Here is a 69,346-nt window from a genome sequence, read left to right as displayed (position 1 = left end):
GTATCTTGTCCAGCCTTGCAGAGTGCATGGCACTTGACAGGTACTGACGATGAATGAATGAACAGGTGAGTGCATGAATGAACTTGCTGGAAACAAGTACTCCTGCCCTTTGTCATGGATCTGTACATCCCAGTGACCCAGTGCACTCCCATTTAGCACAGGTAACTTACTGGCCATATACTTGTGCTTAGTGGGCTGCGCTCTAATGTTAGCTGGCTGTCTATTTGGTGTAAATCAAGGGACAAAAGTTTTTAATCTCCTTCAAAGTATTGGGTCATCTCCCACTGATCCATTCCTTTGACCTGGTCTGAAATTCCTATCATGGTTATCAAAGGGGTTAGGAAAACAAAGCTGAAGAGCTGAATTTCTTTAGGAAGTCACTGGAAAACTGTAACATTTATTTATTTAGGAAGACACAGATAATGTAAATATTTTGTTTAGGATTGGACTTTTAACTCTCTCCCAGGTTAGCTGGTTGATCCCTTTGCTAACAAGTACATGAGATATAAGGCAAAAGCTTTAAAAGCAGAGAAACCAGCAGTGATCAGGAAGGATGTAAGGACAGAGACAGCTCAAGGGTTTCAGCTCAAAGGTTGACTGGACTCTGAAGGGGAGACCTCTGCCTCTGCCTCTTTAGATAGAGTGTCCTGCTTTCTGATTTTACCCAGACTTTGCCCCCTCCTCAGCTGGAAGTCAAGATCCTTTGTAAGTAACATTCAATTTTCCAGGCTGCTAGACAGGAGGAATGTTTCTAAGAGTATTCTTGAGGTCAACCCTGTAATCTTAGCTCCTCTGAGGAGCACTCCCTCCCTCCAATGTAAGCGTTGCAGGAACCTCTTTTATGGTACACCCAGACGGGCAAAAAGCTGCATTTGTCGCAAGGGAAGATTGGAAGATGGCCCGAGAGAAGTGATAGCTCAAATCTGCCTTTTCTTCTGACACCTGGGTGAAGTTTTCTAAACGCAGCTGTTATAATACAGCTCAAAGACATAACATAATTCTGCTCAAAGACACCCAATGTTTGTTTTTGTCAGTCAGCTCGAACTCCCACTCTTCTACTCTATGCCTCTAATGTCAAACTTATTTGTCATCTTACTTGGGTTAGAGCAACAGATAGGGGGAAGAAGAGGCCTGAAAGTCATGTGGGATATATTTAATAGATTTTTCAAGAAAATTGAGTACATGTACATGACAAATTTCTGACATTCATAGTATTTATTAATTTATTTATTAGAATGGGAAAGATTGGAAAGAATATTTGACTGGGATTGGGGAAACTTGAATATGAATCCTAGCTCTACTGTATTACTCAACAAATTCTTAGATAATTTCATTTTCTTCTGATGTCTCAATTTCTTCAGTTATTTACTTAACCTACTGGATTGCTATAGTGATCACAGAAGACGAGAGAAGAAGAGTCCTTTCAAGTGATAAAATTTCAATTCAAAGTACTTTCAAACACAAAATTACATCAGTTAACAAAAATTAGAGATTTCATTAATTTTTAAGTGAAGTGCTATTTCAGTTTTTTTTGTACTTGATAAAATGAGAAATCGAATAAAAAGTATTCAGTCTTCCTGAGACACCTCTGCATCCAGAAATGCTGCTATTTTATGGAAGCTGGTGGCTCAGACAGTAAAGAATCTGCCTCCAATGAAGAAGACGTGAGTTTGATCCCTGGGTCGGGAAGATCCCCTGGAAAAAGGAATGGCTACCCTCTCCAGTATGCTTGCTTGGGGAATCCCATGGACAGAGGAGCCTGGTGGGCTATAGTTCCTGTGGTTCCAAGGAGTTGGACATGAGTGAGTGACCAAACATACACACACACGTGGAACTTAGAGGGTGAGAGAGGCATCTTGGAGCTTCTGTAGGCAGAGTCCACCTGAAGAGGGCCCTGGGGTCTTGGCTAGAATATCGCCCAGGACTGGCACCTCTTTCTCTCAAAAGGGAAGCTGAAAAGAGTGATGCTCTTGGTTACAGTTTAGCGCAGAAATGCTAAGGGGTCAGAGATTAGTGTGCTTATTAAAATACACAGGGACAAAGTGACGCGATGATTTGTAGGGTGAGTGTGGGGAGGGGGTTTCGGAGGGTCGGGTTGGGGTCAGTGGTTACACCTGCTTCCTTCCATTTTCCAGGGCAAATGACTTCAGCTGCTGCCCAGCAACAGCCGGTTCATCAAAGCCTTTGAGAACAGCTTTGAAAAATGTGTCAGCCAATAGGCAGGCAGGACCGGCCTGGCAGCTGAGGGACCCCCTCGCTGGAGCGGAGACTTGGGTAGGAGCAGATGGAGGCCTTCCTCCCCTTGGCTGGCTCTCAGGGCATGCAGGCACTCAGAGCTCAGAAGCTCAGACCAGGGCAGATTCTTGCCCTTGGCCCACCGCTCCAGGAGGAGCTTCTCCTAAGCCCCTCTGCAGTTTCCTCGGTGGGTGTGAGGCACCGGATCTTATCCAGGGCGGGCACCCTGCAAAGGTTTGCTCTCCCATTACATTTGCCTCGAGTCCTCTCACGTGTCATTAATCAAGCTGCTGAACCGAGCCGGCACTGCTGGAGCACGGCATTCATTATAGTCCTCAAGGGATTCATTTCTCTAGATTCCAGACCTCATGGCTCTTGGAATAGAGATATCTGCGCTGCCAGGAAGGCCCCAAGTCTGCAGCACACTACAGGCCACTCCGGGGACTTTCCCCGCATCCCCATCCCCAGGTTCTGTGAATCCCCTTCCGATTCTCAGGGTCCTCACGGCAAGGAAGCTGGCTTTGGGAAGTGGCAGCGCAGGGAGAAGGGTCTCCCACAGGGATCTGTATGGGAGTTTCTGTGGACACAGCCGCATGGCGGAGATCTAGCCTTTTTTTGTAAAAGGTTTTTCGCTTTCCCCTTGTCAAGTGCTGGGACAACACTGTCCTTTTCTTTTTAAGGACCGGTGTGACTTTGAACACTGGAAAAAGAGTCTGCTCAGTTAGCAGACTCACCCTCACCTAAACAATACTGCTGATTCTTTACATCTACAAAAAGGAGATATCTTGGGGAAAGGTATATATGGCTTTAATTTTAGGGGGAAAATAGTTACACATCAGGGAAGGACTTAGGTTTCTTCTTGGACTTTATGGAAATATTTTTTGGCTTTCCAGAGAGAAGGGATCATCTGCTTTTCCAGGAAAATTCAAGGAGATTGTAATAATAATAATAACTTTATCAAGCATCTATGTTCAGCAGACATTACTGCAAGTGTAACCACTTGTGAGAGCTGTTTTATGGATATAAAAACTGAGGCACAGGGACTTCTCTGGCTGTCCAGTGGCTAGGACTCCATTCTCTCAATACAGGGGGCCCAGGTTCGATTCCTGGTCAGGGAACTAGATCCTGCATGCCACGACTAAGTGTTCTCATGCTGCAACAATACTGCATGCCGCAAGACCCAGCACAGCCAAATAAATAAATATTTAAAAACAAAATCAACTTAGGCACAGCAGGGTTAAGTCACCTGCCTAAAGTCACACAGCTTTTAATTGGTGGAGCTGGGATGCAAACCAAAGCAGCCTGGCTCCAGAGTCTGCCCGCTTAACTCCTATAACAAACACAGTTAAACAAACAAACCAAAAGCAAAGAAACAAACCATGTAACAATCAGATGATGCAGCTCTTTATTCAAAGGCTATCCACCCATTTGTAGGTTTTCATGGGTTTGGCTTCTCCTTGATTTTATATTTTTCTCCTCTCTCTTGTCCAGCAGCCCCTGTACCAGAGGGTAGCCCGGCAAAGGAGAGACAGGGGAACTCGAATCCATCACTTTCAGTGATCTTTAGTCATTCTAGCAAATGTCAATTGAGAAAAACAATTAGTTAATTTGTATCATCCTTTTCAGTAGTACCTCTAATTCCCTTAATTAGAGACAATAGCACGCTGAACTTTTTGGAAACCCTACCAGTTCTCAGGCCTTACTTTTCTCTGATTTCATTTGGATCATTTTCATAAACAAGGTGGTGACCCACAGCAACGCTTTCCCAGTTACAAAGCTCCATCCATCAATTGAGAAAGGAATCATGTTTCAATATATCTATTTTTTGAGGGGCGTTGGTGGGAGTGGGGGATTACCAGTCTTACCCCATCAGACATACTTGCTGATTGTAAGACATCTTAGCTACAGACATGTTAAAATGTGAGCAAGAATTTGTTTTAGAATTGAAAAAATAGAGTATTTTATTCTTATTGTTCAACAAGGAATAAACCTTGTTAAGGTAGCATTTTGTAAATGTTCTTCTTATGTGGTCTGCCCTCTCTGGGTATCAGAATTTTGATTACAGTTTTCAGCTGGAGTTCAGCCTGGTTCAGATATCTATTTTTAGCAATAGCTGAAGGGTTTTTTCTTTCTTTCTTTTTTTTTTTTTTTTTTCATGACAAGAGGAGGATTACTTCAGAATAAGAGAACTGACTCGTAGAAGGGGTCTGAGTTTCTCTCTTGTTAAGAAGGGACTGGCTTCAGGGGTTGCCTTCCTAATGGGCTAGAAGTTACGTGGAGAGTCTTATCTGAGGCAGAAGAGTTGAAAACCTCAGAGAGGTGAGCCAAGTTTGAGATCAGGCAAAGCAAAGATTCAAATTCCAGAAATAAATTCAAGTACCAAGAATGTGGTAGATTTGTCATAAAACAGCCCCATTCCTCAGCCTTTCCCTATATTCATGCCTTTATGATGTGACTTGTAGCCCTTCTTATCAAGCGTGGTGTCTGTTTATAGAATCTTGAATCTCTCTGGCCTTATGACACTTGGTTTGGCAAATAAAGTAGGGCAGAGTAAGGTTGTACCAGTGCCAAGCCTGGGCTTTAGAAGGTCTTTGCACTTCTGGTCTTTTCCTTGGGACCTTACTTCTGCCAAGAAAAGCTTGGCTAGCCACCTGGTTGATGAGCGACATGTGTCCCTCACCATAGCCAACAGACCTTCAAGTGCCAGGCATGCTGGTGAGACCATCCTAGACCAACCAGGCCCTGCTGACCCACCAGTTGACTTTGGATTCATGTGCCAGCCTAACCAAGATCAGCCAAGCCTGGCCCAAATCATCAGAACCAGCCAGATGACCCAGAGATCCGTAATCAATAACCAATGGTGATTATTTTAAGTTGCTAAGATAATGAGTGGCTTGTTACACAGCAGTAACTGACAACAAAGACCAAATACAGGATTGAAATTAGGGCATCAGATCTAAGGGTACTTAGAATAACAGAGACTAGGTTTGGAGCAACAGCTGTTCAAAAACAAAAGATGGGCTTACAGGGTCATTGTTGAGAACAGCCTTGCAATATATATGACTTCACTTCATAAATAGCAGGTAGATGATTAAATTAGATAAGTTTTGATACAGGGACAGAGGCAGGGTAGGGAGAATGAAACCCAAGACAAGCAACCAAGATTGCTTTGTTTATAGAAGTATGCCTGACGTTGGTATCCTTAGCATAATGCCTGACCCTAGCAAATGCTAAATAAGTATAAATTGATTAAATTAATAAGTAAATCCTCTTTCTAGTAGAAATTTCACTTGTTCTTTCATTCATCCTTTCAATGGCTTTTATATTAAGCACCATATATGGGTGTATATGCTCATAAGTGAGCAGACATATGGGCATGATCCTACATAAGTTTTGAAATTCTATGTCTACCACAGAATGTATGTAAACAATTTACTAAACGTTCATCTTAAGCATGTGCATATGTACATCAAGCTGTAGTGGGTTCTGATATTTACCTCCAGAAGGGCTGGGTGTGGACTAGGAAATGTCTCTTCTATTCAGGCTGTTGTTTTGTGGCTCAGTCATGTCTGACGATTTGTAACCCCATGCACAGTAGCCCACCAGGCTCCTCTGCCCATGGGATTTCCCAGGCAAGAATACTCAAGTGGGTTGCCATTTCCTTCTCCAGGGGATCTTCCCAACCCAGGAATCGAACCCGCATCTCCTGTACTGGCAGGTGGATTCCTAACCACCGAGCCACAGGGGAAGCTCCTTTGTTCAGGCTAGAACTCTCTTATTCTTTCTTTGACTTCTGCAAAGCCTGTGGACCATATCTGGGTCCCAGGATACTCATGTCAGATATTAGTCTGGGACATAGCAAATGCTTTCTTAAATGGCTGTTCAAGAATGATTGTAGGTAGTTTTGCAGTTGCTCAAAATTCGGATAGGATTCCTGAGCTCCAAGAGCTGCACAGTGCTGAGTGAACTGAAATGTAGGAAAGTTTGTTTGCCTTCAAAGTGCTCTATAAAATGTGAATTGTGGCTAGTTATTGCATGTTTATTTTTGTGATGTTGCAAATGTATCTCACTGGGATCTACTGCAGTGATGGGAGGGGTTGGGACCTGCTCCTGGGCAGGTTTCCAGAGTCAATATGGAAAAGGACTAATCCCTTTAGCAAAGTTAATGGATGCTGAAAGACTTGATGCTTTTGAACTGCGGTGTTGGAGAAGACTCTTGAGAGTCCCTTGGACAGCAAGGAGATCAAGTCAATCCTAAAGGAAATCAGTCCCTGAATATTCATTGGAGGGACAGATGCTGATGCTGAAGCTCCAGTAGTTTGGCCACCTGGTTTGAAGAGCAGACTCTTTGGAAAAGACCCTGATGCTGGAAAAGATTGAAAGATTGAAGGCAGGAAGAGAAGGAGATGACAGAGGACGAGATGGTTGGATGGCATCAGCGACTCAATGGACATGAGTTTGAGCAAACTCTGGGAGATGGTGAAGAACAGGGAAGCCTGGTGTGCTGCAGTCCATGGGGTCTCAAAGAGTCAGACACGACTGAGTGACTGAACAACAGCAACAAACGCTCAGGTAGCTCCTAGGTGTTCTTATCAAGCACCTTCTCTGATTATGGCCTTTTATTATTCTACTGTTTCATGCAATGATGCAGCCCATCTGTAGGTTTCAGATTCAACCCATTGAAGCGTGCATGTGTGTTCAGTTGCTCAGTCGTGTCCAACTCTTGTGACCTCACGGACTGTAGCCTGCCAGGCTCCTCTGTCCATGGAATTTTTCAGGCAAGAATACTGGAACAGTTTGCCATTTCCTCATCCAGGGGACCTTCCCAACCCAGGGATTGAAACTGTGTCTCATGGATCTCCTGCATTGGCAGGCAGATTCTTTACCACTTGGAAAGCCCAATCCATCTTTGATTGTATCCAGTCAAAGGTACAGTTATCACTCATCACGAAAGATGAGAGAATAATCTAATGATCCAGTGTATGTATGCATGCATGCGTACTTGTGTATGTACATGTGTATGTGTGTATGTATTTCTTTATATCAGCTCCTAAGTACCTAAAAGTGGATTAAAAGTTTCCAATTGGGCTTTCATGGGAAGAATTATCCTTCATTCTAAGATGATGTCCTTCATAATTTTTTGGCAGTAAGATTATTTTTTAAAATAATGGTAATAGCAGGTAACTGCTTTTAATGTTTTCTTCTTTGGAAAAATAAAGATTGATGATCCTGTGGTTGCTGCCTGGGAATTTTACAAATTTACCAGGACCATGATTTACTGGTCTGGAAATCACTTAAAGGCTACACTAGGCAGTGTAAAAGACACAGAAGGATGACTCCTTGCTCTCTGTGTGAGTGTGCTAAGTCACTTCAGTCATGTCTGACTCGTTGCGACCCTATGGACTGTACCCCACCAGGTTCCTTTAAGGGATTCTCCAGGCAAGAATACTGGAGTAGGTTGCCATGCCCTCCTCCAGGGGATCTTCCTGACTCAGGGATTGAACCCACCGCTCTTTGTGTCTCCTGCATTGGCAGGAGGGTTCTTTACCACCAGGGCCACATGGGAAGCCCCTCTTTGCTCTCTAAAAGCAAGCAATCCCTGTGAGACAATTAGACATTTGAACAAAATATTGAATAGCTGGCAAGAAGTTAACTTCCAAAGCTACACTCAGGAAATGGACTATGTCATGATAGGTGAGTAAATTAACATACTTTTTATATTCAAGAAAAAATATTAACTGATCTGAGGTAAAAAAAAATGGTTGATGAAGATTTCAGAAGAGACTAACACAAATCACCTTTGTCATAAAACCTGGGTTTCATTAGTTGCCAATGTCAATTTTATTCATTAATATTAGAAATGAAGTTGGGGTAGTAGATACATTAAAATTGGCTGATGTGCAAGGAAAGGAGCTGGAAATACCTAGAATGGGTTTGAAATCTGGGCTACTCCATGATGTATGAGTGAGCTTTTGCTGTGTAATATAATATCCTAAAACTAAATCAAAATGGCTTAAAACAAAAATTCCTTATTGGGTCATAATTACATGGGTCAGCTGGGCAATCCTTCAGGTTTGTGCCGTTTAGTCAACCTTGGTTGGGCTTGTTCATGTATCAAGTCAGCTGTGGGTTGGATGATGGCTGGATTATCTACTATGGATTATCTGCTATCTACTAAGACCTCACCTGACTGATAGCTGACTGGCTGTTGACTGGGCCAGCAGTAGTGACTGGATCACATGTTTCTATTCATCCAGTAAGCTCTTCACATGAAGACCATAGGAATCCAAAGTAGCAAGAGAGAGCAAGCCCCAGTTTGCAAGTGTGTTCGAAACCTCTATTGCATCCTATTTGTTTCATCCTCTAAGCAAAATCTTCCCAACTTGTTTGCCTAGTGTATATTTCGATGTGCTCAAATATTTCTTCCCTCAACATTTGGTCAGTGTGGCAGGGCCGTGGACCCCACTTTCTCCAGTGTTCCATATAAATTTTTTTTGACAACCAAAGTAAATATATTTATATCAAATAACCTAGAGAAATTAATCAGAATAATACAATCAAAGAAGAAATCTCTCACAGGTTGGAGATGCTATTGGAACTTTGCAGAAAGGACACCCAAGAGAAAAGGGTTATATTTTGAATGCAAATGTGATTCATTGTTCTCATAAATTGCTATTCAATCATGCAAAATCTGAGATTCAGAAGGAAAAAAATCTTGAGAAGGTTATGAACTCTTTTATTGATCTTTTTGCTAAATAGATCCATATTTTTTAAAATTTTGTTGCAATATAATTGACAAGTAACACTAGTTTCAGATGCACAGCATACTGATTCGAAATTTGTGCGAATTGTGAGTTGATTAGCACAGTTGCTGCTCCTGCTGCTAAATCGCTTCAGTCGTGTCTGACCCTGTGCGACCCCACAGACAGCAGCCCACCAGACTCCCCCATCCCTGGGATTCTCCAGGCAAGAACACTGGAGTGGGTTGCCATTTCCTTCTCCAGTGCATGAAAGTGAAAAGTGAAAGTGAAGTCGCTTAGTTGTGTTCGACTCTTCACAACCCCATGGACTGCAGCCTACCAGGCTTCTCCGTCCATGGGATTTTCCAGGCAAGAGTACTGGAGTGGGTTGCCATTGCCTTCTCCGGATTAGCACAGTAAGTCTAGTTTAAATCTATCACCACATATAGTCATAAAATTATTTTCTTGTGAGTAGAATTTTTAAGGCTTACTCTCTTAGCAACTTTTAAATATACAACACAGTGTCATTAACTATTGTCACCATTAGTCAGTTCAGTTCAGTTCAGTTGCTCAGTCGTGTCTGACTCTGTGACCCCATGGACTGCATGCAGAACACAGGCTTCACTGTCCATCACCAGCTCCCAGAGCTTACTCAAACTCATGTCCATCAAGTTGGTGGACTCGGTGCATTCGATATACAAACAAATATCAAATCAGTAGGTTGTCCACTTGAAACTAGTGTTACATGTCAATTAAATTGCAATGAAATTTTAAAAAATATGAATCTACGGTCACCATGGTGTATAGTATACATTATATCCCATGACTTGTTTATATTATATCTAGAAGTTTGTACATTTTGACTCCCTTCGCCCATTTCACTTAACCCCCAATCTGGTAACCACCAATCTATTCTCTGTATCTATGAGTTTTTTTTTTTTTCAGTTTCCATATAAGGTTACATGGTATTTATTCTTCTCCATCTGACTTATTTCACTTAGCCTAATGCCTGTTGTTGCACTGTTGCTGATCTCTGTGATTTATCCATCCTCTTTCACCTAGTTGTTGTTTTTTAGTCACTCAGTCGTGTCCAACTCTTTGCCACCCCATGGACTGTAGCCCGCCATGGGATTCTCCAGGCAGAAATAGTTCAGTCAGTTGCCATTTCCTTCTCCAGGGGATGCTTCTGACCGAGGGATGGAAACTGCATCTCCTGCGTTGAAGAAGATTCTTTTTTTCCTCCAGTCCTTCTCTACAGCATCTCCTCAAACCTGGATCTGATAATGCAAATGATTTGACCAACATTGCTTTGTTTAAACGTTTCTCTCTCTCTCTCTTTTTTTTTTTTTACTATCTGTTTGCAATGTACCCATTAATTTATGTCCTCCTCTGCGGCCTCCTATCACACGCTACTTTCTACTCTGGCCTCCCTTGAAAGTGCTCACTGTTCCCCAGCCCCCTGGGGGCACCTCTAGACTCTTTGCCTTTGCCCAGGCTGTTCCTCAGCCTTGAACTCTCCTCTCACTAAACTCCATGGGTCAAAATCCACTGGTCACCTTCATCATGCAGATCAATGAAGCTTCCTGGGAGAGGACCTGGTGGGCTTGGTCTCTCCCCGCTCCAGTGTTTCCGTGTCACCCTTTGAAGTCCTTAGCCCCCTTATCTATGAGTTAGCATCACTTACTTAAATCTTTCTCTCCTCTGGATCACCTGAGACATGACAAAGACATCTCAGTCATGTTTGCAACCCCCACGGCGAGCAGTCGGCGCCAAGGATTGTTGGCCAAATTGACCTGATTTTGTTGAACTGGGGCAGTGTCTGACGCTGCAGTGAACCGGTTGGTGATCATGATGGATCACAGTGACACTGTCCTAACGAGAGCAGCTGTCCCCTGGGGGTCATCTGGGGCGGCGCTGGTCAGGGCGTGTGGACGCCGGCCTGAAGGAAAGGAAATAGCTTGTAGCGGGAGGACGGGTCCCTGGAAACCCGTCGCAGTTCTTGGCCCCTGCATCCCCCTCCCCGCCCTCCGGAGAAGGTCCTCATCTGAGATCTCTCTCCGTTCATTAGCTGTGCTCATCGAGTCTCCCCAGCTGCACTTCCTCTGGTCTTTTCTGGCTTTGCTGTTTATTTGTTTGTTCCCCGTCAGCCTCTTTCTCTGGCTCTGCTTGTAAACAGAGCCGATGACTGTCAGCTCCAGGGCCTGTGTGGTGAACCTGCTGCCCACGTGGGGGGGGCAGGTCTCATAGACTCTAGAATCCGATGCCAATGGTTATTTATCCCTGACCCTCAGAAGCTGCTCCAGGCCCAAGCTGTCCACAAAGTTTTTCTCCTGATCATCCAAATGGAACTTTACAGACAGAAGCATCGCATGACATGTTCTCTCTGTCCCCTCCTAGCCCTCTCTCTTGGTCCTTGTTCTTGCCACCACACCCCCATCACAGGTTGGGCGGCTGACCAAGGGGCACCCAGGCTGGCCTGTGGTGTGGAGTGGCAAATAACACGAAACGTTTCATGCATTACACTCTTCCCTGGCTGATTTTTAATCCTCATTGAGAAAGTTAGAACTGGGCTTCCTCTACCTTGCCCAGCCATCCTAAAGCCAGAGTATCCTTGCTTGTTGGCTATGGCAGGAGAGAGCTCTTTGAGGCTGAGCCTTTGTCTTTTGCATCCATCCTGGTCTGTTTTTGAGGCGAGGCAGGTTCTCCTCTCTCTCCTGAGGCCAGTTACCCTGTTTCACCCCTTCCCTGCTGTGCAACCCTGGGGGACCCCCTCTGCCTCCACTTCCACCCTCAGACCCCTGGGGGCTCTGCTTCTCCCTGCCTTCTGCAGCGCACTGGCCCCTCGGAGGCAGCTGCCAGTGAGCTCGCGATGTCAGCGGGAGAGCCTCATAGGCAGTGCCATTCTGCTAGAGTCTGCGGTCCTCCCCCGACTCTGCGTGGCAGCGCGCATCATCTGTCAGAGTGCCCCCTCCCCTCCCTCCGCTTCCCCACCCCCTTCCCCGGGCGCTAGCCGCCTTCCCGGTTCATGAGATGCAAAGCCCGGCAGGCGGGTGAGGAGCCAGCAGGAGCCGCATGTTACAGCCGCCCTGCTAGGGGCACCCCCCCCCCCCCCCCCCGACTCGCCGAGGTGAGGTGAGCCGCCCCTCGGCAGCCCTCTCCCATGTACCAGGAAGTGGCTGACTCGGTCACTCTGGGCTTCACCGAGCCATGCCCAGCTGGTACCGGCGCCAGCCAAACCTTCCCAGCTGCACTGCCCTTCACCAGACAGGTAAGAGAGAGCTGCTGTTCCAGCCGGGAGAGAGGGTCCCCAAACTGGCCCTCCCCAGCCGGCCATCCTGAGCCATGAGTCTTGCTGGGAAGTGCAGGACACCCCAGTGTAGAAAAGGCGCTGTCTGCCTGTCATAACCCTACCCTCCCATTTTCTAACAGAGCTCCTTAGACAGACTGGGTTAAGCCGGTCACTCTTGCCAGGAGCAAGGGTGCAGGAACATACCCATTCTTCCCGGTCAGTGGGTGCTAAGCTGCCAATATCCTGTTTTGGTTCTTTCTCCTCCCCTGAAACCTCCTTTCTGGTCCAAGGGGACGCAGTATCTCCCCGCAGATCCCTTCGGGGGCTCTGTGGTTATGGTAGATTGCTGCCTGGACCGTGACACTGTTTCTGTTCGTTTCATTCATGTCTTTGCTGTTGCGTTCGGTGGATCGCCGGCACAGCAGTCTGGCTGCCCACAGCATCTGTTCTGTTTGCAGACAGCGTGCAGGTCCCCTGTGCCGCTGGTGACTAACGCTGGTGACACATTCCGATGCAGGAGAACTCACGATCACAGTGGGTTCAAGGGAGATCAAAGTACATCGGAGGTCACTGATTTTTTTGCTTTTTCAGCTTTATTGAGATGTAGTGACAGATAACATTGTAATATGTTTAAAGTGCCCAATGGGATGATTTGATACATGTATGCATTCTGAAAGGACTCCTACCATCGAGTTAATTAACACATCCGCTGGCAGGTCACCAACTTCTAGTTTCAAATATTTTCCCACATTTTTATTATTGCATATAATGTTGGAAGAATATCATAAAGTTTTGTTCACATTCTGGATTGTTTTCTTAGACATAGTCTTAAAATGAGACTTTCTGGGATGGTCTTTTTTTTTTAAACTGATACAAGTGACATCTAACATCGTTTTGGTTTCAGGTTACAGCGTAATAATCTGATATATGCAAGTATTATGCAAAGATCACCACAGTAAGCCCAGTTAACTTCCATCGCCACACGTAGCTGCGATTGTTTTTTTTAGGAGAGGGCAGGTCACCAATTTCTAAGCAGTGAGTTGAGGACACAGTAAACGTCTATAGGAGGTGTTTTCTTGGCATCAGCTTCTCAGAGCTGTCTAGGGGGGCATGGAGGAGAGCGGCTTTTCTCTGTGCTAGAGTCATTCCATCTCAGTCTATTGTTTCACTCCATACTTAAAACCTGGCTGAAGGTCCTCATAGGTGTTTATCTTGGGATGCTTTCAAACTAATGAAATAAGAAGGAAAGCCTACCCCTTCCTGCAACTTGGGTTATTTTTGGATTATTTGTTCCTACAGTTTTGGAAAACTCCAGGTGTTTTGGGGAAGATGCGGGAGGTGCTGGAAAGTGGGGGAGTGAGATAACGGTTATCGAGAGAGTATCTACGTGCTTGGGGGAAAGTTCAAAGCTCTAACTGGCAATGTGTTATTATGCTGATGATGGCTTTTACTTTTAGTTTGGGAATGGTATCCCTGTGAGCACTCAGTCAGTCTGGCAAACTGTTTTTATTAACCATTTGCTCTTTGCTCAGTACTTAAAATAGGTGTCCTAGTAGAAGATTGATGGGAGAGGGGTGAATGGGGATTGGAGAGTGTTGGGTGACCCCTAGTCCACCGTGGCCTGGCCAAGGTAAGCTGCTCCTGGAGACCCTGTTATTTTGGCATTAAAATTTTTTCTCACACAGTGCTTTATGCACAAAGGAATCTTAAAACTTTCTCATATTCTTTGTCCATTTGAATTAGACTTTCGCTTGAAGCCAAGGTCTTTCTCCTATGGATCAGTGAGCTTCAACCACAAGAGTCATTTCACAAATGCCAGGGACTCCCAAGGGATTGAGTAAGAGGTAGATGGTTGGCTGCACAAGATCCATCATATTACCATTTAAAAAATCCTCCAAATGTGGGTCTCAGGGATGAGTCAGCAGCAGCAGCAGTACTGAATGTGATGCAATGTTGTATAGAGTGGAAAAAGCCCTGGTGGTCCTGGGTTCGAGTCTCCCTAGGGTCATTAATTGAATTACCCTGTGCCCTTCACTCAGGGATCCTGTACAGCTTTGCTTTTATCATCTGTAAAATGGGTACAATAACAAGGGCCCAACTTACCTCCAAAAGTTTTTATGAGAATCAACTAAAAAATGATGATAGCTGCCAGTTATCAAGATGTGCTGGGCAACTTTACTAGGTATTTTCCTTACATGATGCTGTTTAATCCTTCCAACTTCCCTAAAACTTAGTCTCCAGGAGCTTAAGAAACCTGATCAGCTAAAGAAGTGAAAGCAATTTTTAGGTTTTGGCAGTGCCATACAAATATAAGTTTTGTTGTGTATCACGACTTCATGGCTTAGGATATTTATCCTGCTAATCCTTTCCTAGGCTCTCCCGTCCCATATGCTTGCTCATTTCATTTCTGTCCAAATACTTACAGCTCCAGAGCCACTAGAAACTCTCCTTGCTTTTCCTCTGTCTTGAAAATTAGAATACCTTTCACTGCTCAAGAAGCATCAACATTCTCACCAGAACCTTTATCAGGACCTTTATTCTCTGTTTGGAATTTCCAAAAAGCTTTTGAATCCTTCAATAAAAGGTCCTAAAAAGAAGAGGGTTTCAGAAAAGCTGAATGGCTTAAGGTAGATTCCTACCAGGGCCTTGTCTCTCAAGGAAAAGTGTCAGAATTTGCTCAGCATCTTTGTGCATCAGAGCGCACCCACACAGCCCTGGTCCCTCCTCCCGCCCCCAGTGCAGACATTCATGTGCGCCCGGCACAGGCCTGAAAGCAAAGCATTTCATTTTCCAGGGGGCTCTGTGAAGGTAGGAATAGATCCCAGCAGGAGAGCTGCCCCCAGTCTCCACACCACCATTTTGTGCCACAGTTGGTGTGGCCAGCCTGGGTCTGATGGCTGTGGAGCTTCCTTTTTGCATAAATCTGGCTAGCTGGCTGGACTGGACCTGGCAGGGAGGACATAAAAGCCATTGGCTGAAGTCATTAAAAATGGAGGATTAGAAACAGCTGATTTTATATTCAGAGGAGGGGGAGAGTCCTGAAGCTGCTTTTTACCCACAGCTGCAGACCCTGATGGCAAATGGTAAAGCTTTTGTTACTGTCTATGAAGGGGAAGGGAGAAGGCAATGGCACCCCACTCTAGTACTCTCGCCTGGAAAATCCCATGGGCGGAGGAGCCTGGTGGGCAGCAGTCCATGGGGTCACGAAGAGTCGAACACAACTGAGCGACTTCACTTTCACTTTTCACTTTTATGCATTGGAGAAGGAAATGGCAACCCACTCCAGTGTTCTTGCCTGGAGAATCCCAGGGACGGGGGAGCCTGGTGGGCTGCCGTCGATGGGGTCGCACAGAGTCAGACACGACTGAAGCGATTTAGCAGCAGCAGCAGCAGCATGAATGGGAAGAGATTGATACCAGCACCCTGGCACTGTGAGATAGGAGGAGAGCCACACTCCTGTTGTTGCAGGGCCTCGTGCACTCACGTCTCAGCCCCAGGGCCTTGAAAACTAGGGCCCGCTGCTTCTCCATCTCCTGCCCTGCTGCCCCATCCTCTGCAGCCTCCCCTCTACTGCTGTGTGCCGTTGGGCCTTTGTCTTCTGTGACTCTGATGCTCTCAGTGTGACTTCATGTTTTGATAAGGCTGAAGAATTTACAATCCATGTTTGCTTAGATATTATTGAATTCTTATAGTAGCTCAGGAAGTTGGCATTGCTTTAGTATTCTGATTTCAGAGAGGAGACAGCAAGGTCTTAAGCCAAGATAACTCAGCCACAAAGGGGATAAGTTGGAGTTTGAACCCTTTTTACCAGACCTGATAGCTCACGCCATTTCTGTAATTCCTTGCTGCCTCTTCCAGTCATCATCCTTGCTCCAAACAGCCTCCCTCACTCACCTGTTGTCTGGTTCAGTTAAGTTCAACAAACATTTACTGAGCATCTTCTTGGTGCCAGGCACTGGGCTGTGTGTCAGAGATGTAGAGAGGAGAAATCTTTTACCTGTGTCATCTGTATAGGTATGAAATGGACCTATGCTGCCTGGTACATTGCTTGGAGCCTCAGTTCAGTTCAGTTGCTCAGTCGTGTCTGACTCTTTGCGACCCCATCAATCACAGCACGCCAGGCCTCCCTGTCCATCACCAACTCCCAGAGTTCACTCAAACTCGTATCCATCGAGTCAGTGATGCCATCCAGCCATCTCATCCTCTGTCGTCCCCTTCTCCTCCTGCCCCCAATCCCTCAGCATCAGGGTCTTTTCCAATGAGTCAACTCTTCCCATGAGGTGGCCAAAGTACTGGAGTTTCAGCTTTAGCATCATTCCTTCCAAAGAACACCCAGGGCTGATCTCCTTTAGAATGGACTGGTTGGATCTCCTTGCAGTCCAAGAGACTCTCAAGAGTCTTCTCCAACACCGCAGCTTGGCACATAGGAGATACTTAAGGGTTAGTTGAATAAATGAATGAAAGAGTGGATACAGTTTCCTGTCCTTGGTGAATTTAAGAGACTGGGTAGGAGCTGAAGCTTGTAGGCACTTAATCATGCCAAGTGCTGAGGTAGAGAAGTATGTCCAGGAGCACAGAGTAGGACACTCACAAAACCTGGCTGTAGGGGGAAGCCTGCTTGGAGAAGTGGTCCTGAGTGCAGCTAGAAGGGTGAGGAGGCAGAACAATTTGCAGAAACAAGCCCTAGAGACTTGGAACCATTATGTGTGCTCAAGACTGTGAGCAGTTTGGAGTTACTATAGCATGAAGCATCAGCCACTGGGGTGGTGGGCAACTCTCAGGTAGGTGGGACCCAGCTCCTGAGGACTTTATGTGTCAGAATCTTTATTAAAGCTTGAACTTTATCCCGAGGCTTGGGCTTATAGGTTGTGAGGTGAAGGGACCATAATCATATTTGTGATTCACATAGGTGATTATGGCTGCAGACTGGAGTTGAATTTAAGGAGGTAGGCTGGATCACAGAGCTGGAGAACAAGAACCAGGAACTAGGAGCCAGGAGGTGAACCAGAGCGATGGTAGTAAGGAAAGAGAGGAGGCAGGTGTAAAAACTGTAAAGGAGATTTAATCAGTATGGTTTGGTAACTGCTTGACTATAGGAGATGAAAGAAAAGGTGTCATCTCTAATTGCTTCCCTATTTTTGGCTCAAGCTACTCAGTGGATGTTGGTGCCAGAAGCTGAAACCAAGGATGGCAGAGAAAGCCAAGATTTGTAGGTATATGGGGGAAGGGTGGGGGGAAATGGGTCAGGAGAGGAAGCGGAATGATGTGCTCAAGTTTTAGATAGATCTGCATATGTTGTGCCTGGGGAATATCTGAGAGGTATATTCAGCAACCACGGGCTATAAGAATGTTTACAATTGGGAAAAGAGCCAGAATTAGAGGAAAGTATTTGGAAATGGTCAGTCTATCTGTGTAGTTACGGGTGCGGACAAGGATAAGATTGCCCAAGAAGCATTTAAGGAGAGGAGAACAGGAAGCCAAGGTTAGAAAGCAGGAGAATATAAATATTTATGCTTTGAAAGGGGAGGAGCTAGCAAAGAAGACCAAGGGGGAGGGCAGTTAGGACAGTGTCAGGTCAAGGAGGCTAAGGGAGCAGGAATGCTAGAAGTGAAGGGCCACCGTGGTGGATGCAGTGAAGAGGTCCTTAAAGACTAGCGTCATTGGACTTCACAGGATGTGGGGGGGGGGTGTCCCTGTTTCAGGGCAGTGGTGGGGATGGAAGCCAATTGTGAAGGACTGAGGATGGGATAGGAAGTGGGGAAACGGGAGATGCTGTCAGACAGCTTTGCTGACAAAGGGAGGAATGCCCAAGGGGGATTTTTTAAAATGAAAGAGTACTTTTATTTATAAGTGTAATGGGGGAGAGAAAGAATAAAGATAGAGAGCTGATCGAGCAGGGAGGGTTAAGCGGGGAAGCAGGGCCTCGAGGAAGAATGTGCCCTGATAGACACTCCTGCGAGGGGTGGGTGTGCATAGACTTGCAGATGAGGAGACAGGAGAGGAGGTCGTGGTTGTTTCGTACCTGAGGGCTTGATGATCACGATGAACCAGGAGATGAGGCTGTGGACCTGTGAAGGATCACATTATAGAGCCCTCTGTTCTCTATGGACTCCCCAGGTGGCTCAGTGGTAAAGAATCTGCCTGCAGTGTAGGAGCTGTGGGTTCAATCCCTGGGTCAGGAAGATCTGCTGGATGAGGAGATGGGAACTCACTCCAGTATTTTTGCCTGAAAAATGCTACGGACAGTGGAGCCTGGAGGGTTACAGGCCCTGGGGCTACGAAGAGTCGGACATGACTGAGCAATGGCCAAGGAGCATGCACGCTCTTCCTTACTCCCTGGCTTCCTGCCCTTTGACTGCCTTTGCAGAAGCCAGCTGGCCACTGGGAAGCTAATTTGTAAACAGTGAGTTCACTGTGTAAGGCTCAGGTCACAATAGGGGCAGGGAAGGGTTGGTGATGTAAGCGAACAGGTCATCCTTTGCATCCTCACCCAAGGTTGACTTGTGGCCCTGGATTCTGGATGTTTGGGCAGCTCAGAAGTGGGAGGAAAGGAAGTAAGGAGCTGGATGCTGTTCTAATAGCTCTGTGCTGAGTCCTAACTATGGCTCTAAGCAATGTGACTTTGGGCAAAGTCTTTAAAGTTTAGGTTCTGTAGGTGATATCTGAGAGTCAAACCTGCTCTGAACCTCTATGAATTTTAGCTCTTGCTCCCTAGGAGTCAAATAATAGTTGTTTTGTTTTGTTTAAGTTGATTTATCCATGGGGAAGAAAGCTTACAATGGAAAATAAACAGGAAATCAATTTCTATTCCAATCGCATCTTTCATATTTTGATTTCCTTGCACTAACAGTTTACACACTGTATGCTCTTTTCACTAAAGCATATCTTGTCACACTAAAAAAACAAAACAAAAATTAGGCATACTATCAAAAATACACAAGTCAAGAAAACAGGACAACTCAGCTTTGACCCCCTTGCACTCACCACCCTGGATGATTTTTAAGCAATTTCCAGATAGCATATCATTGCAATGTTAAATATTTCCAAGTGTATTTCTAAAGAGTAAGATTGCTTAAGGAAAAAAAAAACCCTCAGTATTGATATCATATTAATAATAATATCTAATCAGTGCTCCCACTTCCCCCAATTATCTCATAATATTTTTTTATGTTTTTAAATTCAAATCAGGGTCCAAGTTAAATTTCACACACTGTATTTGGTTGATGTGCTTCTTAAGTTTTTGTTTTGTTTTTTAACTGAGAATCAGACTGTCTGAGAATCCTGTAATTCCACAACGACTCCTGATTTCATGTCATTTCTCCCAGTGTAGGTCTGCCATTTAATTTTAGGAGCTCTAGGGAACCACTGCAGTTTAGACAACAAAGCCTCCAGAGATTCATTTTAAAATTCCTTCTAGACACACTTAGAAGGAGAAGTATAAAAATAATGAATAAAGAAAAGAGGAGAGAAAGAAGGAAAGGCTGGAGGGAGTCACAAGGAGACACACGAAGGTTCAAGGCGGACAAAAGAAAAGGGCTTTCGTATCAGGGACTTGAGTAACGCCCATCCACCAAGAAGCTTGAAAATCCTTACAAATGTGTTTCTTTTTTTTTTTTTTTTTTTTGCTGTCACCTGGCTTAGCCAGTGGCAAACATGAATCTTTAAACAATAACATTCTATTTATTTAGCGTGTTTTCCCAGAGAGCTTATCAAATAGCTGAGTGGGTATCACTGAAGTCATCCTCTATGTAAAGCAGGGAAGGGTAGGAATTCTAATTCCCATTTTACAGATGATGAAACAATTAATATAGCTAATAATAGTGGCTCACAGTCATTTGCCGTTCATCAAACATTGTGCTGAACTTGATGATGTTATCTAATTGGATCCTTTTAACAGGCTGATGACATTGGTACTAGGATCGTTATAATCTTTATTGCAAACTGATGACATGATGAAAATAACACTCAGAGAGGGAGAATAACTTGCCCGCAGTTACAGATCTGGGGAAATCAAGGAGCAGAGATGGAAATTCAGGGCTGTCAAACCCACTGTTCTTTTTTTCCAGGTCAGTCTACTCTCTACTAAGTCATCAATCTTGTTCTGCATAGACTTGCTCACTGGCAAAATTCCATTTACAGAGTAGCACAGAGCATCACCAAATATAATAACAGGGTACAGTGTGCTGGAATTTGCAAAGCATTTTCCTTCCCACAGACTGTCTCATTTCTTTCTTATAACCACCTTGAAAAATAGGGCAGGTGTGTTAATTTGTGTTTTACAGATGAGGAAATTGAAATTCAAAGCTCTTGGTTATGTTAGTTGGTAATCATGCAGCTAGTGAGGGCAGTGAGTGTCACGGAGCTAGTTTGCAGCAGAGTGAGGATCAGAGGCTCTTCTGGTTCCAGAGCCTGTGTTTCTCGGGTCCTCTTTGCAAACCTCCTGGGCCCACACCTTTAGCTGCTGACTTTTTTTCCATGCCCCCTCTGATGTTCCTTGTGCAAAGTCGAGTAGGCTTATTACAAATTAAATATCAGGAAGCTCGAACTGATGAACAGGAAGGAAATGAGGCTGCTAATGCTCAGAGGAATGGAATCGAGATGCATTTTTTTTTAGCAGAATTTTGGGCCAACTGGCCTCTTTCTGTCCTTCCCTTCCCTGTGTCCTTCCAGTCTCCATGGAAACCCCAAATCAATGTGGCATATGTTGATTCATGTTTCTACTGTTACTAGGAAGCTACAAACTGGAAATTGCTTTTAAAAGATTTGTGGAAGAGCTTTAGCATGCTGACCAGAATTCAAATCTAATATCCAAATGACTGTTTTATTAAAAGCTTTTAATGTGGTCCTATCCTAGGTGGTATGTTGATGAAATAAGCACACAGGGGGCATTTGGCAATAAACCTCCACTTCCACTATCGTGGCTTTTAAAAATATTATATTGCAGTCTTTAATTCCCTTTATCTTCAATGTAATTACATTTCTGTAGCCTGTGTGACAATGCCAGGTGTCCTTTTGCTCTTGATTAATTCCACTCTGCCCCGACCAGGCAGTTGGGAACAATAGTTTGCAGATGCCGTAGGTACCTGGACGGCTGCCCCTGGGCGTCATTAACATTAGGCTGACTTCCATCTTGACCTGGAGACTGCAGAAGTCTGGTGTGTTTGTGCCATAAGGAATCCTCGGTGATTTTTCACATTTTCTCATGAACTGAAAATCAAATGCAGCTGACATTTATTAAACACCTGCTCCATACCAGGCAATGAAAATTGATAGCAGGGGGAACAAGTCAGAGAGTCTGTCTTTGTGGAGCACACAGTCATTTGGGAGGATCTGAAAACATAAATCACAAGGATAAACTACAGGCTGTGATGCGGGCTGTCAGAGAATCGCATAGCACAGCGGCGATGTCGGGATGGGGGGATTCCTCCCGATTGAGGGAGCTCTGGAAAAGCTTTGGAAAGGTGAAGTTTAGCTGGGAGATATTGGGTTTCAGGAAGGAACTGGGAGTTAAGAGACAGACCCAGAGTGGAGGCATTCAGAGACTAGCTGAGGAATCAGGTGTGTGCTTGCATGCATGCATGTGTGTGTGTGTGCACACACGCACATGCCTGAGTGTACAACGGGATATGAGATGGATGAGACCAAATCATTGAAGTATCAGGCAGAACAGGGAGTTACCGTGGAGCCCATTATCCAGGTGATCTGCTTCGTTGTTGGTTGTGGCCGTTTAGTTGCTGAGTTGTGTCTGACTCTTTGCAACCCCGTGCACTGTAGCCCGCCAGGTTCCTCCGTCCATGGGATTTTCCAGGCAAGTACACTGGAGTGGGTTGCCATTTCCTCTTCCAGGGGATCTTCCCGACCCAGGGATCAAACCCGTGTCTCCTGCACTGCAGGTGGATTCTTACCACTGAGCCACCGCGGAGGATTTGCTTTATTCAGTAGGTTACTCTTGTAGTAGTGGAGTGTGCCAGAAGGCTTGTGGGGGAATGGGGGTGATGAAATAGGGACAGGAAGATCAGTTATTTAGGGGAGGTGGAAGGGCATGCATCGTGCTGGGTGCTGATAACCTCTGACTTGGCAGCATCAATGGATGAGAGATGAGGAAATTCAGAAATAAATCAGAAATACAATGACAAGGTTTAGACATCAATTCAGCAACAGGAATGGAGGTAAGGAAACCCCAGATACCTGCATTTATTCCCTTAAGGGTCTAGAACAGAGTGATGTCATGCACGCACACAGGAGCCCAGCAAGAATGGAGGACTTGGAGGGAAAGGTGGTTTTTTTTGGAGACAGTTTAGAGTCTGCAGGGTCTGAGAGGGGTGGGGCTGTCTAGAAGACCTCTCGAAATGCAGCATGGAGCTCAAGAGAGCTAGGACCAAAGGCCTGATTCTGGAGAGAAGCCGTGCACGGTGCTTGGGAGGATGGAGTTCCACAGAGGAGCAAGGGCAGAAAGGGACGATCATCGAGGTGCCCGGCAGCCAGAAATGCTGAGAAGCCAGAGCAGGGCTTGCAGTGACTGCTTTCCCGGGAAAAACCATGCGTCGCAACATGAGATGCTGTCCTGTGCCTAGTTTTCAGCCAGCAGCTCAGGAGCTGTAAACAGAGATGAATCCAGGGTTCTACGTCCCTGGACCAGAGTCCAAGTAGTAAGGGCCTTTCTCATTAGCCCTCCAACCCCCTTGCCTTTTCCTGTCTCTCTCCTTTGGGAAAGAAAACCATGCCAGGATACATATCCCCTCGGTTCAACTTAATTTCCCGCCTCTAAATTCTTTATACACCTGCCTCTACAGGAAGGAAGATAAGAGTCCTCCCTTAAAAAATTATTTATTTATTTGACTGCACTGGGTTTTGGTTGGGGCATGCGGGATCTTGGGGGCTTTTCAGGTGTGCTGGTGGTAAATAATCCATCTGCCAATGCAGGAGACTCCAGAGAAGTGGGTTGGATCCCTGGGTCGGGAAGATCCCCTGGAGGTGGACAGAGGAGTCTGGTGGGCTACAGTCCATGGGGTTGCCAGGAGCTGGGCACGACTGAGCATGCACACCCACACCACTTGGGATCTTGAACCTGGGCCTGCTGCACTGGGCCACCAGGGAAATCCCTAGAGTCCTCCCTTGGGAGGGACCTGTCCTAGGTCTGTGCTGCTCAAACTGGGGTGCTGTGAGCTTACTCCCTGGTGTTTAGGAGAGTTGATAAAAAAAATAAAAAGTTTGCAGTGCTTTTAATTTTCTTTTTACTCCTTCTAGAGTCATGTCTACACACCCTCATCCCTCTGCTCTTTATATTCCTTTCTTTTAAAACTTTATTAATTATGGTATCTCTCCTTAAACGTTTGGGTTGGCTTATTGACTTGCTGCAACTGTATTAATTCTCTAAAGACTAATTGAAGATTCTGATGCCTGGTGAATATGGGTCAGCTTCCACTTGAGAGCTGGGCTCCTGTACAGCACTCCCTTGCCTCCTCAGTGCCTTTAAATCCTGGATGCTGGACTGGGCAGTGTAAGACTTGGAGGAGGCCTCCAGCTCCCTGTGTTAGCACCGGTAGAGGGGTCCCACACTGACCCTGCCTTTGTGTTCAGGCGAAAGGTGGAATAGGCTGGAGGCACTGAGTTTGGTATCAGACCCCCAGTTCTGTTGCTTATAAATGGCTTTTCTCTGTTTTCCCGTCTATAAAACAGATGATAAAGACATTGGTCTTGTAAGTTTGTGTTAGCCATTCAGTCATGTCCAGCTCTTTGCGACCCCATGGGTTATGGCCCACCAGGATCCTCTGTCCATGGAATTCTCCAGGTAAGAATACTGGAGTGGGTTGCCATTCCCTTCTCCAGGGGATCTTCTGGACCCAGGGATGGAACCCAGGACTCCTGCATTAGGCAGATTCTTTACCGTCTGAGCCACCAGAGTAGCCTATACGTTTTTGATGAGAGTTAAATAAGATAACAAAGTGCAGTGTTTAGCACAGTGTCTGGCACATACTAGTCAGTTCAGTCACTCAGTCGTGTCTGACTCTTTGCGACGCCATGGACTGCAGCACGCCAGGCTTCCCTGTCCATTACTAACTCCCGGAGCTTGCTCAAACTCGTGTCCATTGAGTCACTGATGGCATCCAACAATCTCATCCTCTGTCGTCCCCTCTCCTCCTGTCTTCAATCTTTCCCAGCATCAGGGTCTTTTCCAGTGAATCAGTTCTTCTTATCAGGTAGCCAAAGTATTAGAGCTTCAGCTTCAGCATCAGTCCTTCCAATGAATACTCAGAACTGATTTCCTTTAGGATTGACTGGTTTGATCTCCTTGCAGTATGAAAGGAGTATGAACAGTATGAAAAGGGCACATACTAAGTGCTCATTAAACATTAGCCCTGGATGAGGAGTCCAGGGGTGGATCCACCTTACAGTATAAACTTACCTCGGTGGCTTCCCTGGCGGCTCAGAGGGTAAAGCATCTGCCTGCAATGTGGGAGACCCGGGTTCGATCCCTGGGTCGGGAAGATCCCCTGGAGAAGGAAATGGCAACCCACTCCAGTATTCTTGCCTGGAGAATCCCATGGACGGAGGAACCTGGTAGGCTACAGTCCACGGGGTTGCAAAGAGTCGAACGCGACTGAGCAACTTCACTCACTTACCTTGGATTAGGGAAGTGCTTATCGCTGGGCTTTTATTCACCGATTTATCTGTGCGCCTCTTTCTGCGCACCAGGAAAATGCCCAGAAGTGAATGATTCTCTTTATGCTTTAATCCGAAACCACAGTTTGCCTCGGGGTTCAAGACAGGAATTCGGAGGGATAGAAAACGCTCATTTGCATCTCCTTTTATAACGCGAAGTTCCCTTTACCTAACAGAGGGGCACTGTGGACATTTTCAGAGAGAGACTATGAGTCACTGTGGAGGCAGCCTCAGAATTTTTATTTCATCCTATCATCAGTGTGGTTGCGGCAGAGTCATTGCACTGCAAGGGTCCAGGCTCTGCACCAATAGATCTGTCTGTAAAGACTGGGTTCTGGCGTGACGTAGTAGGAAAAGCTCTGCTCTAAAAGTCATAAGGAAGCAAGTTCTGGTCCTTGAAGTGCCTCTGACGTGTGGTGTCACTTTGTAAAAGGCAGGTCACCTTTTCTACCCTCAGTTCTCTGATCTGTGTCACAGGCATGATAATACTGTCTCTTGACTGTGGCAAGGGATTGTTGAGTGACAACATATGACCATGCTTTCTACATTGGGAATGGGTCAACAAAGAGAGTCTGGTATCTTTAGAATAAAAGCAGCATTTTCCATAGTGATATCTGCTGATGTCTCCAGCGAGTGCTGCCTTCTGGGTTTCAGGAATGATTTGCAGCCAAGTCTAGGCGCATTGGGAGCCAGTTCCTGGGCGGGAGCAGGAGGCGGTGCCTTAGAGACCTGCAGTGGAATGAGGAGAAAGAAGGTAAGTAAGCTTTACCCCAGGACAGCGGTTTGCAAACTTTAGCATGCATTGGAATCACCTGGAAGGCCGGCCCCATCCCCAGAGTCTCCAGTTCTGTAGGTCTGGGGGTGGGGCCTAAGACTTTACATTTCGAACACATTCCCAGGTGCTGCTGACACTGCTGGTCCAGGGACCACACTCGGAGAATTACTGTACTAGGGCAAGCAGGAAGAGAGAGTCCTCCTTGTGGAACTGAACCGGGCAGTGTGAAGATCCATGTGGGTAAGGTGATTTGAAAGGAAAAAAAAAAAGACTGTAGAAGATAGAAAAATAGAGATAATGTGCGGATTGGGCAGAACAAAGGGAAAAGTCTCATTCCGTGACAAATGCAAGTCGGGGGAAGTTGCTAGGTGATGGATGAGAGAGAGGGGTGAATTTCCAGCGTAGGGAAACCCAGGTGAGAGGCAAGAGCATCGATTTGGAAATGTACAAGTCTGGGGAGGTGGAGATTTCTCATTAAGAAGTGAGGAGTGGTGTGGTTGGTTCTGGGGACTGGGATGGGTTACAGGGGACCAACGCCGCTGTGGGGTAAGAGGGACAGCTGAGCTGTGGCAGTGGGGGGTAACTTCAGCACTGTGGTGTGGCTTGGCAGTGCGGCACAATAGAAATTGGGAGAAAGGGGGTGGAATTTAGATGTGTGACCTGCCCCATAGCTTTCTTGCTCTCTGCATTTATCACATCACATCACACCCAGCAAGACAGCCCCCCTCCTCCTGGTTCATTAGGAGATTTGATTCGGCTTGGCTCTGCTGTCAGCAGCTGTCTGGGGGCAAAATCTTTATGCTTCCTGCTCCCTAAGCAGCAACCAGCCTTCAGCCAGCAGCAGGGCTCATTAGAAGACGCCCCCCACCCCGCACCCAGACCCTGGATTTTCAGCTCACTGGTGGTGGGAAAGAGTTAATACCTCCAGCTTCGCTGCCCCCCTGGGCAGACTCTGGGTGCCGAGGGAGGCAGCTCTGGGCTGTGGGAACTTCTCCCTGAGCTGCTGAGCTGCAGCCAGAGGAGCAGCGAAGCAGGTTAGTGAGGCTGAAGACGGAGGTGCGGGAGGAGTGCCAGGCGAGCTCCGCTCAGGGGCACCTCCTTCATCCTGCCAATGAGGATGGGCGTGCAGCCTGTGCCCGGGAGCTGAGCCACCGCCCGCTGGGTGTAGGCTGCTTCAGTATTTACCGAATGTGACAAGCAGAGAGAAGAGCTTTCAGCGGGGCCGCTTGCTGCCCGGCTCAAGTGGTGGGAGGTGTGCTGTGCATGCAGGCGTGTGGATATGTGTGTGTGTGTGTGTGTACGTGCGCAAGTGTGCCTCCGTGTTCATGCACACATGCCCTTCACCCGCCAAGGATTTGACTGCTAAGAGAAAGATCTACTCTTTCCCCAGAGCTCCTTACCCGCAGCCTCTCTGACCATCCGGTTGGCAAAGACCCGCAGGCCATGAGGACTGGTCAAAGACAGTGAGTATCGCTTGGGTTACTCTCTTTCCTCTCTGGGGTGCCCGTGTGGGCTGATTGCATTATCCATATTTAATTAACCTGCCTCTCCATGCATATTGATTGCTTTCTTCCCGCTGAGGCTCTTAGTTCCTCTTCCCCTCTTTATAAATCTTTGCTCTTCGCTTTTAACCTTTTTTTTTTCTTTCCCCTTGAGTATCCTCACTTTCCAATATGTCTCAGCCTGTCTGCCCCAGAGTCACCTGTAACTTGATGCCCACTTATTAGGGCACAAGGAGCATGGTACCATCATACCTTTGACCTTCCTGGGCTCTGGGTAACCCCAAACTCTTCTTCAAATCGAGGGCCAATTAGGGTAACACCCCCTGGGTGCTGGGATGAATGAGAAAGGTGGGGTCAGGGTATCCTGCAAACTATTACATACTTGACTCTAAGCTGATAAAAGGGGTGGTGGAGGGGTTTAAAGGGCAATAGCGGCCAGTGTTGGATGCGGAAGAGAGAGAGGCAGACGTCTAAGCAGCCCTGGGAAGCCGGCATGGATGGTGGTGGGACCGAAGAGCTGCAGGGCAGGGACAGAAGGCCAGGTAATACAGCCCAGGTGACCTTGCCTGCTGTGAGTGTGGGTGGTACCTGATTCTGCTCGGCCCCAAGCTAATAAAGGCTCCTGGCCTGGGTGTCCCCCTCCTCTGGGGCTCTAACCCACAAGTCAATGAAAACGAGGCTAAGATGCCGCAAGTAATGATTCCTGGTGACCCTTATGGCTGTGAAGGACTTTGATTTCCTGACTTCTGCGCAAGCAGGTATACGCACCATTAGGGCAAAGATTGAGGAAACGTCCCTGCCAGGAACACAGCCCTAGCTCAGTCCCCTGCACACAAAGTCTAATTCTTTTCCCCCCAGTTTTAAGAAAGCAGTCTTTTAATTTGATTAATTATAGTAGTATGAGAGAAGGTTTTTTTTTTAAAGTATTGGTGAAATGTTCCCTGTGATATCAAAATAATTTACCCTGTGCAGATCTTGCTGGAGCCGTCTCTATCTAAATTAGGTTTCTTTGAAAATGGATTCTATGTTTGGTGTCAGGGTTCCCAGGGGAACCCTTAATGGATAGGCTGCTCTCCTCAAGTGTTTCTTCCTATCAGTTTCCTATCTGTGGGAACAAAGGATTTGACGCCCTGAGAGTGGGACCCCCAGGAGAGAGAGGGGATCAGTCAATCAGCCGCCTACCTGGAGACCCCCATTTCCCTGATGCGCTTCCTGCTTCAGGTCAGGGACAGGCCAGTCCCCAAAGTGTGGAAGGTCAGGCAGTCTCCATCTGGGCTGGAAAGAGTGACTTGCATATTCATTTCTTCAGCCTGAGCCTGTGATCCCTGCAAAGGAGCAAACCTGAGTGGTGAAAGTGCCTGATGAGCCTCCCTTGGAGTTCTTCCAACCTTCCTCCCGCTCACGCCCTCCCCGGGCTCTGGCACTCCCACCACCTCTGGGACAGGTCCCCTTGGAGGGAGGTGAGAAACAGTCAATCAAAAGATTCTGGAGCAAGTGCTGACCCCTCCTCCCCCACCCAGGGCTGGCTGGTCACTTGGGCCCCACTCAAATAAGACATAGGGAACAGTCATTTTGGGCTTGCTATGCCGTGCCTTCCTCCCCAAGGAGGGGCTCACGTCCCACTTTACGTTGATGGTCAGTAGCCAGGGAAGCAGGGACTCCTGACCAAGCAGTGTGAAGCCACCCAACACCTGGTCCTCGTCCACCCTGGTTGGTCACCCTCGGTCAGGACTAGCAGATGTTCGTGGGGGACGGGGGTGTGTGGGGAGGTATCTCCTTGGCAGACGGTCACCTGCGAGGACTTGCAGAGCAGCGGGAGAGGGTGGCCCCTCTTACAGCACATTCTTTGATTTTAGGTGAGGACGTGAAAGGGTAAATCCCTGAGCCCTGCAATCTTATCTCCCGCCCTGTCGTCCCTGCACATCAGCCAGAGGGTTAACCATAAGTGGGCGCCCGTATGGCCGCTTTACTGATGCCACGCAGGTAACTGATGCTAATATGTCTTCTCATCTTTCTTTCCTCTTTTTCCACTTTCCCACCTGCCCTGCTGTCTGAGCCGGCCCCAAATCTTCTAATCCTGTGGGTGGATCACTGGCCTCCATCCTCCAGGCCTCCTGTGTGGACTGTGCTGTGTTTGCCTGAATGCTTCTTGCAAAGTTGGGGCCTTGCAAGCAGAAACTGCCTTAGCACCAAGCCCTGCCCTACGGGATGGGACTCAGAGAGTGGAACTGTGCATGAGCTTGTATTGAACCATTTAGGGGGTCTCTCTGTGTTACTGGGATAGAGAAGAAAGATGAGGGCAAGTCCTTTGTTTTTAAAGTAGCCTTAACCTTTGACTCTCGTTTCTGCTCCTGTTATTTCAGACCTAATGAAAAGGTTGTCTCAGTTAGACAAGATAGAAAGTCAGAACTATTTTGCCCCAAAGGATATTTTATGGAAGATTTTTGCAAACTATTTGGGAGACTCACTGTTGTCTTGGTAACAAGCAGCACCCTTTACACTGGCCCCTGCTAAACTTTGTTAGATGGTTTGCATGGATTTGCCATTTATTGAAATCCTCTTAATTGCTCTTTTGGGGGCATTGACCTGACTATTCACTGACTGATGTTTCTGAGGCACTGAGGAATGAGCCAACTCACTCTGAGTTGGTTCTGGCCTGTGGTGCAGCCTGGGCAGGACCTGCACTTGAATTCATGGAATGTGATGATTCAAGGGCCCTTAATCAGTTGCTCCAATAGCGTGGTGCTAGGACACCCTGTGATTTGTAAGAGCAAGTGGACATGACATGCTCACTGTTGAGGGAGAGAGAATGGCTGTAGCCAGTGTTTTGAAATGCAAGGAAATCAATGGCTGCACAGTGAGCCTGGCTGAGATGAGAGCTGGGGGCACAGGATGTGTAGGAGAGGAGATATTTCTGGGGCCTTGGATGTTCTGGCCTTTAAAGGCTCCTCGGAGATGGGCTGTGCACGTGTTGTCTACCCCCGCCAAAGGTAATACCATCCCCGTAGAAGTTTGCTGGATGAGATTTCTGTGAACAATGACCAGGATCAGAGATGAAAAGCCATTTGAAGTAAAAGAGCTTGAATTGGATCTCACATCTCTGCCCAGGTTCAGGATTTGTGAAAATGAGGGAGGGAAACCAGAATGGAAGAAGTTCCTTTTAACAAGGAGAATAACGTCTTCTTGGACTATTTCCACGGCAAACTGTCACCAGTGTGTATGTGGCGGTCCCCTTTTATCAGTCACTTTTAAGTCCTGCTCATCCCAAACTCCTCCTCCTTGCCTTTGCCCTCCACCCAAGGAGTGGTCATGGTTAGAGGTCAGGGGTCAATGAACTTAATCTATCAGGAACCAGGGAGTAAATATTGTCAACTTCATGGGCCATACAGTCTGTCCTTAACCACCCACCTGTGCCCTTATGTTTGAAAACAGCTTCAGACCATATATAAACAAGCAGGGTGTTTCCAATAAATAAAGTTCCAATAAAATTTTATCTACACAAACAGGTATCTCTCAGGGCTGTAATTTTCCAATCTCACTGAAAGGTCAAAGGGGGCTAATATTGAGAGTCAGAAAGAGATATTAGCTTCATTTCTCTTGGAGCTGTCGAATAACTGCAAAGCGTCTGGTCCTTAAGAAAATAAAAAATATAAGAAATTTAAGCACACATGTTAAAATTTTAAATATGTTGATTGAGATTAGCCAAAATACAAATAAGTGTATGAGGGCTTAGTTAAGTGAAATTGCTGACAGAGGGTACCCTGGTTCTTAGCTGCTGGTTGTACCCACTGCTTCTGCTTCCCCCCTACAGGCATCAGTCCTCACTGGTCTGTCACCATTCGTGTGTATCCTCAGGTTTGTGGGATGAATGGGAAAGACCTGAGGTAGAACTGACCTGCCCTGAAGGTCCCTACTTTGTGCTCTGAGATCCTGTGACAGGCATCACTGTATCCTTCAAGCGTCTCTCTGCTCTCAATGGCTCTCACGGGCTCTGCAGTCGGGAGTTATTGCTGCTGCTGCTACTTTGTCCTCCTAGAGGGAGGGCAAAATGTGGACTGTTACTTTGTCATCACTGTATTTCCTTTCCCCACAGAGAATCCTAATTTAGAAATTCTTCCAAGCTAATGACCTTCATTGACTTACCATCAACTTGCATGTCAGCTTTAAAAAGCGTTAAGCCTCTAGGGCTAGGGGACCTATTACTATTCCGGTCTTCAAGATAGGGAGTGAGTATTGCCCTTGATCCTCTTGGTGTTTCTCCTCTTGCTCATGAAATCTTCAGGGGCCACCTGGGGAAGGATGGGAGCGGGGCAGGGCTGGCTTCTGCCACAGCAGCTCCCCTTTGGGGGCTGACAATATTTTCATGACAGTTCCCCATCTTTCTGCCCCTGTGTTTGTTGCAGGAATAAAGGGATGAGGACTCGACTGGGATGCCTGTCTCACAAGTCTGACTCTTGTAGCGATTTCACAGCCATTCTTCCCGACAAACCCAACCGTGCTCTAAAGTGAGTAATAGGGCCACACTGCATCCCCAGAGTGTCAGCCGTGGGATGCTCACGCTGGGACTATACAACCCCTTCTTCTCTGGTAGATGGCTGAAGAGATGAGCCGAGTGACAATAACTTCCAGTCTCTTGGCGGCTTCTTTTCTATCTTTGAACACGAGTGAAAGAATATTTTCCTTTTCAAAGCATATGGCTTCAAAATTCAGAATAGGGACCCTCCTTTTTCTCCTAAGAAAGCCATATTAAGCACCACTCTTATAAAGCTGCAGTGAAGAATACTTCTTTGTTCTACTTAATTGTCAACCTGAGCTTCTCAGTTTGGAAACACTCAAATCTTCTCTTAAAAATCTGCTTAGGTTGAGATGATCTGATTTCAGTGCCTATTCTCTGTGCAAGCGCTGTCTTAAATGACGTCACAGACAGTACCTCATTTAACCCTCATGGGGCTCTGTGATGGGTGCTGTTATCCCCATTAAAGAGGCGAGGAAACAAAGCTGACAGAAACAGGAGTCAGGAACTCAGCCTCACTTTTTTTGTTTCCAAGTCCAGCTTCTTTTCTTTGTGATTGTGATATGTTAATTAACTAATTTATTAAGGAGAGGTATAGTTGGCTTGGTGGCTCACATGATAAAGAATCCACCTGCAATGCAAGTTTTGATCCCTAGGCCGTTAAGATCCCCTGGAGAAGGAAATGGCAACCCACTCCAGCATGCTTGCCTGAAGAATTCTATGGACAGGATTGTGGCAGGGGGTCCCAAAGAGTCAGACACGATTGAGCAACTAACACTTTAACTTTCATAGTTGGTTTACAATAACATCTGTTTTCTTTATTTTTTTAATTTTGCTTTTAATTTATTTTGGCTGCCCTGTGCAGCTTATGGGATCTTAGTTTCCCTGCCAGGGATTGAACCTGGGCTCTTGGGAATGAGAATACTGAGTCCTAACCACTGGGTTGCCAGGGAATTCCCCTACAGTGGCATCTTTAGAGGATGTACTTTCTTAGTTTTGCCTTTTAGACTGAAAGCCAACTTGTTAAACTTATGGAATCCCAAATCTGAGATTTTTCTATCAGCTATTTAAGAATGTGTACATTTCTAGCAACAGGACTGCAGGAGTCCAAACGTGGTCTTCATTTGCCCTCCATTGTTTTGATTTGTTCTCATGAGCAAATCTCAGTGGTGGCTGAGGGAGAGGAGGTCATTGCAGAAAGATTCAAGACAGATGTTTCTTATTTCCTAGGAGACTATCCACAGAAGAAGCTACAAGGTGGGCGGATTCCTTTGATGTGCTTCTCTCCCATAAGTGTAAGTAAAATTCAGGCTTCATCATATCTCGACAAATCATTCATTTTGTAAAAGATGAACCCACCATGATCCAGGTACTGTGCCTGGTGTTCCAGACAGCTCCAGCCTCCACCCTCAGAGAGCCTGAGTATAGACAAGAAAACATAATTTAAATGCTCTGGGAAGAGGGCCCTTATTTTCTGTTTTCTGAGCTGAAAATTTGGTCTCAAGAAGCCTTCACGTCTCAGCGACTTTAGCAAGAAAGAATTTGACTTAGAGAGTTGGAGTGATGGGTTCATTGGGAATGAAAGTCTAGATTCCATGGAGATCTTGCTTTATAAAATTAAATGGCCTCCCCTCAAGTCTCTGGAGAGCCTGGGGTTACTCATCAGTCAAAAGAATATTTTGTGCATTTTGTTATTGACTTGGGTTGGCAGAATTTTGAGTTTTCTTATCCCTCCTTATTTGAGGGGTTTACTACCCCAGCTGTATTATACCCTCAACTTGGCCATAAGTTTTATTAGTACACACTTCTGGTATCTTTCCTCTTCTGTTGCCCCATTGCCTCATCTCATAGGCCTTCTGTTTGCCACAAAGACAGAAAGAGTTGTGCATTTTGCCATGAAGGAAGGGCATTTTGATGGCAGCCAGACTTTTCAGCTCTTGCTTTTTTTCTCATCGCAAGCAAGTCCAAGTTCATTGTGCTTCACATCCTAGTGGCGTGAAAAACAGGGAAGTGGGAAAACAGAGGTAAAGGAGACGGAAGGGTCCTTTGAGGAGAAAAGAAGGTTTTACACAGGCATTCAGTGCTCTCCGTGAATTTGTCTTGTTGATATTAGGAATCCTGACTGATCTGGGAGCAGGAGGGAAGCTTTTGGCATGGAGTGTGGAACACGATTTTGCACCGCAAAGTGAAGGGCATTGGCTGGTATATGCTTGTTTTCCGGATTCTGACCCAGCTCAGCTACTAGATTGTTGATGGCCTTGATGGGGTTGCTCGGTCTTTAGAAAATGTCTTTAAAAGTGACTTCGCTTTCATCTAGAGGAGCAGTTCCTTCTAACCATATCCTTGGTCCTAGTCCTAATTAACAAATGCTTTTGAATAGTTTTTAAAGTGAAATGCAAAAGTTAAGAACAAGCACATATTGTAGCGAGTAATTTTGTGAGACAAATAGTCATTTTAGTGTTCTATGGATTATAGTTAGGAAGGAAAATAAAGCAGAGGAGATACAGCAAGTATAACATATGGCTGTAACCCCAAACAGCAAACTTCTGTGGTGAATATGCCAAGGCAATGGCGTATGCGTGATAATACTTAGGATTTGACAGTAACGGTCGTTTTTTTAAATGGGGCAATTCTGACTTATTTTCTGGAGTCACATTAGGCGGCTAAACAAGTGTCACAATCAATTTATGCCTTCTTTTCTGGCTGGATTTGATTCAAGGTCATCTTGAAGTTTGGTTTCTATTTCAGCCTCATGACTGACTCAGTTTAAGTCCCTGAGGCTGTTTCCTCATTCTTAAATGGGGATGGAAATACCTGTGTGCCACCTGTCACCCGGGTGTGAGAATCTTCACAAGAGGTCACCTTTAGATGATTTTGGGATTCTCTATGCAAAGGTGTTTTGTGAGAATACGGTGGAATTTTTTTAAGACTGGAATTTTAAAAGAATTTTTCTCAAATGAGAAATCAAGGTGCCTTGAGAATAAGACTGCAAATTTTGCTGCCAATGATTAATGAGAAGCCTTTACAGACAGAGTTTATGGTACTAAAGCTAGTGGATGGATGCTCAGGGTATATTTGGATTGCTTTAGTGGTGAGACTCGGAGATTGAGAGATTTAATTGTATTTGTTTGATTCAATTACTTTTAGAGCTAAAGACACTCGGTTCTGCTCCTTTCACAGATACTTTGGGTTTCCAGGAATGAAATAACAATTTTCTGAGAGGGAGATTTCACTAAGGGGTTACAAGGTGACACCAGATTGCCTCTTTGTGTAAAAAAAGAGAAAAAAACGGTACAGAAATAGGCTTTTTGAACTTTGAAGTTCTGTGATCCTTCTTGGAATCTGATGTTCCTGTGTGTGTGTGTGTGTGTGTGTGTGTGTGTGTGTGTGTGTGTGTGTGTGTGTGTGTGTGTGTTTTACTACAGAAATAAAAAGCCGACAGAGTGAATGTCTTTGAGAAGCAAGGGACTTTCATTTAGGGGCCTCTGGCAGAATTTCAAGGTTTTAAAACTTGAACACTTACTCCCCATGAATCTGTGGCAGAGTCAGAGCCCAGCCTATCTCCAAGAGTGCAACTTTCTAAAAGTCTAATTAATTTGGGTTAGTATTATGACTCAATTAGGCCTGATTAAGCTTTTCCAAAGGGATTACATGTGTGCTGGTCTCTTAGGAGGGACAGCAGTTGATCAGAGGTGTACAGGAATTTAAACAACAAAATGTCCTAAAAAGAAAAGAGAATGACTGGATGACTGGGCTCCAGGAACATTTGTGTTGGTCTAGAACACACTGGCTGGTAATTCTCCAGGCAGCTGCCCTCCCTGCATATTCTATTTCAGAAAACTCAGATAATTGTCCTTGTTCCCATTCTCAGTCGACAGAGCATCTCTGCCATCTTGCTCTGCCTGGATGTTTTCATTCTCTCCAAAAGGTGAACCGAGTCCTCATTACGGACAAAATCTGTGCTAAGTTGCTGACGGGCAGGGTGCTGAAAGATGAACCGGACTGTCCTTCCCTGGTGGAGAATGCAGTCTTCTGAGAAAACAGACACGCCTACAGACAATAAAGATACAGGCAGTATGCTTAGACTTGGGTGGGGTGGGGGGGGGAGTTCAAGATTTCACATAGGATCTTGGCATCCAGTGTTCCTCTTAAAAGCTACCTAATCTGTGTTAGAGGTCCTTACCAATCCAGAGTAGAAGGGCTGCTTTTGGTTTAGAACAGTGGTCCCCAACCTTTTTGGCACCAGGGACTGGTTTCATGGAAGACAATTTTTCCATAGACTGGAGTGGACGGATGGGTGGAGGGGTTGTTTTGGGGATGATTCAAGTACAGTACATTTACTGTGCATTTTATTTCTATTGTTATTACATCAGCTCCACCTCAGATCATCAGGCATTAGATCCCAGAGGTTGGGGACCCCTAGTTTAGAGATTTGTTCCATTTAATTGGGGAGCATGTTTCTGCTCACACTAACTGGTAGTCAGACCTCTCAATTTTGACCCAGCTCTACTGCTAAATAGCAGGATGGCCTTGATGTAATCCTTCATTCTCTTGGAAAATCTGTTTCCTCATCTCTACAGTGAAGGATCTGAACTCTAGATGGCTGGATTGAGTTCTGCCCTGTTGTTCTAGGAGGCTGTCTATAGCAACCACCAGGATTGGCAATCACTCGTCACCTACGGCAGGTGGTTTGAGTCAGCACTGCCTGCAGGGTTATATAAAAATGCTTTAGAGGTGAAATGGCTTGAGCAAGCACATGAGAGGCGAGGGCACCTGTGTTATGAAGCCTTCTCTCCTTGGCAGGATCCCACTGGACAGGATTGCACCTCATGGGTTGAAATCTCAGGCAAAAAAGAAAACAACTTTACTAAATCTTAAACCGTAGAATAAAAAAAGCTGGGATGCAAATACCTGAAGCAGTTTTATTTCCAATTACATTTGCTTACAAATGTAGTACAGAGCTGAAGAAGAACCCGTGGGTCTAGGAGATAACTATTTGCTAAGTGCTCTTTTTCTTTTTAACTAACAAATGAAAAATGAAATTGAAACTGCTGATGGCTTCATTAGATAGAGAGGGATTTCTAATGTGCGTTAATTTGGCATCTTTTTCCTGTTCAACCAGTGACAATTAGACTTGGTGCCTGTGAGTGTGCACGTAGTCTGTCCCTGGGGGTGTGTGCATGCGCCCACCTCTGCAGATCAGACCTGGGAGAATGAAGCCTCCCAGCTTGTGGGAAATCTCTGACAGGTTGCTGGAGAGTACAGAATTGTGTGTCTCCTGCTTTTCTTCCTCATGAGGTTCAGACATATGCTTATTATTTGTCAAGCTTTTAGTAGGACATTCAGTCCTTAACTCTGAATTGATTCTCTCTCCTTCCCTCTATCCCTCTCTCCTCTTTTTTTTTGTTTTTTGTTTTTTTGACATGAAAGTTGAAATTCATTCCAGTTTTAAGGTGAAGGTGGAGGCCACATTCCTTTCCCCTTCCTCTCACTTCTTTCACCTGATCCCCAACCTGGATGACAGAGCTCCCCATCCTGGGTCTCCATTTGGCCCTTGTCTTTGTTTCATTGTTTGCAGAGCATGAAGGGTCCAGACTGACCTGTCCCCACCAGTCCTAGGGAAAGCGAGGTTCATGGAATAGTATAATTGAAAGCTCTTTTACATTTGCAGAGTTAGTATTCATCTCTGAGCAAAGGAGAGCAGTAAAGAAGCTTTTAGTTTAATGAAAAAATTAGCCCCTTTGGAATAATGATTGAGATAGAGAAAAATAATGATGTGACCTGGTCACATGGCACCCAAGCAGAAAACCCCAAACAAGTAGACACTAAAATTATCAGCTCACGAAATTCCACACTTGTTCATCCAAGTGGCCTTTAGCTCTAGAATGTACAGTTTAATAATCAGATTTCCACTTGTCACACAGGTCTCCCCTCATTCCTCTCCAAGCCCTAAGGTTCTAGAATAGTGTTACTCAAAGTGGGATCCATGGAAGGCTGCATCAGCAGGGGATGGTTCTATGGGAGCTTGTGAGAAAGGCAAATTCTTGGGTCCTGGCTCATACCTACTGAATCAGAATCTCTGCAAGTAGGGGCCTGTAATCTGTTTTTTCTCTATACACGTGTGTGCTCAGTCATGTCCAACTCTTTGCAACTTGGTGGGATTATAGCCCACTAGGATCCCCTGTCCATGGAATTCTCCAGGCAAGCATGCTGGAGTGGGTTTCCATTTCCTCCTCCAGGGGATCTTCCCAACCCAGAGATGGAACCCACGTCTCTTGCGTCTCCTGCGCTGGCAGGTGGGTTCTTTACCAGTGTGCCACCACGGAAGCCTATTTTTTCTCTAGCCCCCTGGTAATGTTGATGTGCATTGAGGCTTGGGCAGCACTGCTCTCAAATACAAGTAGGGAAAACTATGAACCTGGAACATCTTGGTGTGGCAGGTGGTTAGTGCTTTCCAAGAGAAACACTAAAGACTGGACTTCAGTTCTCCAAGATTCTCAGGCAACACATCCATTTAATGGGGCAGCGTCCATGTGTTGCAGAGTCCTCATATATAGCAGACATGGTAGAGGGTATTCACAATAAATAAATACGTCAGGTGTGCTTTCTGGATAAAGTGAGGATAAAGGTTAGAAAGAGATACTCGAACTAGAGATGGATGGAAAAGAAACTTCTCTTCCTCCTTACTACCCTCTCTGTTGTTGTTGTTAACTCATTAAACTGTGTCCGACTCTTTTGCAACCCCATTGACTGTAGCCCGCCAAGCTCCTCTGTACACGGGATTTCCTAGGCAAGAATATTGGAGTGAGTCACCTTTTCCTTCTTCAGGGGATCTTCCCAGACATGTGGGATCGAACCCATGTCTCCTGCATTGGCAGGTGGGTTCCTTACTGCTGAGCCACGAGGGAAGCCTGCCACCCTCTCTACATTGCTATAATTTCTACTTTCACCCACCCAGGAGTATGGGTGCATTTAGCCTTTATAGAAGAAGTGCCAAGAATATATAAGGCAGCTATTAAAAGCTCACTGGAAAAGATTTGAGTGAAAGCGATTGGACACTCATTCTGTTGCTTACCAGCTGTGACCTTTGGTAAATTACGTAACCTCTATAAACCTCGCTTTCTTCATCTGTGAAAGGGGAATGCTTAGACTTACCTTGTAGAGTTATGGCGAGAATTAAATATGATTGTGAAATGCTATGCGTGATGACTGGTGCATCGTGGGGCTCCATGAAGGATAACTATTATTATTTTTGTTATAACTCAACATTAAATTCACTGAGAACAAATGCATTTTATGACTCCTATATGCTAGAGATTTTGTAAGCTCCTTGATCCCATAGGCAGCTTGAGGTTGAACTTGGTGGGTAGGATGTGGGTCATGTTAGTATCACCAGTGGGCTTATTTAGATTTCATAATACCTCCCTCCACTTGCCACATGAGGCTTTGACATCCTTTCCTCATAGCGTCCCAATTTCCTCTCAATGTATGTGAGAGAATCTGCCTGGAGATGTAGTTTTTTCTTTTTTAAATTTAAATAACATTTATTAATGAAAGTATTGATTTTATTTTTAATTTTATTGGAGTATAATTGACTTACAATATTGTGTTAGTTTCTGGCATACAGTAAAGTGAATCAGTAATATGTATGCATATATCTATCCTTTTTTTAGATTCTTTTTCTGTATAGACTATTACAGAATATTGAGTGGATTTCCCTGTACCACACAGTGGGTCCTTATTAATTACCTCTTTTATGTATAGTAACACGTGTATCAATCTCAGTCTTGCAATTTATCCCTCCCCTCCTTAGCCCCTGGCAACCATTTGTTTTCTACTTCTGTGACTCTATTTCTGTTTTGTAAATAAGTTCATTTGTATCCTTTTTAAAGATTTCATATATAACTGATGTTATGTGATTTGTCTTTGGCTTACTTCACTCAGTATGACAACCTTTGGGTCCATCCATGTTCCTGTGAATGGCATTCTTTTGTTCTTCTTTATGGCTGAGTAGTATTTAGTGTATATATGTGCCACACCTTTAGCGGGAGGTAGTTTTTAAAAGCCCAGTAGGTGAATCTGCTGTGTTTCCTCTTTGAGAGTCTTTGCAGTATTGTTATATCAAACCAGCTAGACAAGCATTCCCAAACACTTAATTTTGGAAATCTTTTAAGCTGTGGACTGTGTACATGGGATGTGACAATATTTCTCTTGTCTTTACAGTTATCTGTGGATGTTAAGCGTTCACTCTATTTGGGGCACATCTCCTTTTTTGCATATTTAATAAAAAAATATTTCTTGCTAATTTCTTATAATAGTTGCAGATACAGGTTTTATCATGTTCTGTTACTTGACTCAGTTTTTGCTTGATAAAATAAGAAGGAACATTGGACTAGAAGTTTCAAGACCCAGGCTCTCCTTTCTCTTCGGTGACCACATCCTAGGAATAAGAAACTGTGGGACCCTGGGCCTCACCATTTCCTAGTGTTCAGTGTAGGGCTGGATTGTAGTATCTCCCATGTCCTTCCTGACTCAAAGACTCTAGCAACTAAATCCTGCTACTTCATAATCTATCATCTTCCTATATATACACTAACAAAGTGGAGATCATTGAAGAAAATTACGTTAATCACAAGACTGAAGTACAATTAGCATACTAATTGCTTGCCAATAAATGTCAAGAACTGGAAATAGTTTGTTCTCTAAATAATCTTCCTGCCTAAATCTTCTTAGCCAAAGTTATTTGCTTTAAAACCTTCATTCTGTAGATAACATAAAAGGAAGGCTTTGATCCTGGTGCTATTCTCATCGCAAATTTCAAATTAGTAAGCTTGGCTCTGAATCAAAGAGGTTTTGATTTGCTGTTAGTGTATGTATCCTAGATTTTATAAATGTATATTCCTCTCCTCTCCTGTCTGACCTTGGACTCATGCGCGAGCTTATTTTTTCCAATTGGTCAGGGATGCAAGAGGACTCTGGTCTTTGAGACTACTACACTTTAGCAAACAGAAAGCTAAAAAAAAAAAAAAAAATCATTCTTGTGATCTTGTATTTTTCCAAGCCTGGGGACTGAGTTAGGCTGCAGCCCACCCCCACTGACAGCTAAATCAGGACTCCTGGACCTTGAACTGTTACCTAAGCCCCCCTCCCCGCAGCACCAGCTGCACTGATCATTCATAGTGACCCAGTTTCTTTTCTTATGTAAGCACCCTGCATCAAAGAACTAGAGGGAGGGTGCCGGCAGCAGGCAATGTGTGCGGCCACGGGTGTGTTCTTGGAGATGTTGTGCATGCTTGGGAGGACGTCAAAATTCTGTCCCATGTTCCAGGAATTCTGGTCACCAGCCTTTCCTTTCCTGTGACTTGATAGACACTAATTTCAAATGTGTCTGATGTCTTTAGAACTTTGACTTAGAGGGTTGTACAGAGAAAACCCAGTATGAAAGGAAAAAGGAAAAAGGTGGATCCTCCTGTTTCTCTCTCATTTTCCTGAACTGTTTTTCACCCATCATCTTTCAGTTACCAGGGTTGTTTTTCTGTGTTAGGCATTTCTCTTTTTTAAATTGGAGGATAATCACTTTACAATGTTGTATTGGTTTTTGCCATGCAACAATGTGAATCAGCCATGAGTATACATCAGGCATGTTATGTTCTGTCCAATGAGTCCTTAAGCCAGCAAAGTACAGGAATAATGGTCACAAACATGTATGGAGCAATCACTGTCTTGGTGTCAGACTCTGCATGCTCTTTACATGTATTAACAGTTTCACGGGGTAGGTACTATTAGCATCTGCATTTCACGGAGGAGAGAACTGAGCCTCAGAGAGTCTAGTATCTTGCTCAAGGTCACACTTAGCTACTGTGTGTCAAGCCAGAACACAGTCCCAGGCAGAATAGCTTTAGGACTCAGAAGTCACTCTTTCTGGCTGCCTGGAATCTGTGGGGGTGGTGAAGGGGGGACTCTCTTTCTCTGGGTACTGGGGAGGGAAATGGGTCTGGGAGGCCCCAGGGAGGGGCGGATGTATGGCTGGGGCGGGAGTAGGGGGAGGGCAGAGGAAGCACAGCTAATAAAGCAGGTCACTCTCAGAAGCCAGTGGAGGCTATGAGCCTTTCAGAGATGAAGCGGCATCTTGCATTTTAACCAGCTGCAGTTTATGGACAAGCAGAAGGGAAGGAGAGGGTCCTGGTAGAGAGAAGGAGAAAGAGGGAAGGAGGATCAAAAAGGGATGGAAGACAGAATAGAAGGGAAAAGGCAGGGAAAGATGCTGAGGAATCAGGGAGAGGGCCAGACAAAAGACTTGCTGGGAGGAGGTGGGAGGTGATAGAAGGGGGAAGAAAGGATGTAGATGGGAAGAAGAAACCCTGCTGTAGTCCCATAAGCTTCCCTAGCTGGGTCACGAGATCAGCAAAGGTGGGCCAGTTCGGGGTCAAGCGGTCTGTACACAGCAGGGAAGGGGAGGGGCTCCTGCAGTCATGGGGGTGGGAGGCTTCCACCTGCATCTCAGGGTCCTTTTTGCGGGATGAAACTTCTCTTAGCACAGTGACCCTCCTCCCTACCTTGCTCAGAGACGGCCCTGGGAATGTAAAAGGGGGGTGATAGGCTGCGCTGAGAGGGGAGGGGGAGGAAAGGAGGAGGGCTGCGATCCCCAGGGTGGGTGCAGGCCTCTTTCAAAGACACTTTTCAGGACATCTTTGCTACAGTACTGCTGTTCGGGTCCAGACCCTCCCAGGCCTTTCTCTCTTCTTCCCCCATCTCTCGCTGAGCTCCTCCCTCGGAATGCCATGCAATTTTAAGTACCATATTTTGCTTTGGTTCCCCTCCCACGCCCTCTGAAGCCTCTGAAATGCAGGCAAACACATTTTGGATCAAGGTCACCTGGAAGGATGCACTTGACAAGGTCACTCAGCTGTGCTGTGTGATCGTGCCCTGGGGCCGGGGTGTGGGAGCGTGTCTATCTGCTCTGTGAGGCACCCCTGCATCCTGGGAGGGACACCTAGGGCAGATATTGGAGTTCAGCCTGATTCAGGTTATGGCTGGTACCTGGTAGCCTCTGTGGACAACACAGAGGAGCTGGTGGCAGATGTTGTCTTGCTGGAGAATCCCCAACTCTGTGGGCCAATTGGTGCCTTTGCCCTGGTGGAGCGTTCTTTCATCATACTGTTCAATTTGGGGTTATTGTTCATCCCACCTTTGGAGGAAGTGATAACGTGGGACCCACCAATGGTCACGAGAGGACAACAGGCAGAGTGGGCTCTGAAGTCATGTAGATGTGTGTGTAAATCCACCTTCCACCCCTCACGGGCCAAATGACCACAGTCATTTCACTTAAACTCTCCAAGATGAGAAGACCTGGGCTTCAAGATGTTAAGGTGTTTTTCCAAGGTCTCACAGGATTCAAACCCAGGCTGTCTGACCCCAGAGCCTCTGGCTTAGTAACAGGCCTGGTGTAGAGGTTATGTGAATTGACAACTGGCCTGGACACCATAGAACTTGGCCTGGGCTAAGTTCTCGATGTGCGATGGTGAGGAGGAGGAGGAGGATGGAAAGCCATCGACGGAGAGCTGTGTGTGATGCAGGCTGGTGATTGTGGTGGAAGCCCAGGGTGGAGCACTAGCCTACCTGGGAGCGTTCATCAGATCCACCACCCTCACTTGCAGACCAGGGTGCCGAGGCTCGGTCAGGTTGAATGTGCTGATTACCAGCGGCCTGCCTGTGACCCGAACTGGTGCTCTAGCTGAGACTGCGGTGCTCTTACCCTAGGTGGGATGGGCAGACTCACCGGGCTGCCTGACAATCTGAGTATGAGCCCACCATGCATTTTACTCCAAACCCCCCTCCCCATGGAGTCTGAGCTGCTGTAACTCCATTGGATTCTCCTACCAAAGCACATCCCTCTCTCCGTGCTGTTCTCATCTCTCATACCCTACCGCCTCCCTTGGTGACTTTTTTCGTCTTCTCTCCACCTCCTCTGTTGTCTTCACTCCTGGAAATGTCGTCACCACCATGCTCTCCAGACCTCTTTGGCTTGCACTGCGGTGGCTGTCCTCTCTAGTCATCACTGGCGCAGGCAGGCATCCCTTGAGACCATCATGCAGGGCTGGGGACTGGACCACCAGCCACAGAAGAATGCTGGCTCTGCAATTTGGCCTCCTTGCCACTTGCTAACCATGCGACCTTCAGCAAGTTATTTAACTTCCCTAAGCTTCATCTTTCTCTGCTGTGAAATGAAGAAACTCTCAGGACCTGTGCTGTTTATTTGCTAGGAACAGCAAATGCCATGAGGCACACAAAGCATTTGGTGCTGTGTCTGGCCCAAAATGTGTGCGCAATACAATTGGCAGGGAAAAAGAAATGCAAAAAGGCAAAATGGCTGTCTGAGGAGGCCTTATAAATAGCTGTGAAAAGAAGAGAAGTGAAAGGCAAAGGAGAAAAGGAAGGATATACACATCTGAATGCAGAGTTCCAAAGAATAGCAAGGAGAGATAAGAAAGCCTTTCTCAGTGTTGAGTGCATAGAAATAGAGGAAAACGACAGAATGGGAAAGACTAGAGATCTCTTCAAGAAAATTCGAGATACCAAGGGAACATTTCATGCAAAGATGGGCACAATAAAGGACGGAAATGGTATGGACCTAACAGAAGCAGAAGATATTAAGAGGTGGTGAGAATACACAGAAGAACTATACAAAAAAGATCTTTACGACCCAGATAATCATGATGGTGTGATCACTCACCTAGAGCCACACATCCTGGAATGTGAAGTCAACTGGGCCTTAGGAAACATCTCTATGGACAAAGCTAGTGGAGGTGATGGAATTCCAGTTGAGCTCTTTCAAATCCTGAAACATGATGCTGTGAAAGTGCTACGCTCAATATGTCAGCAAATTTGGAAAACTCAGCAGTGGCCACAGGACTGGAAAAGGTCAGCTTTCACTCCAATCCCAAAGAAAGGCAATGCCAGAGAATGCTCAAACTACGGCACAATTGTACTCATCTCACACGCTAGTAAAGTAATGCTCAAAATTCTCCCAGCCAGGCTTCAGCAATACATGAACTGTGAACTTCCAGATGTTCAAGCTGGTTTTAGAAAAGGCAGAGGAACCAGAGATCAAATTGCCAACATCTTTTGGATCATCAAAAATGCAAGAGAGTTCCAGAAAAATATCTACTTCTCCTTTATTGACTATGTCAAAGCCTTTGACTGTGTGGATCACAATAAACTGTGGAAAACTCTTAAAGAGATGGGAATACCAGACCACCTGACCTGCCTCTTGAGAAATCTGTATGCAGGTCAGGAAGCAACAGTTAGAACTGGACATGGAACAACAGACTGGTTCCAAATAGGGAAAGGAGTACATCAAGGCTGTATGTTGTCACCCTGTGTATTTAACTTATATGCAGAGTACATCATGAGAAATGCTGGGCTGGAGGAAGCACAAGCTGGAATCAAGATTGCTGGGAGAAATATCAATAACCTCAGATATGCAGATAACACCACCCTTATGGCAGAAAGCAAAGAAGAACTAAAGAGCCTCTTGATGAAAGTGAAAGAGGAGAGTGAAAAATTTGGCTTAAAACTCAACATTCAGAAAATCAGGATCATGATCATTCAGAAAAATTCAGATCATGGCATCTGGTCCCATCACTTCATGGGAAATAGATGGGGAAACAATGGAAACAGTGACATTTTATTTTTGGGGGCTCCAAAATCACTGCAGATGGTGACTGCAGCCATGAAATTAAAAGATGCTTGCCCCTTGGAAGAAAAGCTATGACAAATCTAGACAGCATATTCAAAAGCAGAGACATTGCTTTGCCAACAAAGATCCGTCTAGTCAAAGCCATGGTTTTTCCAGTAGTCATGTATAGATGTGAGAGTTGGACTATAAAGAAGGCTGAGCACCGAAGAATTGATGCTTTTGAACTGTGGTGTTGGAGAAGACTCTTGAGAGTCCCCTGGACAGCAAGGAGATCTAAACAGTCCATCCTAAAGGAAATCAGTCCTGAATATTCATTGGAAGGACTGATGCTGAAGCTGAAATTCTTAATACTTTGGCCACCTGATGTGAAGAACTGACTCACTGGAAAAGACCTTGATGCTGAGAAAGATTGAAGGCAAGAGGAGAAGGAGATGACAGAGTATGAGATGGTTGGATGGCATCACTGACTCGATGGACATGAGTTTGGGTAAACTCTGGGTGTTGGTGATGACAGGGAGGCCTGGGGTGCTGCAGTCCACACGGTCCCAAAGAATCAGACACGGCAGAGTGACTGAACTGAACTGAACTGAGGGGTTATTTTAAAAATTCCTCCTCTAACTTCAAAAAAGTTTTTTTCTTTTTAAACTTCTGCTTAGCCTCTTCCTTTTTAAGTGTCCCAACTGCTAGTTCCTTTCTGCTCTCCAGGTTCCAGCCTGGAGCTGATGCTCCTGTCCTTGAATGATGGGCACACCCTAAAACTAAAAGGTCTTACTCCTTTCCCGGTGCATCATAACCTTCTCCAGGAACTGAGATCTATGTCTTCACAGTGGTTTGCTCCTTGGAAGAAAAGCTATGACAACTACAGCATATTCAAAAGCAGAGATATTGCATTGCCAACAAAGATCCATCTAGTCAAAGCTATGGTTTTTCCAGTAGCCATGTATAGATGTGAGAGTTGGACTATAAAGAAGGCTGAGCACCGAAGAATTGATGCTTTTGAACTGTGGGTGTTGGAGAAGACACTTGAGTTCCTACCAGATTCCTACTCTTTTTTCCAAAGTAGCTGTTCTAAACTCTTTGTACTCTCATTGGCATTCCCACTTCAGCACACACTACACTTGTAATTATTCAATTGATTATTTTGTTATTTATTTACTTATTTATTTTTGGCTACCCTGGGTCTCTGTTGCTCTGAGCCAGGCCTACTCTTCGTTGCAGTTTCCCGGCTTCTCATTGCAGTGGCTTCTCTTGTTGGAGAGTTTGGCCTCTCGAGTGTGGGCTTCAGTGATTGCAGCGCACAGGCTTAGCTGCTCCAAGGCATGTGGAATTTTCCAGGACCAGGGATCGAACTCATGTTCCCTGCATTGGCAGGCAGACTCTCAACCACTGGACCACCAGGGAAGACCCTGAATTAATTATTTTAAATGATTGCTTAGTGTCTGTTACACCAGACTAACTTGGAGTTCTGTGAGGTTGTGACGTTATCTGATTTGCTTCTACCATATCTCCAAAATCTAGTGCATGGAGGCAGACCACCTGCAGGGCTTTCACTCCCCCCACCCCCCACTCCAAATTAAGAAGAATATCAAAGCTGTTCAAATTGATGCATCTCAAATATGTCCCTCCCTAAACTGTTTGTCTCCTTCGACCCCTGCCCCTCTTTCTCTACTTTTGACTCTTAGGAAGTCAAATTCTTCTACTTCTTCTTGATCCTTCTCCTTCTCTAGAATTTGCCTTTACCAGATGCTATGCTTTTCCCCTTTAATTGTTCTCTTCCCTTGCTCTTCTTTTCCTTCTGCCCGCAAACACATTTGGAAAGATCCTGCTTTGGAGCCATATGGATGGTAGGGAAACTTGGCTCTTCTTACCAACTGTGTGACTGGGAAGTTTATCTGATTTCCATACGTTTCAATGTGGAAAATGGAGATTGGGTCATTTGTGCTATCTGTGGGTCAGCACTGCTGTGAAATTACACTGAGCTGCTGTGTGTGAAATCTCTAGCCCAAAGCATGGTGTGGAGTAAATACATGAAACTCTGCCACAGATCCTAGATAAATAAGTAAGAAACTTATCTTCAGTTCATACCACTTTTCCAGCTAACATCAGAAAGGACCTCCTTCTGTATCCTGCTTCCAAACTACAGACGTCCCTGCATCCACATACAGCTTTTCTTCTTTCTCTCTATCATGACATTGTTCTCTGGCCTTTCTCCTGCCTTCCTGGAGACAACATTTCATCAATTAGACACTTTCTTTTAAAAAATTATTTATTTAGATTGTATCAGATCTTAGTTGCAGCACATGGGATCTTCATTGCGGTATGTGGGCATCTCCTTAGCTGTGGCATGTGGAATCTTAGTTCCCTGACCAGGGATTGAACCCATGTCTCCTGCACTGGAAGATAGATTCTTAAACACTGGGCCACCAGGGTAGTCCCCTCAATTAAACTCTTTTTGTTAGCTTCAATTCTTCCTGCTCAACAAGTATTTTCTGGCCAGATCAACATTTAATCATACCCAAGACAGCAGCAGGCTCTCTTGGAGAAGGAAATGGCAACCCATTCCAGTGTCCTTGCCTGGGAAATCCCATGGACAGAGGAGACTGGAGGGCTCCAGAACATGGGGGTCTCAAGAGTCAAACATGACTTAGTGACTAAACCACCACCGAGGCTATCTTACCAAAACCCCAACAGACAGACAGACAGACAGACAGACAGACAGACACACACACACACACCCACCCACCCCAGAGCTCTTTCCTGACTTCCTGTTTCTCTCCAGCTATGCTCTCTGATCTCTCTACTCCCTTTCTTGGAAGAGGCATCTAAATTTATTGTTTCAACTTCCTCCCCTCTCACTCACCCCTGTACTTAACCACAATATGACTAGAACTGCCACCGTTCCTGCCAATCGTTGCTGAATCTTGCTGCTGAGTCTACCAACCACTGCTTCTCAGAGCATCTCTACCTTGGTCTCTGGGTAGCACTGGACATGGTGGCTGCCTTCCCCCTGAAATGTTGACTCCCCAGGTCTTTTGGAGGGCTGTGTCATCCTTCTGTTACCAAGTGCAAGTTTGCTCTGCACATCACATGACAGGCCAATGAACCTGAGAGACAGTGATTGAGGCAAGGAAGAGACTTTAACTGGAGAGCTGGCTGACGGAGAAGACAGGTCTAGCACCTCAAATGACCATCTTATGGGGGGGATGGTGGTCTGGAAGCCAGTTTCTTTTATAGATCAGAGATGGGGGAGGTGAGGAAGCAAAGCAACAAGTCCATTAATCTTGCAAACATCTCCCAGAAATGCAAGCCTTAGGCAGGGGATGTGTTCATTTCTTCCTTCCTGCCATCCACAGGTGGACAAGGTTCTGAACAAAGGCACTTTAAACAATCAGGCAGAAGGGCAGGATTCTTGGGGACAGACCATTCTGTGTGGTTATGATAATAAAAGGAACAAAAAGCAAGTCAAAGAAACAGTTCCAGTGTGGAGTCAGAACTGGCTGCTTCTCTGCAGCACTTCTCTTTCTGGCTCCTTCACAGGCCTCTTGGTGTATGTGTATCTTCTAAGTAGGCTCAATAATTTTCGCATTAGTAGTAGTAGTAAACATTAGTCTTTTAACTATTTCTGGTTACTCTAACGATGTTTCTTAACTGTAGGCCTCTGCTTGTGTGACTCGCCTTTCCTGCCAGTCTCTTCTCCCTCTTCCCCTCCTGCTTTCACTTAACTTCCTTCTCAGCTTCACATCTCAGCCTAGAAGCTTCTTCCTCCTGCAAGACTTCCCTCTTCTCCCCAGCTCTGGCACAGGCACTCTTCCTGGGTACTTTCACAGCAACCTACGCTTTCCCTATCATATCACTTATCATCTATACCATAATTACCATAATTATGTTATCTTGGCTCAAATTGCTCTTTTACTGCAAGTTCTGTGAGCGCTTAACTGTGCTTATGTTTTCTGCCCAGGCTCCTAGCAGAATGCCTGGGTCACATAATGGGTGCAAGAATAAATGAGCCAATGAGTAGAGATGGTGTTACTGCTGTATTAGATTGGAAGTTAACCTATCTTATATTTTTTAATGCTGTGTGTTATTATTGTGTGAACTCAGTCTAGCCACTTCTCTAAGCATCCATTTCCTCATCGATTAAGTGGAGAGAAGTAAAGCAATGATCCTGAGAATACTTTGCGAGTGTTATCTCCTTTAATCCACACAAAGACCCAGCAAAGCTGAGCTCTGATGTAAGGAGATAAGGTCTGTATCTTGGGTAGTATGAGGCCAGACAGTTTCCTTGGGAGGGCGATTCTCACTGATACCGTTGAGGAAGGTGGCGAGGTAATTTTCTTCATCTCTGCTTGCTCACAAGCACCTGTTCTTGCTTGGTGAAAAGCAAAACAAAATCTAACAGGAGCCACAAACTTTTCAATTAGAAGAATTTAGCCTCTTCTGGTTTAAAAACAACAGGCTCTTGAGAAAGTAGCATTGACATATATACCTTACCATATGTAAAATAGCTAGAAGGAACGGGCTGTCCAGCACAGGGAACTTGGTTCTCTGTGATGACCTAGAGGGGTGGGATGGGAAGGAGGTTCGGGAGGGAGGGGACTTAGGTATATATATAGCTGATTCACTTCTGTGTATAGTAGCAACTAACACAACATTGTAAAACAATTAGATTCCAATTAAAAAGAAAAGAAAAAAACCCAGGCCCTTCCTAGTCACTCTTCTGAGTCTCTTCACATTTGCTCCTTTAGATCACTGCAATGTTTTAGGGTCCCCCTAACTTTTTCCTTCCATACCCTGACCACAGTGGGAAGGCACAAGGGCAGGGCCTCTGGCCTGCATCCTCCTCATGCCATGGATAGGGTCCCTGGCTCTGGTCACATGTGGACTGATCTCTGCTCCGAGGTCACTTTGCTGGAGCAGACCCCCCGCCCCCCACCCCTCGCCTCTCATGGGCACTGATATCCCCCCACCCAGAGGCTCCCACGGCAGTAGGTGGGTGTGGAAACCTCTTGAACGCCTCTTTGAGACCTTGGAGGAGACAAGACGTGGCAAAGAGCACCCACAAGGGGTATTAAGGACAGGAATTTTATGATTTGTTCTCTAACATATCCCAAGACTTTGAATAGTACTTTGTACATAAGTAGTTTTTTTAAAAAGTTGTTGAGTCGAATGAATGATTTTTAGACTCTCTCTGCCTAATCATTGCCAGGCCACTGTTTCACATGCACTTTGATCCTCAGGTTATCTCGCATTTCTATTCCCTCCTCTCAGGGTTTTAAACCCAAGGCAGGGATAAGGGTGAGTGGAACCCTGAGTAGGCCTCTTACATGGCTCTAAACTGTGTGTTGCTCTCCTCCTGCCTGGCACAGCAACAGTTTTATTTCCATCCTGCCTGATGCAAAACAACCTTATCTCATGTTCTGCTTTCTCTAGGCTCCTTGTCTTACTGTTAAGGTGACTGTGTGTCCTGGTGTTTGCCTATGGCGGTCATGGTATATGCCCATTCTTCCTGTGTAGTTAACAAAAGTGGTCCCCTTCACTCTCAGAAATGTCCTGGCTAGGTGATAAACATCATGGCCAACCCTACCTTTGTTAAACACTTTAAGCTCAGGCGTCCAAACTTATATTTCTTTGTGATTTAAGGTTTAGGTTTGGGAGTTTCATCGAAACCCTTTTCTCTCCCAAGTTCCTGGCTCTTAAAATTAAAAGTTTGGGTTTTTATAACTATGGTTCTAATGTGGGCAATAAGATGTCTATCTTGAAATAGACATTTTAATTAGAAATAAAAATGTTTCAGGAAAGTAAAACAAACATTTAAATATGTCACCCATGTGGCTGGTGCCACTGGTCCACGGAATGAAGCTGGGCAGTGGCCAATCCTAGTACATAAGCCTGGACCTAGGCTGCTCAGGGGAGTCCATGGGTACCTGTTGGGGAAGCAGGTGTGAAATGAACCGGGAGATTTCAAGTGGTATATATATATACACTGCTATGTATAAAATTGGACTTCTCTGGTGGCTCAGGGATAAAGAATCTGCCTGCTAGTGCAGGAGAGTAGGAGATGTAGGTTTGATCCTTGAGTTGGAAAGATCCCCTGGAGAAGACAGTGGCAACCCACTCCAGTAATCTTGAATCTGGGAAATCACATGGACAGAGGATCCTAGTGGCTACAGTCTGTGGGGTCATAGAATTAGACACTGTTTAGTGACTAAACAACAACATGTATAAAATAGATAACTAATGAGAACAGATTGTAGACCACTTAAACTTGTCCTCAATGCTCTGTGGTGACCTAAATGGGAAGAAAATCCAAGGAAGCTGGGATATATGTATATGTGTGGCTGATTCATTTTGCTCAACAGCAGAAACACAGCATTGCAAAGCCAACTATAATAAAAAGATTATAATACTATATACTATATATAATACTAAATAATAAAAAATCCAATTTCAAAAAACAACTAAAAACTGGAAAAAAAAAAGAGTGAATAAAAACTTGTTAACATATTGTCCTTCTAGTAAACTTTAGAAAAGAAATGAAACATTATAGCCAGAATCATTTTTTACCAAATACAGTCTCTCCTTTGTTTTCAGTTGTATCTGCCCTTTCTCTGGGGACAGTTGGTAGAAAGCAATAGGTCTTATTTGATTTGAGGAGTGTGCGTTAAGGGTTAGGATACTTTATAAAAACTCTTTGAAGATGAAAACATCAGCCGAATGCACAGGCTATCAATGAATGTTGTTTCTTTTTCCAAATCTGTGTGATAACACTGCTCTGATTCTAATCAGAAGGTCCATTTGGCAATATGCATGACATCAATTAAGAAAAATTAAGAAAGGCTATGTTAATCATTAAACCATTTGGTAGAAAAATTATAACTGATCTTAATTAAAACATATAATTTGATAGGCAAGCTTTTTAAAAATAAAGGATCCATGGAATTAATCATTAAAGTATGGGACCTCAAAAGTTTGTAAAAAGAGGCTGAGCACCCCTTCCATATAATAGGATGGTTTTACTGACTTCACAGCAGTGGGGTGTTTATTTTCAGACATTTTTCTGATATTAATAAAGGATTTGCCCTGAGGCATTCACACACCCCGACCCACCCAATTTGTCTTGTGACAGATTGTTTTTTTCAGGTTGGTTGACTTGGATTGGGCGAGAACGAATTCCATATATTACTTTGGCCTCATTAGAAACACAGGCTCACCAGTAGACCCAAGGGACAGCCAACTCTGTGTTACGGGACAGGCAGTGACCACTGAGGGCTGATTAAAAGTGACCAGGCCTTCCCAGAGTCGTTATTCCTGTAGCAGCCTAATCAATTCTCCGGAACATCCCGGTGACCCTCTGATGCGGAGCACAGCTCTCCTCTGAGGGTGCCTGTGTGTTTAAGAGAAGAGAATCTTCAGGAGGATGTGGAGGAGGATCCATGGGGGCTGGACAGTGGCCTAGCTAGGGCCACTCTTGCATTCTGACCACCTTTCTTTCTTTCTCCTGCAGTTCTTGAACTGAAGCCTCTCCCTATTTCTCTTCCTTTCCACACCCCTCCACATCCACAGATGGAGTGGCTGCCTTCCGCGCCTTCCTGAAGACGGAGTTCAGTGAAGAGAACCTGGAGTTCTGGTTGGCCTGTGAGGAGTTCAAGAAGACCAGGTCCACTGCCAAACTGGTCTCCAAGGCCCATAGAATCTTTGAGGAGTTTGTGGATGTTCAGGCTCCGCGGGAGGTGCGTTGGCGGTGGGGTCTTGTCAGACCTCCATCCGTAGCCCTCTCTCTGTGAAGGAGTTTGAGCCAGGTTTGACGGGGGCTTTCTTCTGAACTGAGCCTCACTGCTCTGATGGCTCTTGATGAAAAAAGGGATCACTTTTAAGGTGCAGAGCCCAGGGATTCTATAAAAAGGAGCTCTATTAGGAGTATTTTAGCTGTCTATCAGTTAAATGTGTGCCAGCAGGAACTGTGTTTCTATAGGGATTCTGCAAGATAGATGCCAGTAAATTCATGTTAGTTTTCCTAGAGGAAGGCAGCATGGCTTGATGGAACAAGCATGTACTTTGGAATCTTGTTGCAACATTAGCTCCACCACTTACTTGCTGTGTGATCTTGGTCAGCTTACCCTGTTTCTCTGAATCACATTTTCCCAAGTGTAAAAGGGTATAATATCACCTCCCTTTCAAGATTACTATGAGTATTAGGGGTCAAATACCTAGCCAATATTTGCCATTGCTTATTAATGAGTGATTACAGTCACATATTATTTAATGGTATCTCATTTATTGTAATTACTTATAATGGTAATATGAATTTCTGTGTACTGCTATTCTGAGTTATAAAACAGGGTTTTACCTGGGAGGGTTTTATAGAAGAAAAATATTTGCTGTCTATGAATTTAGATGCATTATGTATGTAGAAGTCTTCAATTATGCTTTGACTTGGGACTCAGGAGGTCTTTGGCCAATGGCCAGAATACAGCAGGCTTCTTATAAATGTTGGTTGGATGAGAGATGTACATTCTTAACATAGTCTTTCTCCCCAGGGCATTTGTTTCCTTAGTAGCTGAGAAAGGACAAATGGGCAAGTTTACTCTAGGGAACCCACATTAATGCTAGTCTCTGGTTTAACTCTTGGCCTGACATTGGGAAGACTTCCGGATTGAGGGTTGAGTAATTTGGGCTTTTTTTTTACCTTGACTGTTACTAACTTTCCATAGTACATTAGACCAGCTTTTTTTCTTTTTTAACATTACACACTAAATTTTAATAGCAACAGGGAATAAAAGTGGGGAAGTGAGTGGGAAAGGAGAGTGTTCAGTTGTTCAGTTGTGTGTGACTCTTTGTGACCCCATGGACTGTAGTTATCCCACCAGGCTCCTCTGCCGATGGAATTTTCCAGGCAAGAATACTGGAGTGGGCTGCCATATCCTACTCCACAGACCAGCTTTGATAACTCATTTCTTCAGTATCTTTATAAATTGGAATGAAGAATATTTGGTCTTTAGACCTTACAGGACTCTTCCTGGGGTCAAAAGGGATAACTTTCATGAAAGCAGTTTGTAAAGTATGAATAACCTTAATGTATTTAAGATGCTGTCATGAATAATTATTAAGTAGGACCAGCTGCCAGGTGCCTTGGCCCTTGAGGGCCTGTGATGATGTTCTCTGCTTGTGTCTCCAGGTAAACATAGACTTCCAGACTCGAGAAGCCACGAGGAAGAACATGCAAGAGCCATCCCTGACTTGTTTTGACCAAGCCCAGGGCAAAGTACACAGTCTCATGGAGAAAGACTCTTACCCCCGGTTCCTGAGGTCCAAAATGTACTTAGATTTGCTGTCCCAAAGCCAGAGGCGGCTCAGTTAGAACTCAGATGGGGACTCTTGGAGATCACCGGCTTCCCCCTCCCCTTGCTGCCAAGACCATATTCTAATGTGAAGTGTTGTAGGTGTTCAAAAGCAGTGGCAATTAGGTTGGGAGGCCAGGAGTGAGGAACGGATGAAGGGCCATTCCAAAGTCTGATCCAGCCACCAGAGCTCGGACTCTGTCCTGCCCCCTTTACCTGTGTTTGTGTTTTGGTTAGTGGTCGTACTTTGTCACCCTTCTCTGGGTTGGCAACTTGCCCTTCATAGGGCCTTGGGTCATCTCCACCAAGAAGGGAGATTTGCTGTGTTGGGCTAATCTGTAAATAATGCAAAGGCAATTTCCACCACTTCCACATGCTCCTCGTTTAGGATTCCCGACTCTTTGAACTTGTCCTAGACCCCTGTGAGGGAGGGCTAGAAGACTCTGGATCACATTTGTGATTTGCTGTCGTAATGTAATGGCCAGTCCTGGGTGCTGAGACCTCAGTGTTATCTGGGGTTTTCAGCACTGTCACCGACAGGTGGCCTCTGAGGAAAGGGACAAACTCCATGAAGCTGGCTATTTCTTCCATTTCCATAGGACCAGTATGAAAGGCCGTGACCACTGCCCATCTCAACCTAGGAAATTCACAAGACTCCTATACACTTGCAAATCCAGGAAGGATCTTGGGAGACATCCTTCACCACTTCTGATATAGAGCTGCTATTGAGAAATAGGAAGCTTGCAAGTCTTCCTCAGTTCTACCGAGAAGGTTTCCAGAAGTTGAATGAGCAGGGAATGTAGCGGTAGACTTTTGGGCAGCGGGGCACCATATAACCTCTCTGTTGCTTAATGTACACTCTGTCCTCGCCTCCCTGTGGCATCACACATCATTGACCCCATAGAGTGATGGACGGCTTGGTAAAGGGAGGTGAACTCCCCTAGCATGGACAGCTCTCATGTGCCTAATACTTTCCCTGTCTCCCTCTTCCCCCCTCCATGCAGGTCATGTAATTCTGATGGGGGAGAGTGGGAACTTAGGCCAACACTCTCTTTCCAGCTTGCTTCCTGAGACTATGCTTTCTTAGAAAGGTCCCTCTCATGGGGGCCATCTTGGCTGATCAGGAGCTTCCTTCTTGATGTTTTGGGACTGAACATGGGAGCGAAAGTGAAGCTGAGAAGATCACTGTGAACATCTGGTTTATGGAGAACCTTCCTTCAAGATGACTTCATGGTACCCTGGCACTGCTCTTGGAAGTACATCAGGAAACTCTTCCTTGGAATGGTGAGTGAGATGCAGGAAACCTTTTTCCGGCTGCCCAGGAAGAAGCTGACTTTGGCTCAAGATTGTGGTGCCAGGGAGATGAAGCCTCAGCAGAGAGACCAGAAAGTGGAAGAGGAGCCTGGGAGGTGCTGGTCTCCTGGTAGATTGAATCAGAGAGAACGGGCCGGAGGTCGCTCGGGGTGATTGACAGCTGATGGATTTGGATTCAGCGCAGAGTTCCAAAGCTTTCAGCTGGACTAAATGAAGCTACACAGGTGTGGATTCTGCAGTGCAGGTGACTGAGGCCTTGGTGGAAGCTGTCTCCTCCTGGGGAAAGGATGGGCCTCTTTAAATGTGAGAGTGTTCCACGTTTGCATCCTCGTCCAGCAGCTTCATAAATCTCTTCCTTCCTCAGCTACAGCTACAACAGGCCAAGAAGGCTCTTGAGTCCCACTGGCTGTTGGGGTCCACTGCCCTGCTGAGCATTTGTGAATGAGAGTTGATGTGTCTGTATAAACCGTCAAGGAGAGAAAGAACACAGGACTCCTGAAGAGACCTGTGGAATTTCATGTTCAAGGACTCTGCAGCCTCGTGTGGGCGTTCCTAGTTAGATCGGGTAGTATTCCCCCGTCCCCATTGGTGAAAAACCATCCTTAGCTTATGCTGCCAGAATTAATTTAATGATCGAATTCTCAAACAGGGTATTTCCAATGTTGTTTACATACAAAACGTGCATCTGCTGCCAACTCTACTGTCGAACACGAAGGGCATGTAAATTGGAACAGCACAGAGTTATGGAAACACGAAATGTTCTAGGAGGGGCCTTTTTGCCACTTCCACTGTCCCCAGGAGAAAAGTCTGAACAAGAATGTTATACGGGGGAGCCTAGGGTTCTTGCCAAACTATTGGTGGAAGGAAGGCAGCAGATGGTGGTGTCATGGAGCCCGGTGACTTCCTCTCACGATGGGGAGGTGTGAAGGACCCAGCTTGGGTATCCCAAAATTTGCCACTAAGTGAGGGTGGGTGGGTTTGTGTTTGTGTGTAAAGGAACGTGATAGCTATGTTTATGGTACTCCCGTGGAGAGTGTGTGTGTGTGTGTGTGTGTGTGTGTGTGTGAGAGAGAGAGACAATTAAGAGCACTAGACTAGTACACCACAGAGATGATCTTCCCATGGGTGGAGCTTTCCTCACACCCTTTATGTTCTGCTTCCCACAAGAAGCACAGAGCTCTGCTCTGATGCTACTTTCAGGCACTTTGGTCATGCCAACCCAGATTCTGGTCTGTGACGAAACAAAGAGAAATGTTTACAACATCTAGAGCAATATCTGAGCATACCTCATCCCTGACCTTCCCCATCACCCTGTCCCACCCGCTCCCCTGCCCTCTTCACAAGCCCTCCTCTGCCTCCTTAGTGGGGGCACCCCCAGGGGCTACTTCTCCCATTTGCCGTCTTCCTTGGCACCTTGTGCCGGGCTTGTGCTGTGGACTGCCTTCTGGGTGCAAGCCGTGCAGTGGGCCGGGCAGAGCTGTGACATTTAGGGCTGCTCTCATCCCTGAGTGGCCTTTCAGCCCCACATGAGTAGTAACCGATCTGGGGGCTGGTGTGAGATTTCCTGTTGCCCTCTCTAAACCAAATAGAACATCATAAATGACAACCCTTCAGAGCTCTGGGCACCTCTGGGGTGAGGAAGGATCCCCGAGCAGCATCTATTATGAAACCTGAGGATGTGCAGGGGTTACCCAGAAAGCCTGTTACAATTGCTAATTCCCAGCTTCCACTCCTAGAGATGCTAATCTGATAGATCTGGGGTGGGACTCAAAAATCTGCATTTTTAATAAGTTCCCAGGTATGTAGTGGCCTGTGAACCATACTTTGAAAAAAGATGGTCTAAGACAGTGGTCTAAGACATAAGCTCTCCCCCTTGGCTGTTCAGTGGAACCACCTGGGGAGTTGAAAAAACCCAAATGTCCAGATCCCACCCCAGAACAGCTTGGGGTTGGAACTCAAGCATCAGTAGTTTTTAAAGTTCCACAGGTGAATCCAATGTGCAAATAAGGTTGGGAAGCTGGACCCGAGGGATGGGGAGGGAGGGGTGGTGGTCTCCAGCTGGTCCCAGAGGGCTAGAGCACACCCAGCCACAATCAAGCACAACAAGCAGGAACCTGCCAGCCCTGAATCTGACTCTTAGGGTGGCTGTCTCTATGCCCTCTCTGACTTGCTCTTTTGAGATAAAAATATTTCTGTCCCAGCTGCATGCATGGGGTATGCCACTGGTGGGGGCTGAAGGGGTCCTTGGGGTTTTCTATGGCTCCCGGCTCTTGTTCACAGGGCTTCCTCCAAGCTTGCCTGGTGGGCTGCTTCTCTGTTTTCTGTTTGTGTTCATGCACTCACGTGCTTGCTCATTTCGTGTTAGGCCGTGCCTCTGTACCCAAGGCCGTGAAACATGGGAGCTGGGCTTAGGTAGTGGGTGAGGAGTGCATAGCAGTAATAACAGTGGTAGCACGACAACTTCAGATTCCTCAGTGGAGGGTGTCAGATCCTCAGTACTGAAAGCTCTTTGAGGCTTTCTCTGCCAAGGCCGCAGTGGGGCTTGGGTTGTTGCTCTGCGCCCTCACCATTCCCTTGTTGGTCTCAAGCCGGGTGGGCAGCTGGGAAGTTCCTAGTTGAATTTACTCTCTGGTGCTCTCTGCAGAACTTGCTGCTCTGAACTAACCAAAGCTGTGAATGGCTCTCTGCCCAACCTGCAGGCCTAGCCTCTGGGTGCAGGCCCTGGGCGCTTGTCCCCAGCATGGCCAGGTGTCCAGGTGTGAGGGCAAGGTGTGAACTCACTGTGGTTGAGAGCAGCAGGGCTGCGGGTGGGATGAAGACAAGCTGCTCCTGTGGCATCTGCTTCTCCATAAACCGGAAAGGAGAGGTGGTGGGTGGTGAGTTCAGAGGCAGGATGTCTCCTCTCATCGAGAGCACCCAGACCTCTCCTGACCCCTGTCTGTGCCCACTTCTCAGCCTGGCAGAGGAATTAATGATTTTCCATCTGAAGCTCTCCTGCAATCTGCCAAGCATCAGCCCTCTTTAAATCTGCATCCTCTGTTTTGAAAGCAAAAGAGGTGACGAAGTCACCCCCCAGCACGGGGAGCCTGTGCCACTTGGCATGAGACTGTGAAGGGAGAAGCCAAGCACGGAGATGTCTTCCTGTCCCTGCGACCTCGCTGAATCATGCGATGCCGTGGTCCAAGTCGGCAGGATGGGGCCACTGGCTGTCCCAGCTGTGGGGGCCGGGTCCTGTCGATACACTGGTCCCCTTCCTGCTTCTTCCTCCCTTCTGCCCCTCGGCTCCCTCCCCTCTTCCAAAGACTGAAACAGTGGCTGGGCTTGTGTGCCCTCCAGGTGAGGCAGCATTAGCTGCCGAGTCACGGGGCACGAGCGCATCTGTAGCAGCTCATCCTCATTGAATTGTTTCATTACCGTGCAAAGTGGAATAATGTCATTCACCTCTACTATAAACAAGGCTGAGAGAACATAATAAACCGAACCTGAACACGCTGCCCTTCGCTCTCTGCCCACATTTCTGGCCGGCTGACTCTTTTGTGAGGAAATGCTTCTCATAACACATGGACGCCCCAGGAGGGGGCACACGGCCTCCCCCTGGCAGAGGCTGGCACGGGGCCGGCCATTAGGAAAAGCAGTGGTGTGGGTGAAAACAGGATGGGAAGGACTTGGGATGAGTGGGGGTGGGTGGAGAGTGACTTCGGGCTGCAAGAGTGGCTTTGAAACTGTAAAGTGCTGTGCAAACACGAGGTGGTATTTTTATTAGTGCGACCTACTGCTTGAGAACGCAGGGAGAGAAAAGACTGAGGCATGGCTTGTATATTTGTTCAGCTGGAGCTATCTGAGAATGGAGTGGGTTGATCTTGCCTCTGCCTGTATCTCACTTTATACAATCGCTGTGCCCCTGAAAGGCCTGGGTGAGTCACTGAATCTTCCAGAGTTTCTGGTGATGAGTCCCATGGAGGGGACCCGCAGGAGAAAGAGCTGGAGAACCTGCTCGCAAAAGCTCATTTTTCAGGGGTGAAAAGAGATGAGATAGAGATACACGAAATGTTAATCGTCTAAAATAATTAAAATGCACCAGAGGTGGTCTGTCTTTAAAGGAAAGCTGATGTTTCTTCACAGGTAATTGCTTTGGGTTAAATGAAGAAGACTTCTGCCTGGAAATGATCTGCCCCACCCCCCATCCTAGTTTTGTGGACTGGCCACGAGAGCTGACAGCCCAGCTGCTGTAGATGGGAATGCTACCCCTCGGGAGGGGGTGGGATTGACTCCTCTCTTGCCACTTTGCCCTGCTGGCAGCTTTCCTCCTCCTACCTTGCCAGCTTTCCTACCCCAGTTGCCAGCTGGGTTTTCTGACCCTAATATCTCCAGGTAGGAGAAGAGCAGGGCAGGAGGTGAGGTGAAGGAGCATGGGGCTCATACCTGGAGCACATGCCTCCTGGGACAAGCTCCTGTCTCTTGGAACCTAGAAGACTCAGGTGGGACCTTCCTGGGCTCATGGGGGACCCTGTCTCTGGGGGATTCCTCCCCCTACAGCTCTCCCCACTAGGGTAATGGCTTGCGCCTTCCTGGCAGGTACCCCGGCGTATCTCTGCTGCAGTCTGTTTGTCCCTCCAGGACCTCCTCTTGGGCAGCCTCTAGGATGACCCCATGGCAGTCTCTTTCCCTCAGAGACCCACACCTGCTGGGGTCCAGCCCTGGTGGATCCAGGGAATTTGAAGTCGGGACGAAGTCAGCGTCTAGGAAAGGACTATTTAATTAGAAAAGAGAGATTAGGAAAGAGTACTGTAGTAGGAAAATTAGTGGAGAAAAGAGGCTGATATTCCTTGGTTTACATGGAAAGCTAATAAAGTCTCAAGACAAGAAACTTGCACCATCTACGTTAGGCCACAGGCACCCGCTTGAATAGCGGAGGGTGCCCTGCCTTGGTCTCCCTCTCGTGTGGGTCTTAGAAGCCTGGGCAAATAAGTAGACATGGAGAGGCTCCGCATTCCAAGGGATCAGCCTGAAAAAGAGAGGGAGGGAGAAGGAGAAAGAGAGAGAGAGAGTCAACACGGGGGAGGCCAAGCTTGTGCAAAAACCCCATAACTTTATTTTGAAAAGGTGCTTATATACCCTAAGTTTTACATAATGGAAGATACAGAGTCATGCAGGGGCAGCAGTCCTGACCCTTTCCGTATATCTTTTTGTATACAAAAGGTCTCAGGTGATTTACATTATCTTCTGGCCAAGAGGCCTGTTAACACTTCATGGCTCTCTTCCTTAATGAATGTTAATCTCATTTCCCCTGAAGTGTTTTTCTTTAATCTGCATCACCCTCAAAGCACTAAAGTTACATCCTTATAGAACAAAGGTGCAGTGGTTATAACAAAGAAGGTACTTAACTCAAAGATCTGTGTTGCTGCTTGTTTTTTTTTTTTCTTCCTATATACCAACTATATCAACAAAAGATATGAAAAGTTGACAGCAAGTATTGGCTCAACAAATGAAACCCTTGATCAGTCCTATTCTAATGATTTTGACTCCTCGGAAGCCCTTACATTCCTAGGATGTTTTAAGCTTCCTGTGCCTCTCGTGGTAGGGAGGCCTCAAACAATCACATGCGCAGCTGTAAGAGTCCTGCAGGCAGGCTAGAAAGCCATGAGAGGGGTTTTTGGGTTGAAACACTCTTATTATGCCCAGGAGACTTTTTATCTAAAAGCTCTAAATAAGCTTTTTCCAGAAAAAGGTGGTGGGGGGACAGCCCCCTGTTAATGTCAGAAAAGTAGGCGAAAAGCACAATGCAGTAAGGCAGGCAGACTCTGGTTTTGGGGGAAAATGCTCGAGAAAATCCAACGAGGCTCCCTTAAGGCCAGACTTGCCTTTGCCTGTCGGACGCCTTAACCTCACGAACTTTGCCACGGGCAGGACTCCTCGTGCTGGCTCCCGGTACACACCTGGCCCATTGGAAGCACCAGGCCCTTATGTGGCCTGAGAATTACAAGGCAGCAGTTACTCTGTCTGTGCTCTGCAGCCAAAGCCGCCATCCAGGCCCCTGCTCACGTTTTCTATTTTCCAGGTGGGAGTCAGGTCCCCAAACATTAGGAGCCACGTATCAGGCTCTCCAAGGGAACCACTGTTCTTGGGGGCAAGGTGAGACAGACGGGCATTTAGCCCCATGTGCGTGGGGTAGTACTTAGAGTACACCCACAGCTCTCTCCAAAAACCTTCACAGATTCTCTCTAGCCCTGACCGTTTTCCCTTGGAGACAGGTTTTGAGTGCCTGCCACTGGTACGCCACTCCCTCCCTGCAGTGTTTGCTTGATCTGCAACACTTTGGATCTCAGATCTATCTCCTAGATCTTGAAAGAAGTCTCTTACAGATGGGAAACACTTAACTCTATGCCGGGCATCTCATTAACACACAGTAAGTGTGGGGGGTAAAAAACAAAGCTCTTCTGGTCCAGTTGTCTACATTGACAAAGTGAGAGCTGTAGTCAGAGGGAGACAGAGCAGAGGTCCTTGAGATAACAGCCTCCCACAGATACATTTCTTGTTTGGAGTCTGTCCTGGTCCCCTGCCCAGAAGCTGTGGGACAAAGCCCCCATGAAAGCTGGCGGGGAAGGGTGGAGATCCATCACGGGTGCTGCCTCCCCATCTATGACTCATTCTACAGCAGAGAGGGAATGAGTCACGGGGACCACCATGACCCTGAGGCTGCAGGGGGTGAAACAAAGTCACAAGCCTGGGAGAGCTTTCTTTGATCAGGGTGTCATCATACACTCTTTCTCATATTTGGGGCTCTGATGCAGATTCTGAGTTTGAATCCCAGCTTTAACTCTTAGAAGTTGTATGAGCCTAGGAAAGTTATGGCTCTGTTTCCTCATCTGTAAAATGTACCTAACAGAGCCGACTACGGGGCTGCTGTGAACATCATGTAAGTTAACATAGAAGAGTGTTTATTATGATGCCTGGCACATAGTAGGCACACAGTATGTGCTGTCATCTTCTCTCACACTGGGATCACCAAGGCCCTAGCCAGCACCCCCTTCTTGATTGAAAAACCAAATGATACAAATTCAGTGGCTCTTGTGAGTGTGCTCAGTTGCACAGTAGTGTGACTCTTTGCAACTCCATTAACTGTAGCTCACCGGCTCCTCTGTCCATGGGATTTCCCAGGTAAAATACTGGAGTGGGTTGACATTTCCTACTCCTGGGGGTCTTCCCAACCCAGGGATCAAACCCATGTCTCCTGCATTGACAGGTAGATTTTTTACCACTGCGCCCCCTGGGAAGCTGTCAATATCTCTTCCCTCCCTGCTAAACCATAAACTCCCTGAAGGTAGAGACTATATCAGCCCTGTCCCCCGCTCTAGTCCTTAAATATTTATTGAAAGAATATTGTACCTATAAGTGTTTTCTGAGCACCTCTTACCAGTTGTTGTTAACCCTTTGTGACCCCATGGACTGCAGCACACCTGGCTTCCCTGTCCTTCACTATCTTCCAGAGTTTGCTCAGATTCATGTTCACTGAGTCAGTGATGCTAAATACCCATCTCATCCTCTGTCATCCCCTTCTCCTCCTGCACTCAATCTTTCCCTGCATCAGAGTCTTTTCCAATGAGTCAGTTCTTCACATCCGATGGCCAAAGTAGAGCTTCAGCTTCAGCATCAATTCTTCCAGTGAATAATCAGGGTTGACTTCCTTTAAGTTAGGTGCTTACAGGTTAGGCACCCAGACTGTTTGGAGATGGAGGCAAGAAATGCACAACTTGGGCCGTCAAAGAGCTTGAACTTAACCCTTCCCAAGGCCTAGAAGATAGATCTTCGATACCAAAGAACTTAACAAATGGATAGTAAAGGAAGTAAGTGGCTGCATAGTCACTGTGACAGTACTAATAGAAACCACCTAGGAGCCAAGAACTTTGAAGAGCAATTTAGATGCTTCATCTAGTTGAATCACAGCAATAATTCTATGAGGTAGTGTATTGGTTTACTAGGGCTTCAATAACAAAATACTACAGGCTGAGGGATCTCTAAACAACAGAAATCAATTTTCTCATGGTCCTGGAGTCTGGAAGTCCAAGATCAAGGTGCAGTCATGGTTAACATCTTCCAAGCCCTCTTTCCCTGGCTCACAAGGGGCACCTTTGCACTGTGTCCTCGCGTGGCCATTCCTCTGTGCCTATGCCCTTGGTGTCCCTTCTTATAAGGACACAAGTCAGATCAGATGAGGGCCCACCCTAACAGCCTGATTTTAACTTACTCACTCCTCTAACTACCTATCTCAAAATCTAGTCACATGTGAATTTTGGTGGGGGTAGGGGTGTATAATTCATCCCATACAGATAGATAGTGTATTCTGTTATTATCCTTATTTACAGATAAGGAAACTGTTTAAGGCACACATCCAATGTCACACAACTTGCAGATGGCAGAATGGGGATTTAGAACCCTATAAATCCAGAACCCCTGCTATGCTAATGGACCAGAGGGGAACGTGGGGATGGGGGGGATGGGGGTGGGGAATTGAGCAGATGCAATGGTGGGGGTCTGCAGGTGGGCAAGGAGCAGCAGTAGTGGGTCAGAGGGTGCCCTATTGATCACACAGATTCAGTTCAGTTCAGTTCGGTTCAGTTCAGTCGCTCAGTCGTGTCTGACTCTTTGCGACCCCATGAATCGCAGCATGCCAGGCCTCCCTATCCATCACCAACTCCCAGAGTTCATCTAGACTCACGTCCATTGAGTCAGTGATGCCATCCAGCCATCTCATCCTCTGTCATCCCTTTCTCCTCCTGCCCCCAATCCCTCCAAGCATCAAAGTCTTTTCCAATGAGTCAACTCTTCTCATGAGGTGGCCAAAGTACTGGAGTTTCAGCTTCAACATCAGTCCTTCCAATGAACACCCAGGATTTGTCTCCTTCAGGATGGACTGGTTGGATCTCCTTGCCATCCAAGGGACTCTCAAGAGTCTTCTCCAACACCACAGTTCAAAAGCATCAATTCTTCGGCACTCAGCCTTCTTCACAGTCCAACTCTCACATCCATACATGACCACTGGAAAAACCATAGCCTTGACTAGACGGACTTTAGTCAGCCAAGTAATGTCTCTGCTTTTGAATATGCTATCTAGGTTGGTCATAACTTTCCTTCCAAGGAGTAAGCGTCTTTTAATTTCATGGCTGCAGTTACCATCTGCAGTGATTTTGGAGCCCCCGAAAATAAAGTCTGACACTGTTTCCACTGTTTCTCCATCTATTTCCCATGAAGTGATGGGACGAGATGCCACGATCTTCGTTTTCTGAATGTTGAGCTTTAAGCCAACTTTTTCATTCTCCTCTTTCACTTTCATCAAGAGGCTTTTTAGTTCTTCTTCACTTTCTGCCATAAGGGTGGTGTCATCTGCATATCTGAGGTTATTGATATTTCTCCCGGCAATCTTGATTCCAACTTGTGTTTCTTCCAGCCCAGTGTTTTTCATGATGTACTCTGCGTATAAGTTAAATAAGCAGAGTGACAATATACAGCCTTGATGCACTCCTTTTCCTATTTGGAACCAGTCTGTTGTTCCATGTCCAGTTCTAACTGTTGCTTCCTGACCTACATACAGATTTCTCAAGAGGCAGGTCAGGTGGTCTGGTATTCCCATCTCTTTCAGAATTTTCCACAGTTTATTGTGATCCACATAGTCAAAGGCTTAGGCATAGTCAATAAAGCAGAAATAGATGTTTTTCTGGAACTCTCTTGCTTTTTCCATGATCCAGCGGATGTTGGCAATTTGATCTCTTGTTCCTCTACCTTTTCGAAAACCAGCTTGAATATCAGGAAGTTAATGGTTCACATATTGCTGAAGCCTGGCTTGGAGAATTTTGAGCATTACTTTACTAGCGTGTGAGATGAGTGCAATTGTGTGGTAGTTTGAGCATTCTTTGGCATTGCCTTTCTTTGGGATTGGAATGTGATTCATGGGGTCGCAAAGAGTCGGACATGACTGAGCGACTGAACTGAACTGAACTGAATGGTGGGGGAGGGAGTTCATTCAGTTCAGTCGCTCAGTCGTGTCCGACTCTTGTGACTCCATGGACTGCAGGTTGCCAGGCCTCTCTGTCCATCACCAACTCCTGGAGCTAGCTCCAACTCTTGTCTTTTGAGTCAGTGATGCCAACCGTCTCATCCTCTGATGTCCCCTTCTGCTTTTACCTTCAATCTTTGCCAGTATCAGCATCTTTTCTAATCAGTCAGTTCTTCCCATCAGGTGGCCAAACTTTTGGGGCTTCAGCTTCAATGTCAGTCCTTCCAATGAATATTCAGGACTGATTTCCTTTAGGATGGACTGGTCGGATCTCCTTGCAGTCCAAGGGACTCTTAAGAGTCTTCTCCAACACCACACTTCAAAAGCATCTATTCTTCAGTGCTCAGCCTTCTTTATAGTCCAACTCTCACATCCATACATGACTACTGGAAAAACCATAGCCTTGACTAGACAGACATTTGTTGGCAAAGTAATATCTCTGCTTTTTAATATTGCTGTCTAGGTTGGTCATAACTTTTCTTCCAAGGAGTAAGCGTTTTTTAATTTCATGGCTGCAGTCACCATCTGCGGTGATTTTGGAGCCCCCCAAAATAAATTCTGACACTGTTTCCACTATTTCCACATCTATTTGCTGTGAGGTGATGGGACCAGATGCCATGATCTTAGTTTTCTGAATGTTGAGCTTTAAGCCAATTTTTTCACTCTCCTCTTTCACTTTCATCGAGAGGCTCTTTAGTTCTTCGCTTTCTGCCATAAGGGTGGTGTCATCTCCATATCTGAGGTTATTGATATTTCTCCTGGAAATCTTGATTCCAGCTTGTGCTTCATCCAGCCCAGTGTTTCTCATGATGTACACTGCATATAAATTAAATAAGCAGGGTGACAATATACGGCCTTGATGTACTCCTTTTCCTATTTGGAACCAATCTGTTGTTCCAGGCGTGCCCTGTTCTAATGGGGCATATTGCTTCCTGATCTGCATACAGATTTCTCAAAAGGCAGGTCAGGTGGTCTGATATTCCCATCTCTTTCAGAATTTTCCACAATTTGTGGTGATCCACACAGTCAAAGGTTTTGGCATAGTCAATAAAGCAGCAGTAAATGTTTTTTTTTTTTTTTTTTTAATTCTCTCGCTTTCTTGATGATCCAACAGATGCTGGCAATTTGATCTCTGGTTCCTCTGCCTTTTCTAAAATCAGCTTGAACATCTGGAAGTTCACAGTTCACGTATTGTTGAAGCCTGGCTGGGAGAATTTTGAGCATTACTTTGCTAGTGTGTGAGTGCAATTGTGCAGTAGTTTGAGCATTCTTTGGCATTGCCTTTCTTTGGGATTGGAATGAAAACTGACCTTTTCCAGTCCTGTGGCCACTGCTGCATTTTCCAAATTTGCTGGCATATTGAGTGCAGCACTTTAACAGCACCATCTTTTAGGATTTGAAATAGTTCAGCTGGAATTCCATCACCTCTACTAGTTGTCTAGATTGGTCATAACTTTTCTTCCAAGGAGCAAACATCTTTTAATTTCATGGCTGCAGTCACCATCTGCTGTGATTTTGGAGGACACCCCCCCCCACCACCACCAAATAAAGTCTATCACTGTTTCCACGGGCTAGAGCTAAATGCTTATGGGATGGGAAAGATGTGGGCCAGGTAGTGGTGGAAATCTGGGCTCCTGGAGAAGCTAGAGACCTGGTGGAAAATGATGGTGGCTGGAAGATGCTACAAAGCTCACTGGAAGTTGGATTAGCTGGTTTCCCTGGCAGTGCATTCAGGCGCAGTTTTGTGAGTTTGTTTTGCTGTTGGCCTGCCCTTTATACTTTCTCTCCACTAGTATAAGTTCACTGTGGTCGGTCTCACCCCAGCCCACCACTCTTCCAGGAAAGGCTGAGTCACAGCCCTGCCCACAACTTCCAGACAAGCTGTGGCTCCATTTCCTACATCTGCCATAAGGCAAGCACATCCTGATGGTGCAGGCTCCAGACACGCCCTTCCAAGGAGGAAGAAACAGCTCATCTTCTCAAGCACTGAGACCAGGCTTGCTATTGCTAGCACCAAAAGGGACAGAAAGTTATCAAGCCACAGCGTGGGAGAAAATAAGGGATTTGGACGTGCTGGCCTGACCCTGTTGCTCACTCTGTGCATATGACTCTGGGTAATTTAGCCTCTCCGCCTCTGTTTTCTTATTAGCAACAAGGTGTGTGTGTGTAATAATGCCTATATTTCCAGGTACAGTGGCTGCAAGGATTACAGGTAGAACTTCCTGGTGATCCAGTGGTTAGGACTCTGTGCTTCCACTGCAGAAGGCGTGGGTTCAATCCCTGGTCAGGGAAGTTCTGCATGCCTTGAGGTGTGGCAAAAAAAAAAAAAAAAAATTAAAGAATTAGAGGTGATATGTGCAAAGCACCTGAGGCAGGAGCTGATACAGGTTGGGACTCAAAAAATGGCAGGTATAAGTGTTAGTGATCCAGCCCTGAGGTTGTAGGCATCCTGGCTCTCAGTTTTTTTTTTTTTTTTTTAATGTTTTCTGAGAGTCAGAACCTGTCATGGAGCTGGTGGCAGTGGAAAATCTATGGGGTGGGTGAGTGTAAGTCACACTTGCAGGAACGCAGGGCCTCGGTTAGCTAGAGACAAGAAATGATGCCTTTCATTGAGGAGGACGCTCTGCCCTGGCCAAGGTACTAGGACCATGGATGCCATGATGAACTGTAACTGGCATCACTCACTTGTCACACAGGCTCTTCAAAGGGCACTGACAAAGCAACAAACTAACTGGACTTTGAATTGGCAGAATTAAAAAATCCCTGTGTCTTTCAAAACCAATTTCACAGATCAAGCACCTTCCAGCACCTTCTAGTTCATCCTGGGACCAAAATTATAGTTTTGACTTGCAGCTTTTGCTGAAACACAGGAAACATAACTGATGTGGATATTCTCATTCCAGGTGCAGAGAATGTAAGTGGCTCTGGAGTAGATTAAAGTGGAGCCTGCCTCGACTACAAAATAGCCATGTGGAGGTTTGCTGGGGTATTAAGGGAAATCATTTCAACCGTGTATTTTAAAAATGGATTCAGCAGAGTTTTCCAGTCAGTTGTAACCAACAGCACAGATGATGTAAATCTACAAGACCGCAGGGTCTAGATTGGCAGCTACTCCCAGAAAATAGCAAAGAAGGGATGAGGAGCTGGCAAGCAGTCTTCTAGGACTGCAGGCTTCACAATCACATTCCCATCACAGAAATCCTGGGACAGGAGCACGCTAGGTTGGG

At 45.9% G+C, this 69,346-nt stretch overlaps 1 protein-coding gene across 5 annotated transcripts; it reads left to right on the top strand.

Annotated features, from left to right (window-relative positions):
* RGS8 (regulator of G-protein signaling 8) lies at positions 12,094-59,568 on the top strand. 5 transcript variants are annotated; one of them, XM_018060690.1, is made up of 9 exons: positions 12,094-12,243; positions 25,582-25,681; positions 25,827-25,942; positions 27,093-27,165; positions 29,061-29,187; positions 31,608-31,709; positions 32,948-33,012; positions 52,980-53,146; positions 54,592-59,568. In XM_018060690.1, exons 5-9 carry the CDS (start codon positions 29,162-29,164, stop codon positions 54,772-54,774), a joined length of 543 nt encoding a protein of 180 aa, XP_017916179.1. In that variant the 5' UTR covers positions 12,094-12,243; positions 25,582-25,681; positions 25,827-25,942; positions 27,093-27,165; positions 29,061-29,161; the 3' UTR covers positions 54,775-59,568. The 5 variants fall into 5 exon arrangements, with proteins under 5 accessions (XP_017916179.1, XP_013825876.1, XP_013825877.1 ...); XM_013970422.2 differs by lacking the exons at positions 12,094-12,243; positions 25,582-25,681 and having other exon boundaries at positions 25,814-25,942; XM_013970423.2 differs by lacking the exons at positions 12,094-12,243; positions 25,582-25,681; positions 25,827-25,942 and adding an exon at positions 26,677-26,736.

This window comes from Capra hircus, chromosome 16 (genome assembly GCF_001704415.2).
Source record: "Capra hircus breed San Clemente chromosome 16, ASM170441v1, whole genome shotgun sequence".
In the NCBI taxonomy this organism is placed as follows: Eukaryota; Metazoa; Chordata; class Mammalia; order Artiodactyla; family Bovidae; genus Capra; species Capra hircus.
Note: the sequence above shows the minus strand (reverse complement) of the source record. Positions and strands in the feature narration are given on the sequence as shown.

Excerpts from the sequence above, each read along its gene's own strand:
- RGS8 (XM_018060690.1), top strand. The coding sequence starts at position 29,162 with ATGGCCGCTTTACTGATGCCACGCAG. Across the intron at positions 31,710-32,947 it reads AAACCCAACCGTGCTCTAAA|GAGACTATCCACAGAAGAAG; the intron begins GTGAGTAATAGG and ends CTTATTTCCTAG. Across the intron at positions 53,147-54,591 it reads ATGTTCAGGCTCCGCGGGAG|GTAAACATAGACTTCCAGAC; the intron begins GTGCGTTGGCGG and ends TTGTGTCTCCAG.